The sequence below is a fragment of the Leptodactylus fuscus genome, chromosome 1 (genome assembly GCF_031893055.1).
Source record: "Leptodactylus fuscus isolate aLepFus1 chromosome 1, aLepFus1.hap2, whole genome shotgun sequence".
Classification (NCBI taxonomy): domain Eukaryota; kingdom Metazoa; phylum Chordata; class Amphibia; order Anura; family Leptodactylidae; genus Leptodactylus; species Leptodactylus fuscus.
This window is the reverse complement of record NC_134265.1, coordinates 151,369,074-151,441,162: the sequence shown is the minus strand read 5'-3', so window position 1 is coordinate 151,441,162 and position 72,089 is coordinate 151,369,074. Positions and strand designations below refer to the sequence as shown.

Below are 72,089 nucleotides of genomic sequence, written 5' to 3'. Positions count from 1 at the left end.
GGGCTTCTTTTTTAGCTCACCTTTTGGGAGCGAACTCCCCGACCCTCTAGAGTGGAACCTTGAGTGCCTTTGAGGCTGGAGAGGCCTAGACTGGGGAAGGGACCCGCGTCCCCTACCAAAGGGTCTACATCTGCTCCTAGGTGACTGGGGTAAGGACTTACCCCTTCTGTCCGCCAGCCTCTCCAATAGCTCGTTAAGGACTCTGTCAAAAACCTTCCCAGGCTCAAAGGGTAGCAAGCACAAAGTGAATTTGAAAGTGTTATCTGCCCTCCAGGGACTAAACAACAATGACCTCCTGGCCGCTGTGGAGAGGGCCATAGTCTTGGAGATTAACATCAGCTATTGACGAGAAGCTTTGCCCAGAAAGTCAGCTGCCAGAAATAAAGAACTCATAGGCTAAGATATCATCTCTGGGGACCCTGGAATCTATATCTCTCTCAAGTTGCACAAGTTGGGCCTGCAAACTGTCAGAGACTTCGGTGGACGCTATCACTACAGAGGCCTGAGCTGAGGCCGCGGAGTAATATTTCTGCAGGGTTCCATCCACACGCCGGTCTAAGGGGTCCTGCAAATTTGACCCATCATCTACGACAACCACCGTATGATGGGATGATGGGATGATTTAGACCCCGCCATATCAACTTTAGGAGAAGCACCCCATCGGTCCAGCTGAGATGGTGCAATTGGGTCCATGGACTTGAAGCATCAGGTAGCCATATGCAATTTTTTCAGTTGCATCACTCAAGCTCCATGAGCTTGGTCAGAGAATCGTCCACATAGAAGGCCCTGTGCCCCCTAGTGGTGGCCGAGTAGGCTTCTCCATAAACATCCTAGTCCCTCAACCGGATAGACTTCAGCAGCCTAAAAATTTCTTGTCCACAGGAAAAAACATCTGCTAGAAATGCTGGAGTCTTCATCTTCTGAAGAGATAGTCTCGTCCACTACCTGCAGGTCTTCAATGGAAGGTAACGAGAGGGAGTGCCTATCAAGGCATTGTTTTTCTTTCTTTTTTTTTGAAAGCTGGGAGATGGAGTCACGGATGTCCTTTAACAAACCCTCCTAGAAGATAGAGAGAAAGACACCTCAGCTAAACAGTCAATCCGTCTGCCCTCTCAGCAATGGACTTTGAAGTCCAGACTCACCATGAACTCCTTCCTTAACCCAGACTACAACATCACGAGTAGAAGACTCCTCCCTAGGAATCCCATGGCAGGAGCAACAATGAAACCAGACATAGCCGTCAGGAAATGACGTATCTCAATCTGCACATGCAAAATGCTCCCACTTGGATGATGCTCCCCCTCAGGAGCAGAATACTTTAGATAGGTTGAAATAGGCACAGAAAAGTACCGCAACACTGTACCTTAGGGACTGGAACAGAATTTCACACCACAGTGAAAGAATAATGACACTGCAGCAGGTAAGCAAGGCAGGTAGCCACCACAGGTGGCAGGTAGCCAACAGTCAGGCAGATCCAACAGGTGGCAGCAGGCAGGTAGCCGACAATCAGGTAAGCGGCAGGTGGCCACTCCAAGCGGCAGGTAGTCAACAGTCAGGCAGATACCGCAGGTGGCAGCAGGCAGGTAGCTAGCAGGCAAGTAGCCACCACAGTTGGTAGGTAGCCAACAGTCAGGCAGACACTGCAGGTGGCAGCAGGCAGGTAGCCAGCAGTCAGGTAAGAGGCAGGTAGCCACCACATATGGCAGGTAGCCAACAGTCAGGCAGACACTGCAGGTGGCAGCAGGCAGGTAGCTGACAATCAGGTAAGTGGCAGGTAGTTACCCCAAGTGGCAGGTAGCCAACAGTCAGGCAGACACCGCAGGTGGCAGCTAGCCAACAGGCAAGTAGCCAACGCAGTTGGCAGGTAGCCAACAGTCAGGCAGACACTGCAGGTGGCAGCAGGCAAGTAGCCGACAGTCAGGTAAGAGGCAGGTAGCCACCACAGGTAGCAGGTAGCCAACAGTCAGGCAGACACCACAGGTGGCAGCAGGTAGGTAGCCAACAGGCAAGTAGCCACCACAGTTGGCAGGTAGCCAACAGTCAGGCAGACACCATAGGTGGCAGCAGGCTGGTAGCCGACAGTCAGGTAAGAGGCGGGTAGCCACCACAGGTGGTAGGTAGCTAACAGTCAGGCAGACATCATAGGTGGCAGCAGGCAGGTGGTCCAGGTAGTCAAAAGGAAAGTAGCCAATAACTCCGGCCAGACTGGGAGTCAGAAGTAGACACACTTGATAGATTGAAATCAAGTCACGGTACATTCAAACATACAAGTCTGTTTCCATACAGACTGAGCCACAAAGGAATCTGGATAATGAGAATTTGCTCATTATCTAGAGCAGTTTTGGTGCAACTTCAGCTTACCTCACCTGGAGATATGGGAGTTCCCGGTGAATCCAGTGTTCCTCAAGCTCACTGTCATATGACAGGCTGCTATTCACATTAGCTGCGACTTGAATCAGTGGCCGAGGCTCAGCCTAACAGCTGAACGCAGAACACGGCGCTTGACAAGGACAGAAAAAAACACGCAGGGGGAGGTCTGTGTATCCTCTTATAGGGTTGTAGTCATGCATATTCATTTATGTTGATTAAAAGTTCCGACTGTCCTACCAGCACACAGGGGCAGAAATACCCCGCATTGTGTTGCTGGTAGGACGATAGGGAATCAGTTTTGGCTCAAAAAGTTGCACAAAAAACTGTGTGTGATTATATTCATAAAGAGGACCTTTCATCAGATTCATCAGACTACAACACAGGTATGTACAGTATGGAAGATTTAGCCCAGTACTATAGGGGTGCCCATGCTGGGGAGAATTTTGGATTCATTGTAGACAGATCTAACCTTCCTCTATTATCAAATAACATAGCACTCTGCCAGTGTTCCCCTTTTGTCTGTATACATAGCCTGAGCATCTGTGGCTCTTATTTATTATAATAGTAATGCTTAAAGAGGACCTTTCATCAGATCGGGCACTTGCAGTTCTATATACTGCTGGAAAGCTGACAGTGCGCTGAATTCAGCGCACTATCGGCTTTCCCGATCTGTGCCCGGTGTAAAGCGCTATCGGTCCCGGTACCCTAGGGCTTTACAGTCAGAAGGGCGTTTCTGACACTTAGCCAGGGACGCCCTTCTGCCCAGCAGCGCCTATCACGCTGTGCTCTAAGACTGGGGAGGAACACCCCCTCCCCTCCTGATAATAGTCGTCTATGGATGAGCACTGTGAGCAGAGGGAGGCGGCATTCCTCCCCGCTCCACAGTACAGCGCGATAGGCGCCGTGAGGCAGAAGGGCGTCCCTGGCTAAGTGTCAGAAACGCCCTTCTGACACTAAAGTGCTATGATACTGGGACAGATAGCGCTTTACCCCAGGCACAGATTGGGAAAGCCGACAGTGTGCTGAAATCAGCGCACTGTCAGCTTTCCAGCAGTATATAGAACTGCATGTGCCCGATCTGATGAAAGGTCCTCTTTAAGCATTACTATTATAATAAATAAGAGCCACAGATGCTCAGGCTATGTGTACAGACAAAAGGGGAACACTGGCAGAGTGCTATGTTATTTGATAATAGAGGAAGGTTAGATCTGTCTACAATGAATCCAAAATTCTCCCCAGTATGGGCACCCCTATAGTACTGGGCTAAATCTTCCATACTGTACATACCTGTGTTGTAGTCCTCTCCTCAGCATGGACATCTTCATCTATCACCATCCTCTGAGCAGCTCATGTAGTGTCAGGTCTATTTATACCCTTGCCATCATTGTGATGTCATTATGTTCTGGTGATGTCATAATTGTCTTGGAATTCCAATGCAAAAGGTCAACCTCATTTGCATATGTCACTGACAAAAATATGTTTTAAACCCTGAAAACCCGTTTAATAATACTTGGACGCGGTCTTGTGTATATTTATCTTATTGCATATGTCTTATATATAGTAAGTACTAGTAGAATACCCGCGGCTTCGCTCGTGGAAAACATGTTCAATTGTTGGTTATGCTAAAGTAAAATTTTCAGTGTCACACTGAAATTGATATTTTCAGAGTGCTATAGTAAATCTTTTTTTTCCACTTTAAATTTTTATTTTTGCATTTTACTAATTTGTTGTAACATTGATGTGAACTTTTTTTTTATTTTCAACATTTTTATTGATTTTACATATTGAATACATATTATGTAGTATAAACTATTACAACTATTTTCTGAACTATTTTTTATCATAAATTAAAACCCACATCTCGGGAATGAAAACCGCCTCACAGGCAGACTTGTGTAGTTGCCCATAGCAAGCAATCGGTTTTCAGGGTGGGTTCACACCTGTGCCCAGTCTTCGCTTTAGGCAATAGAGGTGGTTTCCATCTTCAGCCCCGAGAAACTGGACAGGGGACGGAAACCCGGCGGTCAGTTTTAAAACCCATTTGCAAATTGACCGCCCGTGAGCGGCTTCTGCCTCTCCACGGCGAAACTTTTTTTTTTTTTAACCGGACACAAAATCCTGCATGTCCGACTAAAAAAAACAAAAAACGGAGAGGCAGAAGATGCACACGGCGGTCACTTTGCAAACCCATTCAAAGGAATGGGTTTGAAAACTGACCACGGGGTTTCCGTTTCTCAGGCCGGAAGATGGAAAGCCGCCGGATTGGCTAAAGCAGAGACCGGGCGCAGGTGTGAACCTGCCCTTTCTTTTTACCTCAGCAGTTTCTGTGATGAAAGCTCCCTGTATAGTGAGTAGAGATGAGCGAGTAGTACTCGATCGAGTAGGTATTCGATCGAATACTACGGTATTCGAAATACTCATACTCGATCGAGTACCACTCGCTATTCAAATGTAAAAGTTTGATGCAGAACCAGCATTGATTGGCCGAATGCTATACAGTCGGCCAATCAACGCTGGTTCTTCTCCTACCTTTAGAAGTCTTCTCCGTGCAGCTTCCCCGCGGCCTCTTCCGGCTCTGAATTCACTCTGCCAGGCATCGGGTCTGGGCAGAGCCGACTGCGCATGTCTGCTTGTAGTGCGGGTATGTGCAGTCGGCTCTGCCCAGGCCCAATGCCTGGCAGAGTGAATTCAGAGCCAGAAGATGCCGTGGGGACGCTGCACAGAGAAGACTTCTCGGAGGATCTCGGAGCCCGACCCTCACTCGTGGACTTGGTAAGTATAATTTGATCGAATGTTTCGTACCCCTGAAACGAGCATTTTCCCCCCATAGACTATAATAGGGTTCGATATTCGATTCGAGTAGTCGAATATTGAGGGGCTACTCGAAACGAATATCGAACCTCAAACATTTTACTGTCCACTCATCTCTAATAGTAAGCAATAATGACAATCTTACTATCAGGCAGATTTCTGTAACTGCAGCCGCTGAAGCACTTGCTCTGCTGACGATTTGTGTGCAGAGGGCCAAGACTTTTTTTTTTTTTAATGTAGATTGTGAGCCCCACATAGAGCTCACAATGTACTTTTTTTTCCCCTTATCAGTATGTTTTTTTTTTGAATATGGGATGGAAATCCATGCAAACATGGGGAGAACATACAAACTCCTTGCAGATTGTTTATTGCCCTTGGTGGGATTTGAGCACCAGGACCCCAGGGCTGCAAGGACAGGGGGTACAGCTTAAACATAGCCAGAATGCTGTCCTTAAAATCCTTTAGGTTGTGCGCTTCCCCTTTATATCAGGGTAGCCAAGGCACACCCAGGTAGTATTGCAAGGTGAGAAGCATGATGGTTGCCGCAGAAGTAGGTACAGAAGCCACCTGTGTTATAGCAGCCTCTGGGGACCCGCTAGGGCTGACAGCTTCGTGATTGCTAGGATCCAACATGTTGGCAGTAAACCCTGCCACCCCCTCATCACCTACTTCCTGGATATTTGCTCTATCTCAGCAGGGAGCCTAGCTAGAGATAATACAAGAAGTTTACAGTCCTCTACTATACTAAACTACTGATTAATTTACACATGAACTAGAGGTCCAGAAAATAAGCCATGCTGAATATAAAACCATATAAAACCTAATTTTTGGTGAAAAACTAAATATATTTACATGCAATAGTATATTTAAAAACAATTTTGTTTTAGGTAAAAGAAGCAAAAATTATTATTTTTTGTTTACATTTTATACAATTCTACTTCTAGCAAAAAATAAAATAAAATATTTAACTCATTTTACAAATAAGGCTTGTTATTTCAGGCCTTATTTGTTCTAAAAAAAATAGTTGAGATATGCAAAGCCATTAAAAAGACATTGCTGTGTAAAGCAATGTATACAAAAGTGGAAATTTAGCCTCGGCTTTGGGGCGTTAATGACCTTTGGCCCTGAAAGGTGTGCTTGTAATCGATATTCAGGATATTCCAGTTATGAGTTCACAACATGTCATTAGTGGATATCTGAAAGAAAGAATCAAGATTTTCTGGTCACCACACCTTTATTTTAAGATTTTGTAATCATAAGACACATACTTACAAGAACTGCAGTCCCCTTACCTCATTTAACTTCTTAAGAAGAATTGTCAGCAGATCCCTGGATTCAGACAAAGTTTTTTTTTCTTCCCATGATTAGAAAGTCTATATCAATGGTTTTCAGAGTGCAGCACGCATTCCCGTGGGGGTACATCCAACTATCCCCAGGGATATGTGCCATGGTGATTATTCCACCCCCCAATGGTAGTTTGTGGGGTTCATCATCCATGAACTACTATTATACTCTGTGGGCCATTTTGTTGTAGATCCTTTGCCATAACAGACGGAAGCCTATTGAAGACTCCCAGGCATGCCTGGCACATAGTTCTACTGCAGGCTGCTCTATGCAGCCTGTAATAAAACTGCTTGTATTTTACAATGTAGTTTTTAGGGCGTTCAAAAATAAAAGTAAAAAAATAAAATAATTAAAAAAAAATCACCCTCCTTTCCCTAGAACACATATAAAAGGATATTAAAAAGAAGTTAAACACACACACACATTAGTTATGTATTTGTCCTGAAATGCTCTGCCTACAACCTTACACAATAATAATCAAAAGAGCAGATACACTGTTTCTTTTCTATTTCCCCTTTCATAAAAATTTGAATAAAAAGTGACCATAACAATAGACATTCCCCAAAGTGGTATTACTAAAAACTATATTTTTTAGATGTTAAAATGTAAAAAAAAACTATATGAGGATAAGGCCCCACGGGCCGTATCCGCAGCACTAAAGCGCTGCGGGAAGAACCGCTACATGAATGCATTGCAGTTCATTCCGTAGCGCTTTGAAGAGAAAGTTCACGGAGTTTTCCTCTGTGGATTTTCTCTTCCCATTATATCTACGGGAAGATAGATATAATAGACATGCTGCGATTTGCAAAGCCGCAGGGTCTTTCATGTTTGCTATGATATGCTATGAGACCTTTGAAGGCCTGCTGATGACCATGTACCAACATGGCTATCATTATACCTCCTGGAGAAGCAGGTTGGGCTGTACAATCAACACTGGACCAAGCTTAGATTGCTACATACAGAGAACTGAATTATCCTGAAGTTGTTATATCCTTCCTACTATCTTCTATCCTTATATCTGTACATATGTGTGTATATATATATATATATATATATATATATATATATATATATATATATATCTTCATTCATACAAGTCAGAATTTATTTTTGCAGATAGAGCTTTATTTAGTTTTTTTTTAAAATGTAGATTGTGAGCCCCACATAGAGCTCATAATGTACATTTTTTCCTATCAGTATGTCTTTTTTGGAATATGGGATGGAAATCCATGCAAACACGGGGAGAACATACAAACTCCTTGAAGATGGTTTTTTGCCCTTGGTGGGATTTGAACCAAGGACTCCAACACTGTATGACTGCAGTGCTAATCACTGAGCCACTGTGTGGCCCCCGCAGATAGGGCTTTCTTGAAATAGCTCCATTTCTAGATTTTTTAAATCTAACCAGTGTAAGCACGAAAGATCAAGTTCTTCAAATTTGGCTTTAGAAAACATAGTTGTCTCCATCTTGTGGAACTGTAAAAATATGTTATTAAAATTTACCTTTGAGGCTAATACAATGCTAGAAAATTCCTGTACAATCAACACTGGGCTAAGCGTAGATCGCTTCATACAGTTTTGATATCACAAAAATCCTTTCTGCTGTTTTTCCTACACCTCGTAGTTGTTTGTTAAGTACATTGAAGTGTAATATAAAATCTTTAAAAAACATGAGCTTGGTAATCCAGGCCATATTTTGTATAAACAGCCTAATTTGATCCAAGCAGACTATAAATTGCTCCAGGATCAAATCCTCTTCTTAGCCACCGGACATTATTGTACATAAGCAAACAATTATACTGTGTCTGAGCCTCCTCAAGAAGTGCCTGAAACAAACTGGAAACAATTCAGAGCACAAGCCAAGATTTTTACTGCTTTCCCTGGCATATTATATGATGCATAATGCAGGTGAGGTGAGGTGAGGCGACGGCCTCAGGTTGCACTTCAGAGGGTACGGCGCTGCGGCAATTTAATTTTTAATTTTTTTTCTAAACTAGCGCAGGAGAGGGGCCGCTCTGGTTCTGGGCGGCCCTCTCCTGCGCTGGTTTGGACCTCTGTGTCTCAGCACAGGTTGCGTCATTACACCTCCTTCGCTGAGATGCAGACATCTTTTGGAGGAGGAGGCAGCGGGAACAGCATCTAGGTCAATAAGTAAATAGATTTATTATGCGGGGAGCAGCTATGAGCAGGCCCTGGCCGTGAACCCACTACCACTATTTTCAGACCCCTGAGTATAGTAATCGAAGCCCCAGGGGAGGTGAGGGAACATAACAAACAATTTTCCTTACTTCTCCAGGATCTGATGTTAATCCTAGCAGGCTTTGGGCCTGTATGGTAATGTCCTAGACATCACGTGGTCTGAGATATTACCATACAGGCCCAAAGCCTGTGCTAGCACAGGCTTGGGCCTGTATAGTAACCAGCTGTAATCACAGTAATGTCACCACTAGCACACACCCCCCCCCGCTGCCTGATGTGGACGTCAAACCATAAACACCACCTCCATCCCCCCTGGTATTCAGTCCGGGGGGAAAGGGGTGTCTTTTTATCATCCGCCTCAGGCGGCAGAGAGGCTAGGTTCACCGCTGAATGTAATGGAACTGAATAACTTGATGCTTTGTTTCTTTAACAAAGAACTGTATGAAACCAGATTATGCCCCCAGCATAAAAGCTATCCATTGCGTTCAATAACTACAAGTTCTGTGTAAAACTATCAGTTTTTTTGCATTGGTTTATTTTTTGCTGCATTCATTTTTGGGTGTTCAAAATTTGGAGTCTACAAAAACATAAAATTTAAAAAAAAAATAAAAAAAAAAATGAAGCACCCACTAGAAATCTATACCTATCAAAATAGGAAACCAACAACAAGCGCAAAAAGCCAAGAGGTAATGAATACACTCAACGTGTGAAAAAATACAACAAGATTTTATTAATGTACATATTACAAGGATGAACAAACAGGAATACAGAAATTTCCCACTAGAGGTCAGCACTAGAGTGGGTTAATAGTCCCAAAGAAATGTATATATTACTAGCAGGAGGACCCGTCTTCGCACGGGTATATTACAATTTTTGTTTGTGTAGTGGCCCCATAAGAATTGTCCAATTTTGCACTGGTCTATTTTGTATGTTGTTTGTTTGTATGTCCATAAGCGTCATGTGATTATGTGTATCTCATTTTGGATATCAGTGAAAAACCTGTGATCAGTTGTTATGGATACCTGGAGTAAAGCTGTGTAAATGTGACCTTGAGTAACAGTGTCATTCACATTGCCCTGCTTCTTTAAAGCTGACATACAGCAGTGAAGAAAAATAGTTGAGTTGCTATGGAAAGCTGGAGTAAAACTCTAATGTGTGGTACTCTGTGCCGGGCCGTCTATTTAATCCTCCAGCGTATGGTACTGTGTGCTGAGACACATATCTAATCCTACGACTTGTGGTACTGTGTGCAGAGGCATGTATCTAATCCTCCCTGTGTGGTATTGTGTGAAGAGGCGCGTATCTAATCCTCCGGCATGTTGAACTGTGTGCAGATGCTCGTATCTAATCCTCTCCCATGTAGTACTGTGTGTAAATGCACGTATATAATCCTCTGGCGTGTGGAACTATCTAAAGACATGCGTATCTAATCCTCCGGCGCGTGGTACTGTGTGCAGAGGCACGTATTTAATCCTCCCCCCGTGTGGTATTGTGTGCAGTGGCGTGTATCTACTCCTGCAGTGTGTGGTATTGTGTGAAGATGCGTGTATCTAATCCCCTGGCGTGTTGTACTGTGTGCAGATGCGCGTATCTAATCCTTCCCCGTGTAGTACTGTGTGTAGATGAAAGTATCTAATCCTTGTTGGTGTGGTACTGTGTGCAGATGCACATATCTAATCCTCTGGCCTTTGGTACTGTGTGCAGATGCACGTATCTAATCCTCACGCATGTGGTATTGTGTGAAGAGGCGCATATCTAATCCTCTGACAAGTGAAACTGTGTGCAGACGCACGTATCTAATCATACGGCATGTGGTATTGTGTGCAGACACGCGTATCTAATCCTTTGGCGTGTGGTACTATGTGCTGAGATGCATATGTAATTCTCTGGAGTGTGGTATTGTATGCAGAGGCATGTATCTAATCCTGCTCCATGTGGTACTGTGTGCAGACGCAGGTATCTAATCCTCACCTATGTGGTAATGTGTGCAGTATATCTAATCCTCTGGTGTGTGGTATTGTGTGAAGACGCATGTATCCAATCCCCCGGCGTGTGGTAATGTGTGCAGACGCACATATCTAATCCTCTGGTGTGTAGAACTGTGTGCAGTTGCGCATACCCAATCCTCTGGAATGTGGTACTGTGTGCAGATGTATGTATCCAATCCCTGGTGTGTGGTACTGTGTGCAGACGTGCGTATCTAATCCTACGGCATGTAAAACTGTGTGCAGATGCGCGTATCCAATGATACATGGTTTTCAAAATTGTAATCAAATAAAAATCTGAAAAGTGTGATGTGCAAAAGTATTCAGCCTCCCTATATCAATACTTTGTAGAGCCACTTTTCACTACAATTATGGCTGTAAGTCTTTTGGGTTTGTCTTTACCAGCTTTGCACATCTATAGACTGAGATGTTTGCCCATTCTTCTTTGTAAAATAGCTGAAGCTCAGCCAAATTGGATGGAGCGTGTCTTTGAACATCAATTTCATGTCTTGCCACAGATGCTCAACTGGATTTAGGTCTAGACTTTGATTGGGCCATTTTATACAGCAGACACCTGGCACTAATTCCCTCGATCAGTACCCACAGTGATTGTGGGCATTAACTCCTCAGGCACCCCAGTCAAAGTTGCCCGAGACGCCATTTACCATTGGTGCATTGGCATCACCATTTTCCCACGGATCGCCAGCATCCTGTTGTCATGACAGCCGGGAGCCTTGCAAAAGCTCCTAGGCCTGACATGTAATATGTTCTGTTGCAGGCTACTGTAGCCTGCAATAGAACTGACAGTTTTATGCAATGCATTAGTGATCAGATCAGGGTTCAAGACCCCTAGGGGGTCTAATAATGCATTAAAAAAAAAAAAAAAAAAAAAATATATATATATATATATATATATATATATATATATATATATATATATATAGTTCAAATCACCACCCCCCTTCCCTAAAACACATATAAAAGTACTTAAATACTGTGAAACACCACTTTAGGTATATCTGAAAACGCCCACTCTACAAATCTATGAAAATATTTTTTCCATACAGTAAACACTGTAGCTGTAAAAAAAAAATCAAAAGTGCCAGACTGCTGTTTTTTTCACTGTTTTGCCTCTGATAAAAATTTTAATAAAAAGTAATCAAAGCAATAGCAATTCCCCAAAATGGTATAACTGACGCTAGGTTCACACCTGCGTTCAGGGTCTCCGTTCTATGGTTTCCGTCTTCTGCATGCCAGAAGACGGAAACCATAGACCGGGTCCGGCCGTGAGCGGCGGTGAGCGTTTTAGGCTCTCCGCCGCGAAACTGGATTTTTTTATCCGGACACAGTGTACTGCATGTCCGACTCTGTGTCCGGATTATAAAACCCGGTTTCGCGGCGGAGGGCGCAAAACGCTCACCGCCGCTCACGGCCGGACAGCTTTCTCACCCATTCAAATGAATGGGTGAGAGAGACTCCTGCAGGTTTCCGTCTCCTGCCTCTGTTTTAGGCAGGAAACAGAAACCTCAAGTACGGAGTGCCGGTGCAGATGTCAACGAGCCCTAAAAAGTACACCTGCTCCAGCAAAAAAGTTGCCCTATACATCCTTGTACATGGACGAATAAAAAAGTTACGGGTGTCAGAATACGGCTACTTTTAGAAAAAAAATGTTGGCACAGTTTTGGATTTTTGTTAAGGGGTAAAAATGTAAATAAAACCATATAAATTTTGTATCCCCAGAATCACACCAAAACAGAAAACAGATGACATGTCATTTTGGCTGAACGGTGAACACCGTAAAAGGCAATACATTCCCGAACAGATAATGTATGAACACATTTACTGACCTTTTTTCATTGCCTTTCCCTTTAAAATATTGAAAAGGTGATATGGATATTCTCGTCTGAGCCAAGAAAGACTTAGATAAGAATACCCCTTTAAATTAAAATGAATATTGTGAAGTCCAATAAGATGTATAAAAGCTTGTAAATTCAAAGCTACATTTCAATATGAACACTTTGAGTAATATCTGTTTTTTTAAGGAGTGCTGTATATTCATGTAATCGATATTCAGGCTATTCCAGGCATGATTTCACAGCATCTCAAAGCATGTGAAAGAAAATAAACAAGATTTACTGGTTACCGCACCCAATTTTAAGATTTCCTAATCATCAGACATGTAAAAAGTGCACTTATGTCACTTCAAAGAGAGAAAAATTACAAGACCTGTATTCTGGTGTAGAGGGATGATACAGTGGCGCAACATTTGGCACAAGACCCTCAAGTCAAACATGCATCACAACTCCATTCTGCACCCTGCTCACCACATTGTGATTGGGTCAGGGGAGGGGCATCTTTGGCCTGACATATTTATTATAACTCTGGACAGCTTTTTAGTGTGGGTTGTAATGGAATGGGTGAGTTGTAATGGAATGGAATACTCTGCAATGCCAGAGTTCTTAGCTGGCGTAGATTTCCCATTATGGTGTTCATTCCACATGACAGTCAAGCTTTGATTAAGACTGACGTACCATATGCTGGTCTTAATAAATCAGCCCCATTGTATTTGCTGCATTTTTGGGCAGACTGTTAGTTTTGTGGCATACAAGGAATAAGTACTGGAAATATGGTCATGGAATCCTTTCCTTTTCAGAAGATATTCTAGCCTTTTCAGCTGGCAGGCCAAGAACGCTGGTAGTGTGTCACACATTTTTCTCCACCAACTTGATGTTGTATTTGCTCCCATTCAGGGATAATCTATTTCTTTTCTGGCTCTCGAGTGCTGTTCTCATGGTCATAGAATCCTTTCCATATCAGAAGATAATGTAGATTTTTCTGGTGCCCGGCTGATTTTTGTCTTGAAATTCTGTAAACCTCACCATTGATTCTTCCAATACCAATATAATGTTGTTTCAGTATTCTGCTCTCATAAAGCAATCAATTATGTTGTGTGTTTTTTTTTTTAAATAAACTTCTTCTTGCCACATAGGTATAAAAAACCATGGTCAAACACATTTCCCCAAAAAGAGTACTTTTAAGAGCATTTTTAGTGACAGTGCAATGTATGTATGCAGTATGTTTGCCTTAGAAAACTAGAATTGGATATATAGGTTCCTAGGAGCCCTGGCAGTGGCTTGAACCGAAATAAATCTTTGGACCTAACTACCCAAACCTAAACGAATCTTGAGAGGTTCACCCATCTCTAATGCTTATGTAGGAGCCTTCAGAGCAGCCAAATTATCAGGCAGCAATAGAATTACCCATTAACAATAATGATCCTATAGACTTGCTATAAGTTTATGTTGCGACAAACCGTTTGAAACTAAAACCCCATGTGCAAAAATGCAGCAGAAAAAAGAACGATGCATTTTACAGTACCAGTGGAAATAAAAAGCTATGCTATGATTAAGAAGCTGTTAGCTTCAAAACGCGTAAGCTCTAGTACCCATATATAGCGTCTTGTCTTGTTATCTTTGTTTTTATGGACTGTTTTGTTTTACTGCTCCTTCCCTATTAGTTTGTAATCACAGAGAAGGAAATCCAGCACAAATCGGTTGATGAATAAAAAATAACTGTTTATTCAAAAATCATTAAAAAATGATTGAGGATGCCATGAGGAAGGGACATCTACGGTCCCGAAACGCGTAGCAGTTACATCTATGCACTCATCCAAGTTGGACAGATGGTTCCTGTATGGAGAAGTTTTTAATGATTTTTGAATAAACAGTTATTCTTTATTCATCAACCGATTTGTGCTGGATTTCCTTCTCTGTGATTACAAGTTGTTCCAGCTGGACAAGTCCACCGGCTTCCGTGCACATCGGATTGATTGGAAATTTCAACAGACTCCATACCAGGGTGAGCTGAAAAACTTTTTTTGCTTGTGTTCCCTATTAGTTTGTTGGATCACACCATATTTGGTGTTTTTTCTAAGATGGACTATTAAAAACTAAGTTTTATACAAGTTTCTCCATAGCACTGAATTTTTATCGTTTTATGGGTGCATTCACACTGAGTAAACGCTAGCTTATTTTGTAGTGTAAAATCACACTTGTTGAAATGTCTGAGAGAAAGCACTGGAGACTTCTAAAGTGGCCAGCAATGAGTCCAGACCTGAATCCCATAGAACACCTGTGGAGAGATCTGAAAATGGCAGTTTGGAGAAGGCACCCTTCACATCTCAGGGACCTGGAGCAGTTTGCCAAAGAAGAATGGTCTAAAATTCCAGCAGAGCATTGTAAGAAACTCATTGATGGTTACCGGAAGTGGTTGTTCGCAGTTATCTTGTCTAAAGGTTGTGCTACCAAGTATTAGGCTGAGGGGGCCAATACTTTTGTCCGGCCCATTTTTGGAGTTTTGTGTAAAATGATCAATGATTTGACTTTTTTTTCATTCTCTTTTGTGTTTTTTCATTGCAAGTAAAATAAATGAAGATATTAATACCAAAGAGTTTGTGCTTGCAATCATTTTCTGGAAGAACATGAGTATTATCTGACAGAATTGCAGGGGTGCCAATACTTTTGGCCAACACTGTATATGATGAACAGACATATATCCATAATACCACATTTAGACACCTCACAATCCCAAACTGCAGCATTGTATATATACTTTTAGTAAGTGCAAGAAATTATTTAGAATAACTTGATCCTAAATATTTTTTAATACTTAGAAGCCAGTGCCAAGTACAGATTTCATGTTCATATGGCCAATAGGCCACTTAACACCAAGATACAGATCTGAATACAGATAATGCAGAAATATTTGCAGAACAAGTAATAGATGGTTGATATTAAGAGCTGCTTTAGGTGCTTGTTTTATTGTTTCTTAGTTTCACCCATAATCCTACAACGCTCAGTAAATGGTATTGCACCAGGATTAGAATTACATTTTTAAATTATCTTTAAAGAAAAAAAACAACCCCCCCCCCAAGCAATTAGAACATGACAGGGTTTTTATGTATTAGTTATTATAAGATTATAGCTTTTCCGAATTATTTATTTACATTTACAGGAACAATTACTAGGATTGTATATTAGAAAACAAAGGTCTGAATCACTCTTGTTGATGGAGCACAGTAATATCAGAATACTATTGTAAGGGAATTGCAATAAGAACAATTCCCCAGTAGCTGCTGGTGAACCCTGGGGGAAGGGGCACAACAGCACAGTGAGCAGTACGCTGAACCCACCACTGCCCCTATTTTCTGCCTCACTGCCCTAGACAGAAGAGCACAACTGGTCGACAAGCCCTTCCTATATATAAGTGACAACACAAAATGCAGACAAGACAAACAACAAAGGGAGGTCAGCTAGCCAAGGGTCCAGTAACAGCCAAGAAATGCAGAACAAAATTGTAATCCAAGAGAATAGTCACAAGGAAAGCCAAGGGTCAGAGATAAGTAATACAATAGAAGCAGAAAGAGGAGCTTATCAGGGACAAAGTCTAAGGACAGAGTCACAGTCAATCACACAGACAAGGCTAGAATTTGATGAACATAGGGAAACAAGGTGCAGGAGATGGGTGTGGTGGAAATTCAATTACAAAAATAGGTACTAAAGCAGTATTCACACAGTGCAATGAAAAACTAAGCCAAGATTCAAACTGTATACAAGCATGTGAGGGTGGCGCAGAGACCCGAACAGGCAGAGATGTTACAATTATATCCAACTTTCCCTTGTCCTGTAAGGGGCGTTCACACTACTGTTGGATTGTGTCCATACAAGATTTTAGCAATGGACACTAGCTGGTCCATCTGAAATTTCCATTCATTTCAATGGGATTTTATCTTGTGTCCGTATATGTCCATTTGTGTCCTTTTACACCCATGTCCATTTTTTCAAGCAAAAAAAAAATCCGACATGCAGGACTTTTCTGTCCGTTTGAAAAAACAGACATCAAGTGTTCGTTATTTTTTTAACATTGAAGTCTATGGGCAACAGACTTCTAACGGACAGTAACTGATTGTCATAGGATAGGTCAGATTTTTTTTTTTTTTTAAACGGACACATTCTGTACGGAATTCAATGGTAGTGTGAACCCTACCTATTTCATCCACATTATGTGATCCTTATTACACCCAGAAATCCTACCCTAGTCAATGGACTAATGACATAAATTAGCACAGAGATCTATGGTGCTGTAAGTTAAGACGGTTATGTTCTGGCCAAATTTCCCCAAGTGACTACAATTCATCTGATCTGAACTTAAATATCAGAGTGATTTATGATGCTGTAAGTTCCAGAACTACTATTGTTCTACTGTCCTATACTTGAAGCAAAGTTCGTGTATGGAACAGAATCACTGTGCCAGTCTAGGTTCACTGTAGTTCAGATGAGATGTAGTCGAATTGGCCACATATGGACTGTATTTCTTGAGGTGAACACAGCCATCTGACTGTGTCCTAACTAGAGATGTGAAAACCTCACCAGATTTGTTTTGCCAAATATTTGTGGTGTGTTTATTTTCAGGCCTAACATGCTCAGTCAGTACCAGAAATGCTGACATTAAACTCTGCGGTCTCTCCATACCCTAGGTTCAGGAAAGGTCAATAAGTATACATAAATGAAAGAACAAAAGGACGGCGCTCTCAGGTCCAAAGGAATTTATTCAAAAAGAAGATTGCACAACGCAAAAACAGTTGCCGCGTTTCGGGTCAGAACCCTTTATCAAGTGCGTAACTAGTTAAAAACAATAAATATAGTATATGTATAAAAAACATGAATATACAAAGACATAATTTAAAAAACAGATTAGCTTGTCAAAGAAAAAAACAACAGACCACAACGTTATTAGGCAAGAAAATCATTTACCTATAAACCCAGAACCTATAGACAAATCCAAGGTATATTATATGAATTCTGAATTAAACTCAGGTGATGTATTACACATCATTAGTCATAGACAAACTATTATATATTGATCATATTATTCATACACGAGATAACTATAGATCCTTAACATCCCATATGTTCAGTGACTATTATTATATTTCATTAGAACAAGATTCCAGCAATAATATTGTCTTACCTTCACTAATCGAGCTTCACTCAAGCTAGGAAGAAATAAACTCTATCCGGAGCACTACTCGGCCTATTTAACCGTACCGCTCCATGTGCCACTTCCGGAGGAAAAAGATGCGGTCCAAGCTGGAACGCATGCTCATTAGCTAGATGTTACGAGCCTCTGTGCAAATTTTTTCGGCGGAATATTCTATCACCACAAAAGCATGGGCACTCCGCCCGCACCAGAGAAACCAACAGTACGGGCTAAGAAAAAACGGTGGTACGACCTATAATTATCAAGAGTCGTATAGCTAAATATGCAAATGTAAATAAAAGGAAGTGTGAGAGGCCACCAGGTCCTGAGTTCTTTTCATAAACACCAGATAATTCATCTATATATTTATAATAGACCATCTACACTATAAGTGTGCTCGGTGTTTCTCTATTCTCTAATAAGTATACATAGTCTCCCTCACCTCTCCAGGGCTCCATTGTGGTGCTCAGTGGTGTGTTATGTTTACTCACCATTCCTGGGTCTCCACTTATGATACTCCGGAATCTGAAGGGACCCCAGGGTATAATAGTGGTTTGTGAATAGTGAATTCCAAAAACTTCAGGTTGGCCTGAACCTAAATTTTTGAAAATTCATAACAAAATAGACTTGTTATGAGCTGGTTCACTCATCCTTAGTCCAAATAATATTTCTTCCAGTTCTTCACTGACTGTGAGTCATAGCAAAACATTACACAATGATACATTCATTCATTTTTGGACCACACCTGTTTCCCAGTGACTGAAATTTGAGTCATCTCAAACTTCAACAATACAATCTATTGTATTGTATTTATTAATACTGGTTTTGCAATGTCATATAATTTTTATAAGAAAAATTATTGAATTAATCTAGCTTTAAAATGGTCATTTCTACTGGTTAATAGAAGTTAGAAGACAGAGTCTTAAGAATGCCTTCATTATTCGAAAAAATAATTTGTAAATGTTATTAAATGTTATTAAATGTTATTTAATGCCGAGCTCCACCTATTGCTGAACTCCATTTATGTGAACTTGCAATTAACCAAAAGTCCTAACATTTAACCAACTTATAGAATTCCTATGTTCTAATAACACTATCAGACTGAAACTTCAAGTTCTTCAGGGGAAGTGATTTAAGGTAGTGTTGGACTGGCCCACCAGACTACCAAAGAATTCTCCTGAAGGTCCAGGCCCTAACATAATAATTGTCCAAGGAGAAGACCCACAATTGAAGAGTACTATAGTCTATTTTTTAGGGATTGTTGGATAGTGGGAACCCCAAAATAATTTCATATGGAAGGCTCTAGGAACCTCAGTTAAAGGCCCCTTTCACACTGCCGTGTGCCATTGGGCGGGCCATTTGTGATGTCATCTATGTGCCGCCCGTGCACTGACTTTGCTTCTGCGGCCCCTTTCATTCAAAACTAGACATGAATAGGACCTGTCCTGAGTCTTGCAGCCCAGACTGTTGGCCTGCAAGTTCCAATAGAGTGCATGGTCCAATAGAAATTAATGGGTCAGTGTGCTATCCAGTAAAAACCTGGTTAGCACATTGAACCAGTACACAGTCGTGTGCAAGGGGCCTAATGTTGATTCTATATCCCATATTCTATCTTTACAGAACAGGTAGTTATGGTGAACATTTGTTTTAAAAACAACCTGAATGCATTTATTGAATGTACCATTGTTACAACTTATAGTTTATAGATTTCTGGATATGGGCTGTTGACAGGAAATATCACCTGTGAGGCTGGGGCCCCACATAGTGTAAACGCCGTGGCCAAAAACTGTGGCATTTTACAGTACCTGTAACGTGGATGGGATTTTGGCTAATCCCGTCCACATACTGCAGAAAAAAAATCTGCAGCAGAAATGCTGCGATTTCAAAAAAAGCAGGATGTCAATCCTCCCTAAGGAAACACTGACATTTTCTGTATAGGTATAATAGAAGAAGAAAGTCCGTAGAAGAAAACTCTGCAGACTTTCTGTGAAAAGCGTTGTAGGAAAAGCTGCAATGTGTTTCCAACACAGGTTTTTCCTGCAGCGCTTTTTGAATGCTGCTAACTACATGGGACCTTAGTCTGAAGAGGAGGATTAGCTTCTACTTCAAGGGGCGTTTGCCTTCATCTGGACCAACATTGCAGGAAATTGGATGGATAGGTACCGGTATATGGTTTTTTCAGACTTACAAACTATCACTATATTACTATCTACTGTATATTAGATATATTACTCACTATATTACTATACATCACCATTGTGCTATATTATCTACTTCTATTTACACTGTAACCTTTGGTGTTATTATTTCATAAACAGTACACATTATCAATATGATGAATTACATAGGTAATTTGTAAATCCTACTAATATTAAAAATGTGAAAGTATGTGTGTTTGGATGTTTGTGTGTTTGGATGTTTGGATGTTTGGATGTTTGTTCCTCATAGCTCCTAGGCAGGATTGAACGATAGGCTACTTTTCTTCACAATCGCAGACATACGTTTTTGCCAGGACCCCCACAAAACCACAACTCATACCACCAGCTCTGCAATCCCACACACTTTTTAGCATAGCAAGCCACAGACTCCCTATTGCCCTAGGGCTAGGGGGGAAAAGGGGTACGGGGTAGGAGAAAGAAGCGAGCATATGAGGGAGTTGGTAGGAAAAAAGGGGGTTGGCAGGCACCAGGTCAGAGATGAGGAAAAGGGAGCCGCTGTGGACACAAGGCAAAGGAAGAAGCCTGCGCGGCGCTACAGGTGGGTCGCGCAGGGGGTCAGGGTTCCACGGACGAAGTCGCGGGTACTGCTAGTATACTCATAAGGAAAGGATCTTTTGGTAAATTGTTGGCTCCAAAGACATCTGAGTTCACCTTCTACTGCACCATTAGGAATTATTATTGTGTCCGAGCTTGGGACTATATCTGTTACATTAGTGATGCAACCTCAATGACCAGTTCAGAAATTAAAGTGTAAGACTGAAGCACCATGTTGTGGAAGCGCAATATTTCCGTCTAATCCCATCTGCACATTGCAGAAAATTCTACAGCGGAAAGGCTGCTTTTTCAAAATCTTTTGATATTCTGGCAGCATTTGTATCAGTAATACATTTTGTAATATACTTTATTAATGAATGTTGGCTCCTGCAGTTTTTCACTCCTTCCCTTGCTTTTATATTGAGAGCTGTACCTTACTCTGTACCTATTTGTACAAATGGCTATATTTCAGGCATTATAAAATGTAGAACCTTGCATTTGGGGTCAAATGAAAGACAGATATATCATTAGTTGAAAACACAGTTGGGATTGGGATATGTATTTGTAGCCACTTCAACCAGTAAATCTTACAATTATTCATCCTGTAAAACATACAAGTATAACTGAATCCTTAGGATCATATGGAATATGAGAATCTTCATATGACACCAAAAGCAATTTTCTATTTTTTATAATGCCTGAGATATAGCCATTTGAAGTGACCCTCCCCTACAGTCATTTACTCTTCACGTCACACAGCCCCCTACTGTATACACAATGAGAAGAAGGGACAGTTCTCAATAGAGATGCCAGGGAAAACGTGAAAAAATTCAAGATTTTGCAGAATGAACCTAAATTGGTTAAGAAAGAATATTACTGTATTATTTAATGACACAAATACTGCCAGAAATCAAAAGTTTAGAAAACAGACTTTAAAGTTCTCCCCACCAAGGCTCTAACTATGCGTCGCTGTCCCATATTCATCTTGTATTGCCGGTATAGTACTTGTCTTTGGGGAAAGGTGGAAAATACTTCAAATAGCTGTATCTCTGGTAAAAGAAAAACACAGTTGAGAATTTGATTTTTATATGTTGCAGTATATCCAGGATATAAAAATCACATTGTCGATTGTGTTTTTATTTAGTGATTTATCCAGTCAATACTAGTGGCGTAACTACCGGGGTAGCAGGATTAGCGGCTGCCACAGGGCCCAGGACATTAGGGTCCCGGTCACAGCCGCTACCCCTGCCAGTTTTTTTTCCTTAATAGGCCGTTACCGGCTGGAGTAACTCTAGCCGGTAATGGGCCCCAGGGCCAGTGTTATGAGGAGGAAAACTGGGCTATTGCTCAGGCTCCCCACACCCTCAGGGGCCCCATACTTTCCCTACCATAAGGAGAAGATCGGCAGGGGAGAAATCATCTGCAGATGCAGGGGCTACCAATCGCTTCTTGTAAAGTTTCCCTGTACTGAGCAGCTTCCTGTGCCACCCCTCCCCCCTCTGCATCGGAGTGTGAGGGGAGATGTCCTCTGCAATGTAATTTCTCTCTTCACTGCCAGACAGAGCTGCACAGAAGTTTCCTCCATGTCCTGGGTGCCCAGCCATTCAGCCAAATGTACAGTCCTATGAAAAAGTTTGGGCACCCCTATTAATCTTAATCATTTTTAGTTCTAAATATTTTGGTATTTGCAACAGCCATTTCAGTTTGATATATCTAATAACTGATGGACACAGTAATATTTCAGGATTGAAATGAGGTTTATTGTACTAACAGAAAATGTGCAATATGCATTAAACCAAAATTTGACCGATGCAAAAGTATGGGCACCTCAACAGAAAAGTGACATTAATATTTAGTAGATCCTCCTTTTGCAAAGATAACAGCCTCTAGTCGCTTCCTGTAGCTTTTAATCAGTTCCTGGATCCTGGATAAAGGTATTTTGGACAAACAATTCAAGTTCAGTTAAGTTAGATGGTCGCCGAGCATGGACAGCCCGCTTCAAATCATCCCACAGATGTTCAATGATATTCAGGTCTGGAGACTGGGATGGCCATTCCAGAACATTGTAATTGTTCCTCTGCATGAATGCCTGAGTTGATTTGGAGCGGTGTTTTGGATCATTGTCTTGCTGAAATATCCATCCCCGGCGTAACTTCAACTTCGTCACTGATTCTTGAACATTATTCTCAAGAATCTGATGATACTGAGTGGAATCCATGCGACCCTTAACTTTAACAAGATTCCCGGTGCCGGCATTGGCCACACAGCCCCAAAGCATGATGGAACCTCCACCAAATTTTACAGTGGGTAGCAAGTGTTTTTCTAGGAATGCTGTTTCTTTTTGGACGCCATGCATAACGCCTTTTTTTTATAACCAAACAACTCAATCTTTGTTTCCAAAATGAAGTTGGCTTCTCCAAATGTGCTTTTGCATACCTCAGGCAACTCTATTTGTGGCGTACGTGCAGAAACGGCTTCTTTCTCATCACTCTCCCATACAGCTTCTCCTTGTGCAAAGTGCGCTGTATTGCTGACTGATGCACAGTGACACCATCTGCAGCAAGATGATGCTGCAGCTCTTTGGAGGTGGTCTGTGGATTGTCCTTGACTGTTCTCACCATTCTTCTTCTCTGCCTTTCTGATATTTTTCTTGGCCTGCCACTTCTGGGCTTAACAAGAACTGTCCCTGTGGTCTTCCATTTCCTTACTATGTTCCTCACAGTGGAAACTGACAGGTTAAATCTCTGAGACAACTTTTTGTATCCTTCCCCTGAACAACTATGTTGAACAATCTTTGTTTTCAGATCATTTGAGAGCGGGCTGTCCATGTTCGGCGACCATCTAACTTAACTGAACTTGAATTGTTTTGTAGAAAGAAATGGTCCAAAATACCTTCATCCAGGATCCAGGAACTGATTAAAAGCTACAGGAAGCGACTAGAGGCTGTTATCTTTGCAAAAGGAGGATCTACTAAGTATTAATGTCACTTTTCTGTTGAGGTGCCCATATTTTTGCACCGGTCAAATTTTGGTTTAATGCATATTGCGCATTTTCTGTTAGTACAATAAACCTCATTTCAATCCTGAAATATTACTGTGTCCATCAGTTATTAGATATATCAAACTGAAATGGCTGTTGCAAACACCAAAATATTTAGAACTAAAAATGATTAAGATTAATAGGGGTGCCCAAACTTTTTCATAGGACTGTAAGTATATTTTTGGGTAAAATATATATATATATGTGTATATGTGTTAACATTATGTGTTTTATATACTGTGTGAGTCCTGTTTATGTGTAGATAGGAGTGTGTGTATATGTTGTATATGAATGTACGTGTGTGAATAGATGTGTATATGTGTAAGTCTATCTACCTATCTATCTATCTATCTATCTATCTATCTATCTATCTATCTTCTATCTATCTATCTATCTATCTCCTATCTATCTATCTATCTATCTATCTATCTATCTTCTATCTATCTATCTATCTATCTATCTATCTCCTATCTATCTATCTATCTATCTATCTATCTATCTATCTATCTATCTTCTATCTATCTATCTATCTATCTATCTCATGTCTATCTATCTATCTATCTATCTATCTATCTTCTATCTATCTATCTATCTATCTATCTCCTATCTATCTATCTATCTATCTATCTATCATCTATCTATCTATCTATCTATCTATCTATCTATCTATCATCTATCTATCTATCTATCTATCTATCTATCTTCTATCTATCTATCTATCTATCTATCTATCTATCTATCTCATGTCTATCTATCTATCTATCTATCTATCTATCTATCTTCTATCTATCTATCTATCTATCTATCTATCTCCTATCTATCTATCTATCTATCTATCTATCTATCTATCTATCTATCTATCATCTATCTATCTATCTATCTATCTATCTATCTATCATCTATCTATCTATCTATCTATCTACCTACCTATCATCTATCTATCTATCTATCTCCTATCTATCTATCTATCTATCTATCTATCTATTTATTTCATATCTATCTATCTATCTATCTCCTATCTATCTATCTATCTATCTATCTATCTATCTATCTCCTATCTATCTATCTATCTATCTATCTATCTATCTCCTATCTATCTATCTATCTATCTATCTATCTATCTATCTATCTATTATCTATTGTCTCTATCTATCTATCTATCTATCTATCTATCTATCTTCTATCTATCTATCTATCTATCTATCTATCTATCTGTCTCCTATCTATCTATCTATCTATCTATCTATCTATCTTCTATCTATCTATCTATCTATCTATCTATCTATCTCCTATCTATCTATCTCCTATCTATCTATCTATCTATCTATCTATCTATCTATTATCTATTGTATCTATCTATCTATCTATCTATCTATCTATCTATCTCCTATCTATCTATCTATCTATCTATCTATCTATCTATCTATCTCCTATCTATCTATCTATCTATCTATCTATCTGTCTCCTATCTATCTATCTATCTATCTATCTATCTATCTATCTATCTATCTGTATTTGCTTATATACATGTCTACCATTATACATACTAGAATTGTATTTTATACTTTGATACTTAGGCCCGGTTCACATCTGCGTTCAGGTTTTCGTTCGTGGAGTCTGCTTGGACACTCCCCAAAAAGAAACCTATACGCATTAAAAAGCGGTTACCTTCAGGGTCTCTAATTATTACACTCTGGGGTCTGAAAAGACCCCAGAGTATAATAATTGTTCATGGGTGTTCATTATGGTGGATAATACTGTGTGCAGGGGCAACTATGGGGCATAATAGAGCACGCAGGAATGCGGCGGGGGTCGGTCTAGGTCTTTGGTGTCGGTCAGGAGGGGGGGGGATGTCAAAAGTTGGCCACGGGGCCCCGCCATTCCTAGTTACGCCACTGAGCTAGACACATGCACACTCTCATTTCCTAGATGCTGTGACCTGGGTGATCTACTGAGTGGAGGAGGCTACTTCATGAGGATATTTTATGAGTAATGTATTTATTCATTTAGCTTTTATGGCTAATTTATGATATTGTATGTAGTTTTGTGTGATTGGTTTTGCACTTACACATATTACTTTGTATTTGAATAGAATTGTAAGTTTGATAATTATTGGCTATTGGAAAATGTATATTGATAGTTTTTTGTATTTAGCATATTGTTTGGTTGGTGCCTCCCCCCATGCGTGGGCCAATACATGATGCTGATTAGCCTAATAATATAAGATCCATCTTTATTGCTATACGTTGATGGACCTTCCTTTGTTGATATGTAGATAGACAAACCATTAGATATTGATCTGAACTTAGTTGTCCAAGATGTTTGGAACAACCTCCCTGCAGAATTTCTAGAATTGAGGCATTGAGAATTGAATTGATATATATATATATATATATATATATATATATATATATATATATATATATACTAGCTGGTACCCGCGACTTCGTCTGCGGTGATTGTAAAAGTGTGTATATATAGGTGTGGGTAAGGTTTTTGTAGTGTGTATAAGGTATGGGATATGAAATGTAAGTTTGTATCTTGTTTTTGCTGTAATTCAGAGAATACGTGAGACTTTTGTGTTGAAGTTAATTTGTATTAGAGCCGTTATATGGTGTTGTGAGAAACTTTACATAGTGACTTTGGGACAGAAGTATTTGAAGTTAACCATTTCCCGCCGATGGCATTTTTTGATTTTCGTTTTTGACTCCCCTCCTTCTAAACCCCATAACTTTTTTATTTCTCCGCTCCCAGAGCCATATGAGGTCTTAATTTTTCCTGGGGCAAATTTTTCTTCATGATGGCACCATTATTTATTCTATATAATGTACTGGGAAGCAGGGAAAAAATTCAGAATGGGGTGGATGTGAAGAAAAAATGCATTTCTGCGACTTTCTTACGGGCTTTGGTTTTATGGCGTTCACTGTGCAACCAAAATGACATGTCCCCTGTATTCTGTGTTTCGTTACGATTCCGGGGATACCAAATTTATATAGTTTTATTTACATTTTGACCCCTTAAAAAAATCCGAAACTGTGTTAAAATTTTTTTTTTTTTGAAAAGTCGCCATATTCTGACAGCCGTAACTTTTTTATACGTGCGTGTACGGGGATGTATAGGGTGTCTTTTTTTGCGGGGTCGGGTGTACTTTTTAGTTCTACCATTTTTGGGAAATGTTATTGCTTTGATCACTTTTTATTCAAATTTTTATCTGAATCAAAACAGTGAAAAAACGGCGGTTTGGCACTTTTGACCATTTTTCTAGCTACGGCGTTTAGCGAACAGGAAAAATATTTGTATAGCTTTGTAGAGCGGGCGATTTTGGACGTGGGGATACCTAACATGTATGTGTTTCACAGTTTTTAACTACTTTTATATGTGTTCTAGGGAAAGGGGGGTGATTTGAATTTTTAATCCTTTTTATTTGTTTTTATATTTTTTTTACTTTTTTTTTAACTTTTTTTTTGCATTTATTAGACCTCCTAGGGGTATTGACATGGGTGGGCGGTGTCGCGGATTGTCAGAGCGGTGGGGGTTGGCAAACATGGCTGCGTTAAAGAGAGCCTTCTGGAGTATCGTTAAGGTGAGGGGCAAAGTGGTAAAGTATATGTATATGAGATTGTGTGGGGTTAGGGGCGAGGCTGAAGAGGGTAATAGGAATTTTGTGGCTTGCTATGGTCCAAAGTGTGTGAGATTGCAGAGATGGTGGTGTGAGTTTGGGTTTTGTGGGGGTCCTGGTACAAACGTATGTGCGCTATTGTGACGAAAAGTAACCTATTGCGCAATGCAGTGTAGTGACTATGTTTGTGGAAAATTTCAGCCAAATCGGTAGAGCGGGTTTTTCGTGATTGACTAACAAACATCCGAACACACAAACCCACAAACATCCTAACTCACAAACTTTCACATTTATAATATTAATAGGATATATATATATATATATATATATATATATATATATATATATATATACACATACAGATAAGATCCACTGTAATTGACTCTCTGCCAGTGTTCAAACAACAAGAATTTTAAGCACTCTTCTGCTGGAACATGTTTCTTGCCATGCGTAATTGCTAAAGCTTTTTTTTTTTAATCTTAGGTGTGGCCCATAAAACTTATAAAAACAGTGATCTTCACATAATGCCATAACATTTGTCCAGCTGACACCTAGAGAATAAGACAGAAGCCAAGTGTAATAAAAAGGTATGCTTAATTCATCTATTTCCTATAGATTACCTTAATTTTTCCATTTCAGACATTTAACTCACTGTCTTGCACAACTGGTCGCACACAAGTGGATGCACAATTACTCAGAACAGACTTATTTCAACATCCACTTCTTTATTATGTGTTTATCGGTTGTTAATATAGGATTCATAAGCAGTAAGGTTAAAGCCCCACATAGCAAGCTGCATGCAAAAACCCTTCAGAATAGACCGTATTAGAAAGGCATCAATTTTCTTTCGCAGCGTTTTTCATAAAAATTCTGCAGAGTTTTCCTCTGTGAACCTTCTGACTCTGTTATACCTATACGGAAAATGCCAGCGGTTCTGTACGTATAATTGACACACTGCAATTCTCTTTTTCCGTTTCTGCAACCTGTGAGGTGCTGTCTTTTTTTGGATTTTATTGGGGATAGGACCATAACATGAATCTTTGGATATTTTTTTCTTTAGATAGAGTAAACTGTAAATTAATATTTATCTTAACTACTTCACGTTACTGTAATGTCTTTTCATAGCCTAAGGCTATGGCTCTATGTAGTGTCCCGCAGCAAAAAAAAAAACGCTGTAGGAACAGACGTGGAAGCAACGCATTGTTGTTTTTCTCACAGTGTTTTTCAAAGAAAGTCTTCTTACATTATACCAATAGGAAAACCGCCATAAGTATAATTCACATGCTGCGATTTCCAGAATCGCAACACTTTTGAAAATCACACCATGCTTGCAGCATGTATTTTCCCGTATTGTGGGGATGGAATTCGCTAGAATCCCATACACTCTATAGTGACTGAAAATGCCACAGTTTTACACCATGTGCGGCTGTAGCGTAAAGGACAGGCCGCTTTTTATTTGGATGTTGAACTGCAGAGCAGCTTTTCCATTGTTAGGGCTCCTCCCTTTTCACCTCAGAGGGCTTTCACACTTGCGCTCGTTCTCCAGTTTGTGCATTCCGCCAAGTTTCTGTCTTCTGCCCCGGCGAAACTGGACAGAGGACGGAAACCCAGTGGTCAGTTTTAAAACCCATTCACTTGCATGGGTTTGTAAAGGTGACAGTCTGTGTGCCTTCTGCCTCTCTGCGGTGAAATCATTTTCTTTTTTACAAAGTCCTTCATGTTCGACTTTGTGTGCAGGTAAAAAAAAAAAGTTTCCCCACGGACAAGCAGAAGACGCACACAGGCTGGCACCTTTACAAACCCATTCAAGTGAATGGGTTTTAAAACTGACCGCCCAAATGCACAAACTGGACACCGGGCGCAAGTGTGAACCGCACCTCACTCACTTACAGCTGCAAGTAGGAACACAGAGGTGGATAGTGAGCAAGGTGAGATGTTGACACAGTTGATACTAATCCCTTATTTGACAGGGAATAGCACTGCTTCTGTTTCTGTTACTGTCTCCCACATCAGCCCCTGCAACACAATTGCCATCTGCTGATGGATTGTTGTGGAAAACCTTACATTATGTTACTTAATAAATAGCACACATTTTATAATGCAACAAATAGTGGCAAAATTGCTGTTTTCGCCCATTCCTCCATCTACCTAAGGGAAAATAAAATGGAAAAAGTGAGAAATGAAGTGAATTTAAAGTTACAGTCAGTGGGAATAAGTGGATGAGATTACTCGTACAATATTTTGCATCATACTTTACATATAAGGAAGCCTACAGGACTTCAAAGAAAGCTTTTGTTACACAGAAACCGGTTAGAGGAATATTTTCTTTAACTGACTAGATTAGCCCATATGGGTGGCAATAAAAACTCCTGATGACTCCTCAGTAATCTATTGAATGAAGTTACTTCACAGCAAGTTAAGAAGGATGCTAAGATCTAACCAGAGGGTGTGTCTTGGTTTCGGGTACAGAACAAACAAATTAAGTGCATTTAAGTTTCTGACATCTGCCTTTTATTGTATAACAGGGATATAGCTCTACTGCACATAACTCAGGCTTGTAGATCTGTAAACCAGATCATTTATACAATTAGTATTTTATTTCCTCATACATTTTAGTGTATTGAAGAAGCCGGGAATATGGACAAAAATTGAACATAACCTTAAAAAAAATTGAACCTAACTGTAAAAATCCCGTCACATGAATAGCCTCCATTAACCTGATTAGATCCTAATGCAGCCCTGGGCCAGCCGTTAAAAATAAAAAAAAAGGGCTTTTTTTATATCTTATATCTTATCTTATATCTTGCGTGATTGTAGGCTTGTAGGTGATTGACAGCAACAGATATGAATATGGATATATGGATTCAAGCCAGTGAGACATTTTTTTAAATTGAAAAATAGTCCAAATATTATCTCATTCTCTATTTGTTTATTTATATATCTATTTATTTACAAAAGTTGTCTAAAAATGATCCCATTATGGAGAATACATGTAGCACGAAAAGTAAAGAAGCAATGTTTTTTTAAATTTTTTTTGTCTTATTTGTACTTGTCTGGCGATGTGGTGCAAAGTAGCATTAAAGAGGTTGTCCTTAATGTTCCAGTATCCCCAGTCGCTGTCTGGTCCAGCAGTGCCCAGAGGCTTGTTCTGACAGAAGACCTTCATCCAGTCACATGACCGCTGAGGCCAGTCAGCAGCCTCAGTGGCTTAAAGGAGCTCTATCAACAAAATCATGCTGATAGAGCCCCACATATGCGTGAATAGCCTTTAAAAAGGCTATTCAGGCACCGCTAAAGTTATATTAAACTACCCCACTGTTTTCAAAATAAAACCATAAAAAAGAATATGTTACTCTTATCTATTGTGGGTGGGCATTCAGGATCCGACGTCATCTTCAGCCACGCCTCCTCTTCCAGCCATGTCCTCTTGTCCCGTTTTCCTCCGGCGCTCGCAAACTGCCATTGATAAAAAATGGCTAGGGTGCATGCGTAGTAGCAGTAGTAGTAGCGGCATGCTACTGCGCATGCACCCGCGCCATTTTTTATCAATGGCAATTCGCGAGCGCCAGAGGAAGATGGGACAAGAGGACATTGCTGGAAGAGGAGGCGTGGCTGAAGATGACGTCGGACCTTGAATGCCCGCCCACCGTGCACGATAGATAAGAGTAACATATTCTTTTTTAGAGTTTTATTTTAAAATGGGGGAGTACTTTAATATAACTTTAGCAGTGCCTGAATAGCCTTTTTAAAGGCTATTCACGCATATGTGGGGCTCTATCAGCATAATTTTTCTGATAGAGCCCCTTTAAGGAAAGTAACTGGTACATCAGTTACACTTATTTAAACTTCCACAGCATCCAGGGAAAAAAAATGTACTTCCTGGACAGTCCCTTTAATGGCAGCAGTGGCAGGACAGCATAGAACATGAAGGACAGTCAGGCAGTAGCAGTGTCTTCAATGTGCCAGTGATAGCCAGTTCTCAACCACTATCAGCAGAAGCAGATCTAATCTAGAGCATCAGATGGAGGTGTGTGAAAATCCTCTTGGATAAACGCCTTGACTGATCCTTGTTATCTAATTTCATCAGCTTTGTTATGATGCCACCTGCCTCACTGAATACAGGCAGATATTGCACTGGAGGCTGGGCAACCTCAGCACACTAGGCCAGTTCCTACCACTGGTTCAGTCTGCTGCCTGAGAAGTTTGTGAGTTCAGGGCAAGGATGTCTGCTGAATGAAGGGCACAATATAACTATAAGTGAACCTGGATATGACTACCTTCCTGAAGCAGGACGTATTCCCATATTTTGCTTTGATAGAGAAGATCTGAAAGCATGGCTATGTAACAGGCATCCCATTGTTGATGATAACAATGCACTTGTCACCTCAGACTTAAAGTCCCTCATGATTGGCTGTCCTGGTCATGATGGATACCTGCAAGACATAATGGATAAATTTGAATGACCCTTGAGGTTATGTGATACTTCATCTTTGCTTTTTCCATGCTTATATGTGACAGCCTCCATTTTAGCTGATTTGTGTAAACATCTCTGGCACTAGATTATAATACATGGATATTCTGAGTGGATTGTATGCTACCTTCACATTCTTATGCAATAAACTATTCATGCCATGATGTCATGGACAAATTATTTTCTTAGGCCAGGATGTTACAAATTTTTACTGTTTTAGTCTGGGGCCCACAGGCCTGAAACGCTGCAATTTGCCGTGGCGGAAACGCCGTGGGAAAAATCGCGGTGTTTTACAGGAACTGCAAAGTGGATGTGATTCTTGCAAATCCCATGCCAACCTTACGGTAAAAACTGTGGTGAAGACACGTTGTGATTTCCGAAACTGTCACGGTTTTGGAAATTGCAGCATGTCAAAGGAAACGCCGGTGGCTTCCCAGTAAATATAACTGTAACTGAAAGTCTGAGGAGGAAAACTCAGCGAACTTTCTGTTTAAAGCGCTGCGGGAAGAACTGTGATGCGTTCCTCTGTGTTTTTTACTGCAGCGCTTTATAGCTGTGGGTCGTCTCGTGGGGCCTTAGCCTTAGGCTACACGTTGCGGAAAAGCAGCTTTTTTTTTGCTGCAGGTTTTGCTATTGTTTTTTGAACCAAAGACAATAATGGCTACAAAAGGAATAGTAAATATTTAGGAAGTTCTTATACTTCTACCTTCTGCTCAATCCATTCCTGGCCTTAGATCAAAATACCACAACAAAATCTGTAACAAAAAAGCTGCGTTTTCGTAATGAGGGGTCTCAGCCTTAGAACTAAAAGTAGGTAGTGCCTGATTAATGATATTGCAAGAAATGGCACAAATTCAAAACTTCTGAAACTTGTGCTAAATTTATGTAAACACTTACAACATTTGTGAAAAAGAGAAAACAGTCTAGAAAAGCTGTAAGGCTAAGACTATGGTCACACTAGTGTTGTGTGTCCATTTGGAGACTCTGTCCTCCATTCCACTTAAAATATACGGAGAGAAAAGGCAGAAATCAGGTGGGTAACCACATTTTAAATGGATGGAAACCAGAACGCTAGTGTAAACCTAGTGTAAGATTCTAAAGAGGCTGAAAAATATAGCACATTAAGCTTAGCTGTAGATGTTTTCCCTATAGAATTAATAGGGGAAGAAAAAACAGAGAAAATACAGCAAAAATTCTATAAAAAATTTAAGAGCAACACGCTTTTGCTGCATTTTTTTCTCTGCAGCATTTTTAAGTTGCATTTCGTTACATGGTGCCTTAGCCTAAATGTACTTCTAGATTCAGTTATCAAAGGCAAATGTTAACACGGGTGCAGGTTAGTGCTACAGTGTACGTCTGCTCAGGAAAGTAATAAGGAGACATTCAAACTGATATTTGCAAATGCACCAAACATATCAAACAAATCTTTTAATAAATTAGGTGCAATTCTTGCAAAGTACACTTTTCCATTTTATTGATCTAAAATATGTCACTATTAATAAATATGGACCCATAATTGTTTTTGGAAATGTAAGCTGAATGAGCTAACTGTGCTATTTTTTTCTTTTTCCCTGGAATATACTGGATCTACATTCATCCATGCTATTGTTCCTGCAAATTCATAACCATTTCTTGTCTCAAAAGATTGCATTTTGGGGCAACACGGTGGCTCAGTGGTTAGCACTGCAGCGCTGGAGTTCTGGGTTCAAATCCCGCCAGGAGCAGCATCTGCAAGGAGTTTGTATGTTCTCTCTGTGTTTGCGTGGATTTCCGCCCATTCTACAAAGACATACTTAAATGAAAGAAAAGAAATGAACATTGTGATCCCTATCTGGGGTCACAATCTACATTAAAAAAAAAAAAAAAGATTGCATTTTTATTTTTTTATTCATTATTTATTCCTATTTTAGAAATATGGAGGAACAACAGTATTCTATTGTTCAACAAATGCTACAAGCAGCTCAACAAACAACACAAGAGAGCTATACTGTAAGTATGACAGTGCATTTTTACGATGTGTATAATAGTAATAATATCAAAGATGTTTAGAATTCCTATTATTTATTTAGACTAATTTTCCAAATAAAAATATTAGAGATGAGCGAACACCGTTCGATCGAATAGGTATTCGATCGAATATCAGGCTGTTCGAGGTATTACAATCGAATACCACGAGGCAAATGCACTAAAAATTTGTATCCCCTCCTACCTTCCCTGGTGCTTTTTTTGCACCAATAACAGTGCAGGGCAGGTGGGACAGAAACTACGACAACGGAGACATCGAAAAAAAATCGGAAAAAGTAATTGGCTGGCTAAATCAGGTGACCTCCAATTTATACGAACAGTGGATTTAATATCCGGTTCATATGAGACTGTGAACTATGTGACTGTGAGACAGGGATAGATTTACAGGCAGGGTTAGCTAGGGATTACCTTTATTTAGGTGGGAATGTTACTCACACAGCTCTTTGGGGCTCTATCTCGTCAGGATCCCTCATCTTGTAATATGCGCGAGCTGACTTTTTCCCATAGGAATGCATTGACCATCGTTGATACAGAGTACAGCATTCGGTCAATCAACGCTGGTTCTGCCGGAGGAGGTGGAGTCTAAGATCGGGCCACAGCAGTCTCCATTCTGGTCCGATCTCAGATGTAGCAGCATTGAGCGCACGTTGTGCTCTGCTACACCCTCAGATGCAGCAGAGCTGAGTGTGTGCTGAACCCTACTAAATATGAGATGTAGCAGCGTTGAGCGCACGCTGAGCTCTGCTACACCCTTAGATGCAGCAGAGCTGACTGTGTGCTGAACCCTGCTACATCTCAGATGTAGCAGAACTGGCTGTGACTGGAGTATAAGACATGATGTAACAGCAGAATAGTGTACTGCAGCGCTAGATGTGACTGGAGTATAAGACATAATGTAACAGCAGAATAGTGACTGCAGCTCTAGAGGTGACTGGAGTATAAGACATAATGTAACAGCAGAATAGTGACTGCAGCTCTAGAGGTGACTGGAGTATAAGACATGATGTAACAGCAGAATAGTGAGTACAGCTCTGGAGGTGACAGGAGTATAAGACATGATGTACAGCAGAATAGTCAAATATTGAGCGGCTATTCGAAACGAATAACGAATATCAAATATTTTACTGTTCGCTCATCTCTAAAAAATATACATCACTTTATGGAAACTATAATATTATAATAATATAGGTTGAGGTATAGTTTACCTCAATGTGCTTCAGGAGTAATTCAGCAAATCAGAAATAAAAATAATCACAAATAGCAGCAAATATATATAAAAAAAAAAAACCTTGAATCTATTGATGCCAGGCCCATACAACTGTCCTAAAATTACATTTATCCTAAAAATAAAATTACTGTCCTAAAATTACATTTTACAATGTAAGATGGAAACAACATAACTATAAATACAAAAATGAAATTAAACTCACTGCAAATTCACATCTTTCTTATGCCCAAATATAGTACACTGATGCATATGGTGGTTATCCTTACAAACACCTACTCTATTTTCCTTTTTGACATGCTCTTGTTAATGCATATTTTATTGCTAAAATTTACATTTATTCTAACAAAAATGATGTCCTTGTATATATTATGCATACTCCAAGGAAGCCCAAGGAGTGCACGGAGGATCAGATTTGAAACCTCGTCCTAGGTTTAATCCTGCAGAAGATGTAAATGCTTTGGAAAAGGCTATCACTGCGAAGGGTAAGAGTAACATTTATGATGTTGTAACTACTAACTGTATAAAGTCTGTAAAAGCAAATGATGTAAATATTGCATTTATGGTCAAATGTACAGTACATGTAATGTAAATAGAATATTTTCACAAAATGGATACAGACTTCAAAGCCTCACTCTACCATTGTGGATTGCATTGTTCACTTTACATTAGTATGCCCTGTATTACAGGGCTAAGGCATAATATATATAGCTGGGGTGGGGCTTTCAATCAGATCACAAAATCCTTTTTATGTCCACTCCTTTTAAATAAAAGTATGGCGGTAAGGGTGTTATGCTCAGGGCACATGAACAAAGCCACAAGAGCTACTGCCAGGATTGGCTATCCTCTTTTCCTTTCTCGCACCCCAGGAGTCACTATTGCCACAGTCTGATTCAGATCTCATCTCTACTCAGCTGCATGTCTTCACTCTTCCGTTCACTAAGTGGGCCTCATTTCATGATGGGACCTTTTTGTGCCAAATCTAGTCCAATAAGACTATTAAGTTCCAGCTCCTCCCAGAGAAAGCCACAGCACAATGCTTTTGTGTTAACATATATTCCTTCATTTCCATCTATCACTTAAATCCATCCCTGTTACGTATGGGCCGTCCTAACATGTGATGCGGGTGCGATTGTCAGGGCCAATTCACTCGCTCAATCTTGCACTCACCCTTCTCTCAGGCAGAAAATTGAGCATAAATCACACCCCCACACTGCAAATTCTGCCACCGCCATTGATTTACCGACTCAGTGGAGACCTCACTCACAGGGTGTCTCAAACACACCACAAAAAGGTAATAGAGGTTCATAGAGCATACACAAAGTAACCTTAACACTTTAATACCGAGATGGTTCATTACTACATATATAGAGAGATAACACAGCGCACACAATACAAACAGCTATAAAAAATAAGAGGGAATACAAAAAGAATGATACTTTAGATTTTGTGGTTCTTGAAAAAGTTTGCAAGATCTTCTTGTGCAGAATGGACACCCCAGCTATCCCTAAGTTGGTTCCTTGCTGAGTGACCCAGAAGTCTCCCAGACCCAGGCCTTTATAGGCTTTAGTGTAGCCTTCCTCCTCTTCCTCTGGCATCTATTGTTCGTAAGGTAACAAAATCACTGCCATGTTTGACCAGGGGGAAGGCAGACAACAGGAACAGGAACTGAAGTGGATTGATTAGCATAACTACAAAATAACACAGATCAAAGAGAACACAGGAACATTACATAGCAGGAAACATGAGCTGAATTGTGCACTAACAGATCTATGGCTTAACAGGACACAGGACAAGCATCTCTTTCAAATAATATCACATAACAGACTCTGATTAGCCACATACATGGACAAACATCCCCCAAAGAGAGGTATAGCTCAAAGGGCCATCACGATCCTTCAGTCAAGGAAGTATGCCACAACTGGAACATTAATAACCAACAATTGTTAACTATTTGCAATACAAATGTGCCCTTCCTTGCCTGTCCACTTGACTCAACATGTTAGACATGTGTATCACAAGTTAAGCAACTTTTCAAAAAGCAACATTGTTTCATGATAAAATAACACAAAGGATATGCTAACTATCCCATCTGTGTCTAAGTGTAGCCACCCTGTAGTGGGTGGGGGAAAGGTGCAAAGTGCTGTCTTTCAAGGTTGCAATTTATGGGAGAGATACAGATCTGTATATATAATTGTTGTTAAAAATCCCCAGCACTACAAAGTATGTAAAGAAGTTGGTTACTTTATTTAAATATCTATAGATAATATTAAAAAATCTATCTAAATAAAGTGGCAGTACAAACACCAAGCAGCTAACTCTCTGAAGAATTTCCTATCCTGACCGGATCCTTAATAACAAAGTTAGAAACACACAATCCAATCTATAATATCCTGGGCTGGGCACACTGTCCCGAACCTTGGCTAATTATAGACATACAGTGTTTCTTTGAAAATAACACCTACCCCGAAAATAAGCCTTAACATGATTCTTCAGGATTTTTGGAGTATGCTTGAAATATAAGCCCTACTCCGAAAATAAACTCTACTCCAAAAATAAGCCCTAGTTACAGATCATTAAAAAAAGTGTCCAGACAGCTATATATGTAAAAAATTAAAAAGAATACAGCAGAACACCCCCAAGAGAAACACACAGTGACTTTAAGGGAAATATCTGCATAAGATGGTGGTAGTGAGATAATTCTTCACAATAAGAAGGAAGAAGGGTTGACTACCGGTAGTGCTGGTTTCTCTCACACAGATAGTAGTAGCGGGTAGTCCCACTGGCATGACTACATTGTGGCTGCCTCCGGTCACCTGGGGGAGCCAACTGGGAAGCAGGGAAACCATCCTAGTTAAGGTTTTTACACAGAACACTTCCAATCATATATCTATATGCAATATAAGCTTCTGAATCTTACTATTGGTATACGTGTCTTTCAGAGCAAGCTTTCATTGCTTGTAAAATTCCCATAGAGCCCCTGTAAAAGATACCACCAACTAAAAGCACTTGAAGAATACAGAGCCCATATTCATATCTAGAACAGTACCATTCATTTATAAAAGGTTATTTTATAATTATAGGTATGCTTTAAAACTAAACACTGCTACATCTATAGATACATATATCACTTCATGACACAATATCTTGTGATATATATAACATTACAAATGAACAAAAGCATAAACAAATAGGGTATCCCAGTCTAGGAGTACTCTAACCTGGGCTAATCCCCAACACTTACAATGATGGGTAAAGTTTGCTTACAGTATTTAGTTGGGCAAATTGTATTTTTTAATATTTGTATGCCATGTTGGGGAATAGTGTTCACTATGCTGCTTTCTCAGAATGGTATACTGTTCAGCTTAGAAGTACACTGCTCTTTATTCATGTTTATCTTCACAGACTACTGTAGATGATTTTACATACAAAATTAGAAAGTTAACAAAGATACTGTCACACTTGAGCCCTAGCATCTATATGTGTCCAGTGGCCTTTATGCCACCAAATCATGAATTACACATGGTAATGTATGTGGAACTGTACGTTGCAGATTTTTCTTGGTGGCCTAGCAGCCTTCAATTACTTCTGGTTCTTAACCACTTCTGGACCGCCTCAATGAGTGCTGTATACACGGCTATGGGCGCCGCCATGATGCAGCCGCCCTCTGACCCGGCGGTCATTTGATACACCGGGCTCAGTGTCTTACAAGAGCTGCTGGGTCTTACAGGACCCAGATCAGCTCTGTAAGTGTAAAGAACAGTGTGCAGGAGGCTGGATTCTTCCTGCAACTGAGGCTAAATGTAGCAGCCTCAGTTATAGGGGGAATCAGCCTCCCTAACAAAAAAAAAAAAGTGATCAGATGTCCCAAAGGTCTCTTATCGCCTTATGGGGACACAATCTGAAAAAAATAAAAATAAATAAAATATAATAAAAAAGTAAAAAAAAAAAAAATAATATAATTAAAAAAAATAATTATTAAAATAATTAAAAAAATAAAATAAAATGCTGTTATTAAAGGTTATAGCCCCCCCCCCCCCAATAACACCATAAAAAATTAAAATTACCGTAATGGAGAGGAAAAACTGTTTTATAAAGTTTTTCAGTAGCACTTTGTGTTATTAAATAAAAATAAATAAATAAATAAATAAATAAATAAATAAAGTGAAAACCAGACACAATTTCCCTCCTATTATGTTTATATTTTCCTGGATATAAAAAAATTAAAACACATTCAAAAATAAAAACAACATAAAAATAAAGCCCTATGTGTCCCCGAAAAAAGACGCAAAAATTAATAAAAATTAATGAGACATACGAGAAAAATGTTACAGCCCTCAAAACCGCACATACAAAAAAACCCGAAAATGTGTCTGGTCCTGGAACACAAATTGGCCCGGTACTGAAATGGTTAAAGTATATGGGACGTGAATATTGGTTGTCGCTGCAATAACTCCTATACAGTATACCATATGACATAATTGGCTATGATCCGAGATCTATTTCTTTCTAAACACTGACATACAGATGAATATATGTGTTATACTAATAAATAGAGATAAGTGAACACTAAAATGTCCGAGGTTCGAAATCCGATTCAAACAGCCGCACACTGTTCGACTGTTCGAACGTATTTCAAACCCCATTATAGTCTATGGGGGGGAAATGCTCGTTTCAGGGGTACGCAAAATTCGATAAAATCATACTTACCAAGTCCACGAGTGACGGTCGGGCTTTATTCTGCTTGAAGTCTTCACCCGGCGCAGGGTCCCCGCGTCTTCTTCCGGGTGGAATTCACTCTGCCTAGGCATCCGGCCTAGGCAGAGCCAACTGCGCAGTCGGCTCTGCCTAGGCCGGATGCCTAGGCAGAGTGAATTCCACTTGGAAGAAGACGTGGGGACTTAGCGCGGAGAAGACTTCGGAAAGGTAAGAGAAGAACCAGCGTTGATGGGCAGAATGTATAGCATTCTGCCCATCAACGCTGGTTCTGCATCGAACCTTAAACTTCGAACAGCAAGTAGTGTTCGATCGAGTACGAGTATTCCGTAGTATTCGATCTAACACCTACTCGATCGAACACTACTCGCTCATCTCTACTAATAAAATCTAAACATCAACTAATATTTCTTTTAATAACTGTGTTCCCTAGATGTTGATAAAGGAACTATCATCGATATCTTAACTAAGAGAACCAATGAACAGCGTCAAGAGATTAAAGCAGCTTACCAGAAACAAACAGGAAAGGTATGAACACAATAAAGGTGGATTTTATGCAGGACCTCCAATGTGTTTCATGTGGACTCTAATGTTCCCCCTATAACAGGCAAGATCCATGTACATCCTCTGCACAGGTTAAAGAGCTGCTTTTTATTCCTAAACTACAAGAACATCTGTGGGAGAAGCAGGTTGAAAAGGAATGTCTCTGTTTTTTTTGTTTTTTTTTTACTGCACTTATCGTTGCTTCACATCTGCATTTGGTAATCCGTTTGGAAATTCCACATGGGGACCCCCCGAATGGACTACTGAATGCATTTGCAAGCGGTGTGCAGTGAAAACACATGGGCCCCATTATAGTCTATGGAGTCTGTGTGCTTTCACTGCACACCACTTGCAAATGCGTTTGGTAGTCCATTCGGGGGGGGGAAGGGGGGGGAGTGAGGCCTTACAACAGAATTATAAAGCATTTTACTAACTGCATACTGAAAAAAATATACTTCATAATAAAGTGTCTACCACTTGATTCGAACATAGGCTAGCTATATTTTCTTATCCGATATAGTTATTACTGTAGTGTTTCATATAAAATATTTCCAGTACACAATTGTAGAAACAAGGGTTGTCTTCATGAGATATTCCATTTCAGTCCTCTTTCACATACCCTTAAAGAGCTCTTACCATTATGGACACTCATCCCCTGTCCACAGGATAGGGAATAAGTGTCTGATTGCTGGGGGTTCGACTGCTGTGTCACCCAGTGATCAGGAGGATGGGTGACCCCGAAAGTCCCACTAAAACCTCCTTCTGAATGGGAACCCATTGAAGTGAATGGAGAGCTAGTCACGCTGGTGCTCCATTTACAGGGTGGAATTAGGAGGCTTTCCTTCCCCTGTTCTTTTGAGTGATTGGACACCCCTGTCCTATGTATAGGGGATAAGTGTCCATAACAGCCCAATCCCCTTAAGGGTTTGCCATGTGGGCCTTGCTCACGTGCTGTCCATGATTTATCAATCTAATATTAGAGAAAAGTGAAACATTTTTTTTTATATTCAAAGTATTTCTATGCTTGCCATCAGTTGTTTTTTGTATTTTTTTCATTGATGCAATGCATCTGTGATACATTCTCATTTGGGATTTAAAAAAATAAATAAAATAAATAAATAATTGGTGCAATGCATGGGAAAAACAGACGTATGAAAGAATACATTGAAATAAATGTATCCGTATGCTGTTCATGGAAAATGCGGATGTATGAATGAGCCTTTATTGTGGCATTTTTTTGGATTCTCCACTTTTTATCATTTTGCACCATCCACATAATTTTTTGAACAGTAGGTGGGATATGGTTGGGGGTCTCATGTTATGAGTGTGGCCTACCACATTTCAGCAAATTTACAGGCAGAACTAAAAGCCCTAATCTACACCAGCTCCTAGCTGCATTCTTAGCACACAAAGGGTGAAAAATACAAATAATGTAATAATTTAGGTGCATCATAACCTCCACCAGGGCCGACGTCAGCGCACGGCATAGTCGGGCAAGTGCCGGGGCCCACAGAGCCTCTGGGGGCCCCCCGGCACTTGCCCGCCCTAGCACTTGCTTGTCCCGATTTCAGCTCATCGGCGTCCGACGGACGCCGATGAGCTGAATACATACACGATTAAAGCAGGAGCTGTGAGCTCAGCTCCTGCTTTAAAGCTCCGGCCCGGCTTGCGTGTGTAGGCGTGATGACGTCATCACATCGCGCCTTCACACGCAAGCCGGGCTGCAGCTTTAAAGCAGGAGCTGAGCTCACAGCTCCTGCTTTAATCGCGTATGTGAATGGAGTGAGAGAGAGGAGCGGCGGGGGAGCGATGGAAGGTGAGTGTGTTTGTTTTGTATTAAATATTAAGGTGGAACATAATGAAGGGGGCCCATGAAACTGGGGGACCAATTAAGGGGAGGGGGGGAACAGCATGACACTGGGGAAGATGAAGGGGGTGGGGAGAGAACGGCATGAAACTGGGGACAGAGATGGAGGGGGCCCAATGAAACTGGGGGACAAATGAAGGGGAGGGGGGGAACGGCATGACACTGGGGAAGATGAAGGGGGTGGGGAGAGAACGGCATGAAACTAGGGACAGAGATGGAGGTGGCCCAATGAAACTGAGGGGGAAAATGAAGGGGAGGAGTGGAACAGCATGACACTGGGGCAGAGACGGGGGACATGAAACTGTGGGCAGATGAAGGGGGAGAACGTGATGAAACTGGGGACAGAGATGGAGGGGCGGACATGAAACTGGGGGCAGAGGAAGGGTGTATATGAAACTGGGGGAGAGATGGAGGGGGGCATATAATTTACAGATGACTGTAGGAGGATTATACTGTGTGGAAGCACATGATATAGTAAATGAATGAGAATGGGTGGAATCAACATAAAAGTGGGTGGAGCTAAATTTGCCATGACACGCAGAGCGCGCCACACATTCTGCCCCTCTTTCTACTCTTTAAAAATTGGGAGGTATGGCGTTGGTGACGCCACACTCCTGCATGACATCACTCGCTTCATCTGCGACGCACAGTGTCTCGACTCCCCCGCATCCTTTACAAGGGGGCCCACTGAGGCTCTGTCGCCCAAGGGCCCATAAAAACCTGAGCCGGCATTGCCTCCAGCTGTGTCTGAAATAACCCTGATACAACTTTTTCATATTTTCTAGATTCTGGAAGAAGAACTAAAAAAAAAACTCAGTGGGAAACTTGAAAATGTGCTACTGGATTTGTTGAAGACCCCAGCTCAATTTGATGCGTCTCAACTGAAAGCAGCCACAAAGGTATTAAACTGTTGTGATATTTCTCATATGAGACAAAATGTTTTACTTTTTATTAGATCTTTTTCTTCAGTAGCTTGTTTATTTTAACCTTGTAAATTGTTGCCGGTATCATAGGCTTCAACCTCTATAAGCCCTATTCAGCTGACAGTCTTTACTATTACGTTTGACAAAAGTTTATAAAAAGAATAATGAAATAATAAAAAAAAAATATCAAAGATTATATCAAAAATCATATTACAATACATCATGATATGGATTAGAAGTAGATTTAGATAAGCTTCTTATTCAGCTACAGGGTTTTGCAAAACTATTCATACCCCTTGAACTTTTTCACATATTGTCACCCTACAACCACAAACTTAAATGTATTTTATTGACATTTTAAGTGATAGACCATCACAAAGTAGCAGATAATTGTGAAGTGGGAGGAAAATCATAGATGGTTTTCATAATATTAATCAAATAAATTCTGAAAAGTGACATGTAAAAGTATTCAGCCCCCCTATATCTATACTTCACTGCAATTACAGCTACAAATCTTTTGGAGTCTGTCTCTACCAGCTTTGTGCATCTAGAGACTGAGATTTTTGCCCATTCTTCTTTGTACAATAACTCTCGCTTAGCCGGATTGGATGGAGAGCGTCTGTGAACAGCAATTTTATGTCTTACCACAGATGCTCAATAGGATTTAGGTCTGGACTTTGACCGGGCCATTCTAACACATGACTATTATTTGATCTAATCCATTTATACTGAAACTAAATGACACATATCTGGACTCTATTAACTAATTGACTTCTGAAGGTAATTGATTGCACTGGATATTATGTAGGGGTATCAGAGTACAGGGGAGTAAAATTATGACAACCATCTATCATTTTCCTCCCACTTCACAAATATCTGCTACTTTGTGTTGCTCTATCACTTAACATCTCAATAAAATACATTTAAGTTTGTGGCTGTAAGGTGACAAAATTTGAAAAAGTTCAAGGGGTATGAATACATTTGCAAGCCAATGTCTAACACATCTTCAGTATGTGCACGTTTTTAGATCACACTACAAACCCAGTAAAAGAATATTGATGGATATCAGATGCTTTGAAGACGATGCATTAATAGCTATTTGTATGTAAATTTTTTTTTTAAAGGGTATTGGGACAGATGAAGATGCAATCATTGAAATTTTTACAGCAAGAACTAACCAGCAAATGAAGCAGATTAAGGAAACTTACAAAGCAAGTATGTAAGCAGTTAACCACACTGTAACTAATTGTTATTAATGAACTATCTATTTACAGTACTAGTAAAAGCTGATGTCATGACCTGAATTCTTGTGATTAGGTTGTATGTTTTTTCGGTGGGGATTTGATCTGGTGTTCTGTGGTCTTTTGGTGGGTTCCTTGCCATTGGACCATCTGTTTATACATTTGATATCGACCTTTGGAGTATACCTGAGGTTCCTAAGATTGAGCCTCAGGTGTTGGTAGTTACCATTGTCCTATCGGACATTTCTGGGACCTGTATGAGGAGGAGGGCTGGCTTCACTTGTTGCCGGTTTTCGTTGTACCCAACATAGAATTTGTGGCTCAGGGTGGAGGAGTGTTTTTGGAACTATAGCTTACTTAGAAGTGGTGTGAGTGTTGCCTTGTGTGTGAGTCTGGTTTTCCCCTCCACACTTCTACTCTGCCCTGTCCTTCAGTTCTGTTTGCCTGTCACTGTCCTGGTGTTTGTGAGGAAGTTGGGTTCCAGTTTGCTTTGCCCCAGTCCTGTGTTAACCCTTTCCTCACCTCTCCACTGTCCCTCTCCTCATTCTCTTGTTTTGTATTGTGTTGTGCTGCGTGTCCGTTGTCCAGCACATCCCATCCTGTTTGTCGTCTGCAGCTGCACCTTGGTTTCTGCAGGGGTGACCACCTTAGAATCCCCAGTCCCTAACTCTCTTGTAGCTCTCGCCCTATCTGTCAGCTAGGCCTTCGTGTTAGAGAGCTCACACACTTGGGGTGAAGCAGACGGTCGCTTACAGTGCTGCTAAGTGCCATCAAGGTCTCACACATGGGGTGGGATTTGTTCTCCTGCATGGAGCTCACCACTGACATTGTCCTTTTGTCACCCACCACCTGTACTGGGTCCAGGGGGCTGCCCAGGACAGAGCTGGCCCTTCTGATCAGCCTGTCAAGTCTATTTCTGTCCCTGTGTGATATACTGCTCCCCCAGCAGGCCACACCGAAAAAGATGGCTGAAGCAACCACAGAGTTGAAAAAGGCCCTAAGAAGTGTCCCCTGGACTCCGAAGGCCCTCAGCCTCCTGAGCAGGTAGAGCCTGCTGTGACCTTTTCTGTGCAGCGCCTCCAGGTGATCAGCCCAGTCTAGTTTATTATTGAGGAGCACACCCAGATACTTATAGGTACTGACTATCTCAATGCATGTCCCTTGGATCTCCACCAGGGTCGGAATAGCAGGCCAGAAAGATATAGTTGAGTGTTGTCAGCATAACAATGACATCAAAAGCCATGGTGTCTATAAGTTGGACTAGGTCAAATATACTAGTCAAAGTCAGTTGACAAGCTGATATTTGATACATCTACAGCGTGATTCTTTTACAGGTTAAAGTAAACGTTTAACTTGTATGGTATTTATTAAATCAAACAATAAACCTGATATGATGTCTATATACTGATATACTACTTTATTTATCTTGTTTTTGAAGTGTTTAAGAATGATCTTGAAAAGGATATCACTGAAGATACATCTGGAGATTTTCTGAAGGCATTACTGGCTCTCTTGAAGGTTAGTCCATTACTAAATAACAGCAGCATTCTCCCCATAATTGCAGACTGCTATAGAACATGTGGTTAGAAGGCGTTCAGACTAGTGCTAAGCGAACAGAATTTGTCGCATACCTCGCCGGCATAGTAATGCGTGTTCGGCCGATTACACGCATTCTTTATCCCGGTGAGGTATTTGACAAATACTATTCGCTCAACACTAGTTCAGACAGTTAAAGGGATTATCCACTTGGCATAAATATTAGATCCGCAAGGGTCTGACTATCAGGACCCCTGCAAATCAGCTGTTTACACTGTTGACACAGTCACCTCACTTGCTGATAGACATCAGTTTTGTACAGTGGGTGAACAGAATGGCTGCTGTTATGTAAACCAGTGGCCACGCTGTCCCTGAACAGTTGATTTGCTGAGATTCCTCGTGGCAGACCCTTACAGATCTAGTATTGATGATCTATGGATATGCCATCAATATTACAAAAGTGGATAACACCTTTAACTCCATTTCTTTGCTTTCTGATATAGAGTCTGAACATTTTCCTATAGCTGCCACAAGGACAGCTCAGTGCAAAGAGATTGTTAGAGTTTCCATTAAGCCCAATGATAGCTTTACAAATTCTTGTGTGCTGTACTCTCTTGGCTGCATGTGGCTCATTTTATCGTCTACGGTGTTGGAGATAGCAGGGGATATAGAGCTGTTTGAAGATTATTTATTAATAAATTTATGTCTCCTGGTGTAACTACATTGACACACATGGTGTATTATTTATGGAGCAATTTATGAAGCAATTGTTCCTCTTATATACTGTATTTTCTGGTGTATAACATAACTTTTTAACCCCTGAAAATTTTCTACAAAGTCGGGGGTCTTCTTATACAGTATACGCCTGTCTGTTTTGACGGGAGGCAGAGGAGAGGAATTGCAACATCGCCACACTCCTGCCACTGCTGACTTCCTGCAGCGAAAGAAGTGGGGCGATGCTGCGGGACTCGACGGCGCTAACACTCTCTAGCATCTGCTTTGCTATTACAGAGGCAAGTATATCCCAAACTATATTTTAACTGGAAAGGTTTGGGATCATCTTATACCCCAAGTTGTCTTATATGCTGGAAAATACGGTAGAAAAAAAAAATTCAGGTAAAGTGGGTGAAGGTTCACAGTCATGCTCAACTTATTTATTAAAAATAAATCTTCATTTTTCTTCATGCACCTTCCTTACAATAATACAGTAGAGACCATGCAGCTGTAACAGCTGCCATGTTTAAAACTTTCTCACTACAGCCATTTTTCAATTTCAGGTTTTTACTTCCTTCCTTCCAAAAGCCATAACAGAGGAATATGAAGGCTTATTTTTTGCAGGACAGATTGTCTTGTATTTTTTCTTTGGGGGCTCTGATCGCGGACATTACCACTGAATCTCTGCTGTATAGAAAAGCAGAGATCTGATGATTATGGCACCAACTCTGCCTCAGATCCGGCACCATATTTAAAGAGCAGACATCCGGTGTACTATTACGGTGGCTACCAGGAAGGGGTTAGAGACCTGATGTCTGCCATAATAATATGATGGATGTTGGGAAACTGTTAAAGGCCACTAAGTGACACAATTATTTTTTTGGGGGGCATGTTTGACCCATAGAGTACAGATGTAGCAGTGTTTAACTGGACTTTGTGCTGTGTGATAACTTTCTGCAGTTGACAATCTATGCCATAGTGTTGTTAACACATGTCGTTGTTGAATATGTTCCAATTAAATATCATCATATTTTCTATTAATTTGCAAATGTGTTGTGGATGTCAAATCGTAGCTTAGTAATAAAATGAATTGCTTTAACTTTTTTTTTAGGGGGCACGTAGTGAAGACTGCTATGTTAATGAGGCTCTGGCTGACAAAGATGCCAAGGTAAATTATATTGTCAATACATTTTATGTCTATTATAGTTTTTGGGTATTTTATTTATATTTTATGATTAATAGCCCTATTATACATAATTGTGTTCTATATTTTACTAGGCACTATTTGATGCAGGAGAAAATAAGAAAAAGGCTGATGTGCCTACATTCCTAGAGATTTTGATTACGAGAAGCTTTGCTCATCTAAGGGAAGGTATTGATAACCACTACTACTATTACTACTACTACCACTACTACTACTACTACCACTACTACTACTACTACCACTACTATCACTAGTACTACTAATATAGTTATGCAATACATTTGCTGTTCACCTACACTACCACTACTAGTAGTAATGTAGTTATACAATAAATTTTCTGTCCCCCTACACTTTTCCTTACCCTTGCTGCCAATATAAAGCTACTTCCATACATACTGCTTACTAGTCTCTTTCTATAACTCCCAGAGATGAGCAATCAGATCTCCAGCCTGTTATCCTCATAGGAGAATATGCCATAAATGAGAAACATTGTTTTAACATTGTTTTGAATTATCAAAAATTCACAGAAAATAATAATAAATATTTCACATTAATTTTGTACAAATTCAATTTTGCAGTATTTAAAATTTATGCAACCAAGTACAGCAAACACGACCTAAACAAGGCACTGGATTTACAGCTGAAGGGAGATATTGAGAATTGTTTGGTGTCTATTGGTATGTAATGCTATATTTATTTTTATATGTGTATTTACTGTCATTGGAAATATGCTAAATAAGGAATAGATATAAAGTTTTTACAAGTACTATGACACAAACCTGATTCTAGATTTAAGACACCCCCCATTCCTATAAAAACCAATTGCAAATATCATAACTGTTATTGTGTATACTAGCCTAAGGCTAAGGGCCCACATTGCGGAAACACAGCTTTTTTTGTTGCAGATTTTGTTTCATTTTTATGAACCAAATCCAGGAGTGGATTGAGCAAAAATAAGAAGTATAAGAGCTTCCTATAGATTTCCAATTCCTCTTGTAGCCATACTTTAACTAAAAAAATGCAACAAAAAAAGCTACGTTTCTGCAACGTGGGGCCTTAGCCTAAAGGAAAATGACAGATCATATAGCATTAGATGAAAAGATATAAGTGCAAAGTGCAATACTGAGTTTATTCATTACTTTATTAGTACAGTCATTAGAAATAAGAAATTACGCAGCACGTACAAAAGTATTGCATATCCCTACAACTTCGAAGTTAGTACAGAATCGTAATCCTGTGTGTATATAGATTTCTCTGAGACATAAAGATGTTTTGTGGGTTTTTTTTTTTTTTTACTTTTGGACATTGTATGAATCCAACAGACAAATTCATTGCACTCCATTGCATGCAGCATTTTTATTTATAGTTATTTTAGCCCATATTCATAGTTGGGTTTTAGTCTATGGTCTAGAATGAGGCAATAATTCTTAGTTTTTACATATAGTGAAAGTTGCTGTAAGCAAACCTGCATTCTTTGCTGAAAAGTTGAATAATGCAATGAAGGTAAGTGTATATTTTTTAGTATAATACAATACAGTACTGTACAACTCCATCAACAACAATAATGTACCCGAAGTGCATGTATCCATATCATATGTATTAGAGCATTCCATAAACAACTACCTCACATCATAAATCTTGACTTGATAGAACAGTTCAGCAAATAACACGGAAAAAGCACAAGTCAACTGAATCAAACAACCAGTCAGATCAGTTATATATAAAAATATCAAAGAATTTTTATTGAAATATTTGGTAAATAAATACCACTAAAATCAAACAATACAGCAGGGCAGATGGATATTGCCAAAAACACACAAAAATAAGACACAAAAGAATACAAGATATAGACGTTCAGATAGACTATAATGAATATATGTTAAATACAGCTATCAATATTGTCAACGCTTTGTTATGCCAGTAATGGAGGATACCCACTGAGTGGTATGCATTTAAGTATAGACACCCACCCAAAATAGATATCTCACACAATCACATCTTATACACAATAGTGTTATTTAGCCCTATAACTTACAGGGAACAATGCATGATATACCTAAAAGAGAGTGTGAGAAATGTAGTAACCTCTAATAACTATAACGCCATGGAGAAAGTCATATCATTCATACTACATGTGACTATACATGTCTCAAATCACACATCACCAGGGCGAACAAAAAGCCAGACCAAGTATAAACAAATAATGACTGTTTAAATACCTGTAGTCATGATGTTTAAAAGTAAAACATAGTCAGCCCAACGACCTCAGAAAAGTTACTGACAAGTAGATGGACCACCCCTACGCATTTCGCCACAGAAGTTGGCTTCCTCAGGAGGTGATATATGTGATAAACCGTTGTACATACTGACACTGAACATCTTATTTAGCTGCACTACTTCACAGTAGTTCATTAAGAAATAATCCAGAGTTGGGTTCCATAGTGATGCAGTGATAGGAACCTTTTATTACCATCAGTCACCAGATTGCAGAGACAGAAGACATAGATATCATGTTGAGAGAAAGTAACTTGTGTAAGCCGATGCCTGGTCAGATCATGGAGGGGGTGTACATCTCACCTAGACTACTCAGGTGGGTGAGATTGAAAACTCCAAAAAGAATGGTTCACAGCAGATAATTCTGTCTGCTGAGTGTTATTTCAAAGTTCTGTTTATTGGGCTGGATTTTTTAGGAATGACAGGTAGGTTGGCAGTGGGACCTGTCATTCCACCCCTCTCCAGTCCACACTTTGTGATTGTTCTTGCAGCAACTCAGCTGTTTAGAGTCTCTTCATCAAGGGAGCTTAAGATGTCAGCTCCAGCAGTAGACTTTGGGCAGAGCTTGGCTGGAGAGTCAACAGAGAGGTCATGTTTTTGGAGCTGTGTTCTGAATGATTCTACTGGCTTTTGATTTCTGTTATTCTAGCTGAGGTAACCTATTCTATGTTTAGTTAGAGCCTAGCCGGGCAGGTATCTATTTTTGTATTGCTTCCTTTTGTTGCTGCACTACATTTTAGGTGAAAATAAACTCTACCTTTGTTTTGGACTAAAGAAACTGGACTTTTGTGCCTATGCCAGCCCCCCTAGCAACCCCAGACCCTGACACTTGGTACACTTTGTAGCTCAGTTTCATATGAGAGTATATTGCAGGGCATGTCAGGTGGAAAGTGAATGGGAACCAATAGAGAAGTCATGGGGGGAGGGAAGCGGCAAATTAACACATATATAAGAGAAATAAATACGTTTTCTAAAATAAAACAAAAAACACAAATATTAAAGACAGTATAACACTATGATATAAACATATTAGGTATTGCTATATTTGAAAATGTGTGAACCAATAAAATATACAATTATTCATCCAACAGGGGACACAATTTTTTTTGTCACTTCGCCTACCAAAATAATTAACATTCAATAAAAATCGGGGAAAAAAGCGAGATTTGAGCAAGCCTAAATCCACAGAAAATCTCTAGTCACAGGTGCAGAGCCAGTATATCTTTTATTGCATTTCTCCATGTTTTGGAGAGGCACAGTAGTTCCAGCTCAATTTAATAAATGAAGAAAAATTCCGTCCGTCCATAGGGAAGTGCTTCTCTACGAACTATGCTGGTGGTCCAGTTTTAGAACATAAATCTTTTGTTTAATAAAGTAAAAAATAAATAAAATATAAAAGTTGTACAATTTTCCAATATACTTTCTGTATCAATTTCTCAGAGATTTCTAGATTTCTGCTTCCTGATATTCATTCTGTTACTTCCACTGGATAAAAATCAGTCCATGGTCATGTGATATACAGTCCATGGTCATGTGATGGACACCAGGCAGATGTCTGATTTCTGTGCTGTGACTGCACCTGTGTCTTCATCATCACCGGCCAAAGCATATTCATCTGTCCCCACCATATTACAGACTTCAGCTCCCTACAACACTGCTTTTGCCACTCAGACCGATACCATCTTCTTCTTACACAATCCTGTGATTCTCCCACTTTATGGCTCTACCCATCCTACATGTGCAGTAAGAGCAGTGCTCTGGGAGCTGAAGGGCCGCCCCTAGTGCACCAACGGCCAAATTTACATAATATTTCAATGTTGTTGTTCTCCAAATCTACAAAAGTGACACACATAACAAACATATGTTGTTGTCACTGTAATGTGCACTTCAATGCATTTCAATATCTTTTTCTTATAGGGCTGGGGATCTAAAGACAAAGTAGTTACTAGGATAATGGTTTCACAGCATGAAATTGGCATGAAAGGCATTAAAGCTGAGTTCCAGAAACTCACTGGCAAATCTCTACGTGAAGCTCTTATGGTATGCATTCTATGCTTTTTTTTTTTTTTTTTTTTAAATAAGCCTATAGACTTGCTCATAAAGCATGCACATAGACATAACATTTTTGTCGAAAGATCCCACCAGTTTTAGTAGGAGCTAGAGAAATATTTGTCAAATGATTAAATGGGATTTCTAGGACTTTAATATAGATGACCTATTCTTAGGTGGGGGACCAATTCCTTGCACTCACACCTATCAGATGATTAGACCATCCATGGCATGTGTCAACACTGTGACTTCTTCACTGTATACCAGGCACAGCAACATACAGTATGTTGTGTAATCCTGTACCTGGTATTGCTGCTCAGTCTCATTCACTTGAATGGGCTGAGCTGCACTAAAGTCATGTGATTGATGAACATGTTATCACAGTTATCATGAAATCAGTCCCTTCAAACAGCAATCTTAGGCTGGTCATCAATGGAAAGTCAGGGGTAACCCCTTTAAGGTAAGAGCTATTTTTAGTGACCATGATCTTTAGTAATGAAATTTTTCTTTCCTTTTAGGATGAAACCAGTGGGGACTATGAGACTGTTCTGGTTGCCCTCGCTTGCCATGATGAGTGATCATGTGATAGAAATGGAGGACAAACAACATATAAACAAACCCCATTATCTTTAATACAATCTATTAATGTGAGAAAGTTATTCATATAAATATATCACTAATCTTGAATAACTCTAGTCTCCAAAGTCTGCATTATTATTTACAGCCAAAGTACTAAATGGAAAATGAACTCTTGTATTTCTTTTATATATAATAAAGTTTATAGATCAGAAACACATTGTTTTTAATATTTATTGTGATCCAACATCAAAGGTTTTTAAGGGGTATTAGGCTAAGGCCCCATATTGCAGTAATGCCGTAGAAAAAATTCAGTGATTTACAGTACCAGCAAAGTGAATGAGATTTCATTAATCCCATCCACACATTGCAGAAAAAAAGAGCTACAGAAACACTGCTTCTTCAAAATCATATGTGTTTTTGAAAAGCTAAGGAAAAAAACCTTAGGGTATGCCCACCTCAAAATCCACCTTCAAAAATGGCTCCCATTGACTTCAATGGGAGCTACTTGCTTTTTTTTCCGCTAGCTAGTAGCGGAAAAAATAAGTGACATGACCTATGTGTGAGGGTTAAGGACGTCTCATAATACTAACAATAACCGACTGACACAGCGGGATAGAGGGCCCTGCCCGCAAAAGGGCTCAAAAATCCATGAGGCAAAAGAGATAGAGACAGAAGTAGGGTTGAGCAATCAGGATTGGGAAAGATCGGATCCTGATTGGCGATCGAGCAACTTTTGGGATCGGCTGGAAAATGATCGAAAATCGTATTTTAAAAACGATCCTGAAATCTCCAGATTGGCTCAACCCTAGACAGAAGGTCAGGGGAGAGGCTGTTCAGATGGTGGTGTGGTGATAGTAGTGTATTTGGGGATTGTAGACTTTCCTGAATAGGTGAGTCTTCAGGGCCTTCTTGAAGCCTGTGATTGTGGGGATCAGTCTTATGTGTCTTGGTAAGGAGCTCCAGAGCATGGGGGATGCAGGAGAGAAATCTTGGAGATGGTCGTGTGAAGAGCGGATCAGAGCAGAGTAGAAGGTCTTTGGAGGACCTGAGATCATGTGTGGGCAGGTAGCGGGAGATTAGGTCAGAAATATATGAAAGGGACAGGTTGTGGATGGCTTTGCATGTCAGCGTTAGTAATTTGAATTCACTGGGCAACTAGTAAAGCAATTGGCAGAGGGGAGAAGAATGGGGGAGAGGGGTATTAAGCTAGCAGCACAGTTTAAAGTGGACTGGAGGGGGCGAGAGTATTCGCTAGGAGGCCATGGAGAAGGGTGTTACAGTAGTTTAAGCAGTAGATTATGAGGGCATGGACTAGCATCTTTGTAGTTTCAGGGGTGAGGAAGGAGCGTATTCAATGGATTTGATGGATGTTCTTTAGTTGGAGGTGGCAGGAGGTGTTGAGATTTTGGATATGCGACTTGAAGGATATGTCAGAGTCCAAGGTTATTCAAAGGCAACTGATCCGTAGGACTGGGGTAAGTGTGGTTCCATTAACTTTTATAGATAGGTCAGGGAGAGGGGCTGTGCAAGGCGTGGTGAAGATGAACTCTGTTTTCTTCATGTTGAGTTTGAGAAAGTGGGAGGAGAGAAGGGGGCGAGGGGGTGACTGAGATCTAGTCAGTTCTAGTCAGATCTGGTTGGACAAACCATCGCCAGATTTGGCTTCAGGTACCATCTTTATGCTGATGACACCCAATTATACACATCTTCCCGTGACATCACCCCTGCACTCATACAGAACACCAGTGACTGTCTCTCTGCTGTCTCTAATATCATGTCCTCGCTCTATCTGAAACTAAATCTCTCTAAGACTGAACTACTACTGTTTCCACCATCTAACAGATCTGTCCCTGATATATCCATTGTAGTCTCAGGCCTTATTATAACTCCTAGGAAGCATGCCCGCTGCCTTGGGGTCATATTTGACGCAGACCTTTCCTTCACCCCTCATATTGAATCACTTGCACGTTCATGTCACCTCCACCTCAAAAACATCTCCAGAATACGCCCTTTCCTTACCAGAGATACACTAAAGACACTTATTGTCTCTCTGATTCATTCTCGCCTTGACTACTGTAACTCCTTACTAATCGGTCTTCCCCTCACTAAACTCTCTCCTCTACAATCTATTCTGAATGCAGCAGCCAGGCTCATATATCAGGCTAGACGCTACAGCGATGCCTCCGGTCTGTGCCAGTCACTACATTGGCTGCCTATTCATTATAGAATAAAATATAAAGTTATTACTCTCATCCACAAGGCTCTCCATAATGCCGCACCTCCCTACATTTCTTCCCTCATCTCTGTCTACCGCCCAACCCGTGCTCTCCGCTCACTCAATGACCTAACACTTACATCCTCTATTATCAGAACCTCCCATGCTCGTATACAAGACTTCTCCCGAGCTGCACCACTTCTCTGGAATGCTCTACCCCGGACAATAAGATTAACTCCCAACTTCTACAGTTTCAAACGCAAACTAAAGACGCATCTTTTCAGACAAGCCTATGGGCTTTTCCTAATGCACAAAATTGTCTGAACACTGTATAAGCAATGCTGCCCCTGCTACCTCTTGTGTCACCCCCTCTACCTCATAGATTGTAAGCTCTTTTGAGCAGGGCCCTCAGCCCTCAGTCACTATGACACCTCAGGAAATGGCAACACCTCTGGAATGCAACTGGAATGCAACTACCTCTTGTGTCACCCCCTCTACCTCATAGATTGTAAGCTCTTTTGAGCAGGGCCCTCAGCCCTCAGTCACTATGACACCTCAGGAAATGGCAACACCTCTGGAATGCAACTGGAACAGCAGGGGAGGCATGTCTGGGGGCATCTAACATGCCCAAGTCACTGTATTATGCCACTAATAAAGCGGGAGCTGACTTTTTCCCATAGGAATGCATTGACCAGCGTTGATTGGCCGAATTCCATACAGTGTACAGCATTCGGCCAATCAATACTGGTTCTGCTGAAGGAGGCAGAGTCTAAGATCGGTCCACAGCAGTCTCCATTGTGGTCCAATCTCAGATGTAACAGAGTTCAGCGCACAGCTCTGCTACATCTGATATGTAGCAGCGCTCAGCGCACAACCAGCTCTGTGTTCAGCGCACACCAGCTCTGCTACATCTCAGATGTAGCAGCTCTGTAGCAGCGCACAGCCAGCTCTGTGTTCTGCGCACAGCCAGCTCTGCTACTGTACATCTCAGATCTGAGATGTAGCAAAGCTGGCTGTGCGCTGAACTCTGCTACATCTGAGATGTAGCAGAGCAGGCTGTGCGCTGAGCGCTGCTACATCTGAGATCGGACCACAATGGAGACTGCTATGGACGATCTTAGACTCCGCCTCCTCACAGACGAGCCTCCGGCAGAACCAGTGTTGATTGGCCAATGCTGTAAACTGTATGGTATTTGGCCAATCAACGCTGGTTAATGCATTCCTAGGAGAAAAAAGCAGCTCCCGCGTAACGCAAGCTGCCAGGGATCCTAACTAGCATATAATGGGCTGCCTCAAGATGTCCTTGCAGGTGAAGTTTGAAAGTGATGAGACCTTGCCAGCTCGAGCTAAATGCGAGAGTAAGTTCAATGCAAACACATTGTGGCAATGCACCATATGCTATTCGGGATCGCTGGCAGCTTGCAGTAAGCGGGAGCTGACTTTTTGCCATAGGAATGCATTGACTGTACTCTTGCATGCATCTTGGGCTGGCAAGGAAGGTATATAGAGCCCCAAAGAGCTGTTTGAGTAAGATTCCTACCTAAATAAAGGTAATCCCTAGCTAACCCTGCCTGTAGATCTATCCCTGTCTCACAGTCACATAGTTCACAGTCTCATATGACCCGGATATTAAATCCACTATTCGTATAAATTTGAGGTCACCTGATTTAGCCAGCCAATTACTTTTTCTGATTTTTTTTTTCGATGCCTCCGTTTTCCTACTTCCTATCCCACCTCCCCTGCACAGTTATTGGTGCAAAAAAAAGTGCCAGGGAAGATGGGAGGGGATACTAATTTTGAGTGCGTTAGCCGCGGGGTATTCGTTTGGAATCGAATACCTTGAAGAGCCTGATATTCGATCGAATACCAATTCAATCGAACGCCGTTCACTCATTTCTACTGAGATCATTTGATCCTTAGGAAGGAGGCTGAATGATATTCAGGTTTGACAGCCTTAATCCCAAGTGGTGAAATAAAAGGATTTCATTTGCACCGTTCATCGAGCAGAAATAACAATATAAACAAAGGGATGGGGTCTCTATTAAAATCTCTGCATTAATTTGATCCTTGGGTTATTTTTGTATTTTTAGATACAGTAGCAATACATGTGAATGGTTAGGTGTTTTTTCCTGTTCTTGCTATGATTGGTGGGGGACTGTTGGATTAGCAAGGAGTTATGCATGCTTATCTTGTGGTGGTATTCACTTTTATTATCATGGGTTATAAAATATTATACACTCTTGGGGGGCTGTGAATCCCATTATTTAGGTGACATATTGTACATCATAATAGCGTCGCTGTGGATGGGGTAATAACCTAACCTATATATTCCTATGGTTTTGGTAGATGTTAAATTTATTGCTGGTAACATTAGATATATATTCATTCAAATGGTGGATAGTATTTCCCTTGCAATTTGCTGTAATGTGACATAGATGTGGCCGCCGACATGAATAGGCATCGCTGTCCCTCTATTGTGCCCTGTAATATCGTTATTAATCCGGAGTGATATTGTCAGAATGATGCTGGTTGCATTTACATTGTATATATATTTAACCCTTGTTTCTATTGTGGCAACATCTGTTAATTTATGATTATGGATCATACTGAAGTTGAACTCTGCAAGAGAAACTATACTTGCCTATGATGATGTTGTTTGCGACGTTTGGTACTTGCTGTGATCACATGGTGGAGTGATCAAGTGACCGATGAGCTCAGAGCTGTTGTACACGTCCCTGTGATGGGGGGGTTGAGGGGGTAGGACCATATGGGCGATTTGATTGACTTTCAAGCCGTAGCGTCAACCAGAGTGGGGCAAAATCTTAGAGTGGTCTTCCCTTTATAGAGCCGTGTATGCTCAATTACAATGTCCGCTACACTGGATACCGGAGCACACCGGGAATTGCAGTTTTGACCGCACAACGCTGTGCTAGAACCAATATACTTTGGCAGCTAGGATTAGCTGCGAATACCGCTCCTGGTAAACCTGTAGGGTACAGGTGAAATGTGTTGAGCTTTATTATTGAAATAGCCATTCGGACTGGGCATTTATGTTTAGCCTCTGTATAAAAGCTAGGCAGTGGGCTGTAGAGGAGTGTGTCCCATGCATCAGTAGTTGCTGTCATCACTTTTATTCACAGTGGATGGGCAGTAATATCTGTGATTGTGGGTCATTCCAACTTTAGTGTGCTGGCTTGGTCAGAGAGGTGGGATTGTTCACCTGTATAATGTTCAGTTAATCAAGGAGGACACATGCATGGCCTTCAGCTATATCCTTCTGGTCAGCTGGACATGTTTAGTACCTTACAAGTAAATATAATAGTTGGAGCTGCCCTTAGCATTAGCGCTTTAGCATCTGTTGTACGTTAGGGAACTTAGAATTCCTGTATTTTATCAATTATTTACGACGACTCAGACTCCCCTGCATGTACCCCCTGTGTTCTCCTCCTGACATGCTTATACTGTAACTTAGAAGGAGGGAACCGGAGGTTGGGAGTATTAGTGGAAATAACTATGTCACCGGATAGGCTGAGTTCCCTCAATCAATCTCATCTAGCACACCTCCTAGGCCGGACATGATAAGTGGGGCTTGCATGTTATGGGATGGTGGTGCCAGTAGTTCCATCAAGGGTACTTCCAGTTGGAAAGGGGTTCCCTCTTCCCCTGAGCTGGTGTGATGGTGTTCAAAAGGGCCCTGATGATAATTGCAGGAACGACTCAGGAGGCAGTGATGCACTGAAACAGAATAACTTTATTGTATAACTGTAAACCAGTATAGCTTCCTGATGGGGGTAGTAGTCTCCCAACTGTTAGGGATGCCAAGACTTGGAGATGAGGAATGCCCAGATCTAATGGTAAGCAGATGCCTTGTTCTCCACGCCAACAACTTAGCAGTAAGCCTAGCTTCAGCCAATATCAGGGTCTGCAGGCTAAAAGCAAGGACGTTCCTTTGGCCCAGATATCTTGTGAGGTGGGTCCCAGAACACAGTTCCTGGCAAATGAGACTCCTTCTCTCCTCCTGGTAGGAAGTCGGTGCAGCATGCAGGCTGATAATTCTTGTCTTAGAGCTGTCTCTACCTGGGCTGCACAATCATCTTTCTCAGGGGCTGTTAGGAACGCAGCAGAGCTGGATGGTGACAGTGCCAAAACACACTGCTAACTGACAAACCTCTAACACTCCTACAGAGACTTGAGTTCCCAAAAACCCCTTCCAATGACTTGCGCTGGAGTCTTCGTAGGAGAATGTGCCACAGATTTCACCTCAAAATGGCTGATGGACATGCGCAGTCAGCTGTTCTGTCTGCCATTTTGTGGTGGCCTCCTGTAAGAATTGTAGGAGAATGGCTGATGAAGAAGAACAAAGGCAGCGCAGGAATAGATGACAGCGCTGTGCTCAGAGCACGGGAAGAATTCCCCCTCTGCTTTCTGAGCACAGTGAAGAATAAAGAAAAATTCAAAAATGAAAGCGTGGATCTTCTAAGATAATGGTAAGAGGTAAATAGCCTTTATTACGAAGTGCTTTTAGTTTAAAAATATGTTTTCTAATTACATAATCCCTTTAAGATGTGTAATAGCATTGCATATGTTGTCTCTACTGGGTAATTCCTTCACCAAAGCAAGCCGGTGGAAGATCAGCAAATGCTGCAACGATGTTGGAATATCAAGAGACACAAATTGAAGATGTGTAGTCATGTCCACAGAGCAGGGGTTGCTTTTGATGTGCATGGATATGGGTGCCATATAATGATCTCCCAAGTTCTTTTTCTATTAACTATTTCTTTTTTTATAAATTGTTGTACTTTTTTTTTTTTTTTTTACCCCTTTCATATTTTGCTTGTGCAAGAATTTTAGCCACAAATGTAAAAATCAGGCTTTAGTCAAATACAAATCCATATTCGCCTTATATAAGATAATACAGACTATTTATTATGATAGCTTTGCAGTGCTTCCTCTGGTGTGCCACTGGGTGGAGCTCTTGACATGTGAATATGTGATGCAGAACAGGATTAGCAAATTACGTGCATGAACAGCAAACAACGCAGCATTGTGTCCTGGAGTAAACCCCTGTTTCCTTAAGTGAAAGTGAAACACTGATAAATGGATGAGAGAAATAAAAACACATATCCCAAAATGTACTGTCTAACTTGTTAGAATACGTTAAAACATATAAAAGCTAGCTCTTAGATTCAGAATAGTCTCAGTTCTAGCTCCATTTTTTTTTCTAAATACATGGTTGTATTTTGCATGGCTGATATAACAGTAATCCGATCATCTGCAATTGCCACAGTACCAGACGGACTCCTAAAAATAGAGGCTACATGGTAATCTGTCTGGATTAGTGAATTCAATGAGTTCTCGGCAACAAATCAAAGAAACGTTTTCAGAACATTTTTAAATAACATTAGTCATACATTATAAAGAGGCAATAATTGTGTGTTTGTATGTAGAATTATTTAGAATATAATCTCCTAGATATATTTATCCATGCTGAAAAGATTTAAATTAACTTGCAAATTCATTTTTTTTTCCTTAAGTGCTAGTATTAGATACTTTGTAGTATTTACAGCTGTCATGTCTCTTTAATAAGATGTGTGATGCAAACAAAGACCTATCTGAAAACTGGAAAATGGTAAGGTACAATCTTTCTGGTTACATTAGTTCATCATTCTTGCACGGGAAACTTGTTATTCCAGTACGTCATATTATTATACTGTACTTAAGGGCCATTCACACCTAGGAATTTAACGCTGATTCGGGGAGCGGATTCTGCCCAGATTTTGTCTCCCGTTGCTTTCAATGAAAGGCAGAGATCGCAGAAGGACGTTGAAAATATAAGCTAATTCATGGGGCGTTAACACTTGCACCTATGTCCACCCCGTGCCATTCCGCCGGGTTTCCGTCCTCAATCTCTCCGTGGGGAAACTGTTTTTTGGGCTGGACACAAAATCCTGCATGTCCAACTTTGTGTTGTAAAAAAAAAAACAAAAAAAAAACGGTTTTCCTGTGGAGAGGCTGCAGGCGGACATCTGTGGTTTGCTTTTAAAATCCATTCAAATGAACAGGTTTTAAAACTGACCGCCAGGAAACCATCCACTGTCCAGTTTCTCTAGGGTTGAGGATGATAACCCGCCAGAATGACACAGGGCGCACAGGGGCGCAAGTGTGAACACCCCTTTAGCCACGGTGTTCACAGCTCAAAACTCCCCGTTGATTAGGCCCATTCATTTCATTAATCTGTGGCGGAAAGCTACAACATAATGCCAATGCTGAGCATCAGCATTTTTCCATGGGTAGCCAACAGCTGGGAAATGGCGGCGGAAACATGAAAATGCCGCTTCATTTTCCACCTGTGTGCAGGGTCGGACTCGCCCGCCGGAGCACCGGGGGATTCCCTGGTGGGCCCCCGAGCCTGACTATTAATTTTATCTAAATGCACTTGTCAGGGGCCCGATCGGGATCTTCAGGGGCCCGATCGGGATCCTGACCGTGCCAAAATGGGCCCCTGTACCAATCGCTGGGAGTGTGTGTCTCTGCTCCCTGCACTGTACACTGCCGTCACTAGCAGGAGCTGTGCTGCCCCTCCCCCACACAGATCGGAGTGTGCAGGGGGAAGTCTGCCGGCTGCTGTAAACAGAGCTTTCACCACAGCCAGACAGGACAGACAGGACACAGCCAAATGTAAGTACATTTTTTGGGTAAAATATGTATATTTAATGTGTGTATATTTGTGTAAAGTGTCTGATATACTGTGTGAGTCCTGTATATTTGTAGATAGGTGTGTGTGTGTATGTATATGAATGTATGTGTGTAAATGTTTGTTATATGTATTAGGCCTGGTTCACATCTTCCCTTTTCGGGAAGTCCACTGTGGGGAATAATACAGTATGCAGGGGCCACTATGGGGCATAATACTGTGTACAGGGGTCACTATGGCACATAATATTGTGTGCAGGGGCCACTCTGGGGTATAATACTGTGTGCAGGGGCCACTATGGGGAATACTACTGTGTGCAGGGGCCACTATGGGGAATACTACTGTGTGCAGGGGCCACTGTGGGGTATAATACTGTGTGCAGGGGTCACTATGGGGCATAATACTGTGTGCAGGGGCCACTATGGGGAATACTACTGTGTGCAGGGGCCACTATGGGGAATACTACTGTGTGCAGGGACCACTATGGGGAATACTACTGTGTGCAGGGGCCACTGTGGGGTATAATACTGTGTGCAGGGGCCACTCTGGGGTATAATACTGTGTGCAGGGGCCACTATGGGGAATACTACTGTGTGCAGGGGCCACTATGGGGAATACTACTGTGTGCAGGGGCCACTATGGGGAATACTACTGTGTGCAAGGGTCACTATGGGGCATAATACTGTGTGCAGGGGCCACTATGGGGTATAATACTGTGTGCAGGGGTCACTATGGGGCATAATACTGTGTGCAGGGGCCACTATGGGGTATAATACTGTGTGCAGGGGCCACTGTGGGGTATAATACTGTGTGCAGGGGTCACTATGGGGCATAATACTGTGTGCAGGGGCCACTATGGGACATAATACTGTGTGCAGGGGCCACTATGGGGTATAATACTGTGTGCAGGGGCCACTATGGGACATAATACTGTGTGCTGGGGTCACTATGGGGTATAATACTGTGTGCAGGGGTCACTATGGGGTATAATACTGTGTGCAGGGGTCACTATGGGACATAATACTGTGTACTGGGGCCACTATGGGACATAATACTGTGTACAGGGGCCACTATGGGGTATAATACTGTGTGCAGGGGTCACTATGGGGCATAATACTGTGTGCAGGGGCCACTATGGGACATAATACCGTGTGCAGGGGCCACTATGGGGTATAATACTGTGTGCAGGGGCCACTATGGGACATAATACTGTATGCAGGGGACACTATGGGGTATAATACTGTGTGCAGGGGCCACTATGGGGCATAATACTGTGTGCAGGGGCCACTATGGGGCATAATACTGTGTGCAGGGGCCACTATGGGGCATAATACTGTGTACAGAGGCTACTGAGGGACATAATACTGTGTACAGGGGCCACTATGGGGCATAATACTGTGTACAGAGGCCACTATGGGGCATAATACTGTGTACAGAGGCCACTATGGGGCATAATACTGTGTGCAGGGGCCACTATGGGGGATAATACTGTGTGCAGGGGCCACTAAGGATTAGGCCCTACTGAGCAAAACACAGTTAACGCTGGGTTCACACCAGCGTCTGGTCTCCATTCTGAGGTCTCCATCTTCTGCATGAGGAAGACGGAAACCTATCGGTTCGAGTCCGGCCGTGAGCGCCGGTGAGTGTTTTATGCTCTCTGCGGCAAAACCGTTTTTTTTTTAAACCAGACACAAAGTCCTGCATGTCCGACTCTGTGTCTGGTTAAAAAAAAAAAAACGTTTCGCCGCGGTGAGCACAAAACGCTCACAGGAGCTTACGGACGCACACTTTTCAAACCCATTCATTTGAATGGGTTTGAAAAATGCCTGCAGGGCAGAGACCCCAGGCGCAGATGTGAACGAGCCCTTAAAAACACTTTCTATTTTTTTAAGCACACTGCCGATCGGAGTGCAGTGTGCACTGTCCCCCAGTGCGGTCCAGTCCGGCATGTAACTACCAGCAGAACTGCAGGACCGGAGCACTGGGAACAGATGAGTGCGGGGTTTTTTTTATGTGTACTTTGTTTTTCACCTCCCAGGACTAATTATAAACAAAAAAAAAATAAATTATGCTGGACAACCTCTTTAAAGTGTGGGTCATTTTGGGGGAAAATTAAAGGGGTTGTCCAGGCATAATTTTCTATGAAAAAACAAAAATGCAAGAGGTTAGCTCACCCTGAAATAGACGTCCCAGGTGCACGACCCTGCCTCCTGACTCCTAGGAGCTTCAATATTCTCTGAAAGTCCACATTGCAAGAAGGATCCGCAACATCTTGGGTACGTATAAAATTTAGCCTTTAATCCATAGGTTAACCCCTTAGAGACACAGCCCAAAAGTGACTTAAGGACCAGGCCTCTTTTTTCAAAACTGACATGTGTCACTTTAAATGGCAATAGCTTTGAGACGCTTTAACTTACACAAGTGATTCTGAGATTGTTTTTTTGTGACATATTGTACTTCATGTCAGTAGAAAATTTTTGTCGATATTTTTTGCCTTTGATTATGAAAAAATAGGAAATTTGATGAAAATTTGGAAAAAAGTGCAGTTTTCAAACTTTGAAATTGCAAGCCTTTCAAATGGAAAGCCATACTACCCAAATTTTTTGATAAATATAATTAACCATGTCTCTGATTTATGTAGAAGTCAAATTTTAATCACCCTTTCATTTTTTTCAGATATTATAAGGCTTACAAGTCAAGCAGTGATTTTCCAAATTTTCAAGAAAATTTCCAAAACACATTTTTCAAGGGACCAGTTCAGTTTTGAAGGGAACTTGAGAGGCCTCTCTTGTAAAAACCCCCATAAGTCACCCCATTCTCAAAACTTCACTCCTGAAAGAATCCAAAACAGCAGTTAGAAAGTTTCTTAACCCTTTCAGCATTTCACAGCAATTAAAACAAAATGGAGGTCAAATTTACATTTTTCAATTTCTATCACTAATATATTCATTTAGCCCTAGAATTTACACATTTACTAAGGGTTAAAGGAGAAATTGCACCCCACATTTTGTTACGCAATTTCTCCCGAACACGGCAATACCCCATATGTGCTGGTACCCTAATGTACGGGCACACGGTCGCTCTCAGAACGGATGGAGCGCTAATTGGATTTTGTAGGCCAGATTTTGCTAAAATAGATTGCAGGCACCATGTTCCTTTTGCAGAGCCCCCAAGGTGCCAAAACAGTGGAAACCCCCAAAATGTGACCCCATTTTGGAAACTAGACCCCTCAAGGAATTTATCAAGGGGTATAGTGAGCACTTTGACCCTACAGGAGTGTAACAGAATTGGCCCAACAAAAGGAAAAGTGACATTTTTTGCTATAAAATGTAGCTTTAACCCCAAATTATGCATTTCCACAAGGGGTTAAAAGAGAAAATGCACCCCACAAGTTGTCAAGCATTTTCTCTCAAAAACATGAATGCCCCACATGTGGATGTAAAGTGATCTATGGGCACGCTGTAAGGTCCAGAGCGGAAGGAGCGCTATTGGGATTTTGGAGGGCAAATTTAGCTTGAGTTTGTACAAGGCACCATGTTGCATTTGGAGAGCCCCTGAAGTGCCAGAACAGTAGAAACCCCCCCAAAATGACCCCATTTTGGAAACTAGACCCCTCAAGGAATTTATCAAGGGGTATAGTGAGCACTTGAACCCTACAGGTGCTTCACAGATTTTTTTACCATTGAGAAGTGAAAATGAAAAATTACTTTTTTTATAATAAAATGTCACTGTAGCCCCAAATTTTTCATCTTCACGAGGGGTTAAAGGAGAAATTGCACCCCACATTTTGTTACGCAATTTCTCCCGAACACGGCAATACCCCATATGTGCTGGTACCCTAATGTACGGGCACACGGTCGCTCTCAGAACGGATGGAGCGCTAATTGGATTTTGTAGGCCAGATTTTGCTAAAATAGATTGCAGGCACCATGTTCCTTTTGCAGAGCCCCCAAGGTGCCAAAACAGTGGAAACCCCCAAAATGTGACCCCATTTTGGAAACTAGACCCCTCAAGGAATTTATCAAGGGGTATAGTGAGCACTTTGACCCTACAGGAGTGTAACAGAATTGGCCCAACAAAAGGAAAAGTGACATTTTTTGCTATAAAATGTAGCTTTAACCCCAAATTATGCATTTCCACAAGGGGTTAAAAGAGAAAATGCACCCCACAAGTTGTCAAGCATTTTCTCCCAAAAACAGGAATGCCCCACATGTGGATGTAAAGTGATCTATGGGCACGCTGTAAGGTCCAGAGCGGAAGGAGCGCTATTGGGATTTTGGAGGGCAAATTTAGCTTGAGTTTGTACAAGGCACCATGTTGCATTTGGAGAGCCCCTGAAGTGCCAGAACAGTAGAAACCCCCCCAAAATGACCCCATTTTGGAAACTAGACCCCTCAAGGAATTTATCAAGGGGTATAGTGAGCACTTGAACCCTACAGGTGCTTCACAGATTTTTTTACCATTGAGAAGTGAAAATGAAAAATTACTTTTTTTATAATAAAATGTCACTGTAGCCCCAAATTTTTCATCTTCACGAGGGGTTAAAGGAGAAATTGCACCCCACATTTTGTTACGCAATTTCTCCCGAACACGGCAATACCCCATATGTGCTGGTACCCTAATGTACGGGCACACGGTCGCTCTCAGAACGGATGGAGCGCTAATTGGATTTTGTAGGCCAGATTTTGCTAAAATAGATTGCAGGCACCATGTTCCTTTTGCAGAGCCCCCAAGGTGCCAAAACAGTGGAAACCCCCAAAATGTGACCCCATTTTGGAAACTAGACCCCTCAAGGAATTTATCAAGGGGTATAGTGAGCACTTTGACCCTACAGGAGTGTAACAGAATTGGCCCAACAAAAGGAAAAGTGACATTTTTTGCTATAAAATGTAGCTTTAACCCCAAATTATGCATTTCCACAAGGGGTTAAAAGAGAAAATGCACCCCACAAATTGTCAAGCATTTTCTCTCAAAAACAGGAATGCCCCACATGTGGATGTAAAGTGATCTATGGGCACGCTGTAAGGTCCAGAGCGGAAGGAGCGCTATTGGGATTTTGGAGGGCAAATTTAGCTTGAGTTTGTACAAGGCACCATGTTGCATTTGGAGAGCCCCTGAAGTGCCAGAACAGTAGAAACCCCCCCAAAATGACCCCATTTTGGAAACTAGACCCCTCAAGGAATTTATCAAGGGGTATAGTGAGCACTTGAACCCTACAGGTGCTTCACAGATTTTTTTACCATTGAGAAGTGAAAATGAAAAATTACTTTTTTTATAATAAAATGTCACTGTAGCCCCAAATTTTTCATCTTCACGAGGGGTTAAAGGAGAAATTGCACCCCACATTTTGTTACGCAATTTCTCCCGAACACGGCAATACCCCATATGTGCTGGTACCCTAATGTACGGGCACACGGTCGCTCTCAGAACGGATGGAGCGCTAATTGGATTTTGTAGGCCAGATTTTGCTAAAATAGATTGCAGGCACCATGTTCCTTTTGCAGAGCCCCCAAGGTGCCAAAACAGTGGAAACCCCCAAAATGTGACCCCATTTTGGAAACTAGACCCCTCAAGGAATTTATCAAGGGGTATAGTGAGCACTTTGACCCTACAGGAGTGTAACAGAATTGGCCCAACAAAAGGAAAAGTGACATTTTTTGCTATAAAATGTAGCTTTAACCCCAAATTATGCATTTCCACAAGGGGTTAAAAGAGAAAATGCACCCCACAAGTTGTCAAGCATTTTCTCCCAAAAACAGGAATGCCCCACATGTGGATGTAAAGTGATCTATGGGCACGCTGTAAGGTCCAGAGCGGAAGGAGCGCTATTGGGATTTTGGAGGGCAAATTTAGCTTGAGTTTGTACAAGGCACCATGTTGCATTTGGAGAGCCCCTGAAGTGCCAGAACAGTAGAAACCCCCCCAAAATGACCCCATTTTGGAAACTAGACCCCTCAAGGAATTTATCAAGGGGTATAGTGAGCACTTGAACCCTACAGGTGCTTCACAGATTTTTTTACCATTGAGAAGTGAAAATGAAAAATTACTTTTTTTATAATAAAATGTCACTGTAGCCCCAAATTTTTCATCTTCACGAGGGGTTAAAGGAGAAATTGCACCCCACATTTTGTTACGCAATTTCTCCCGAACACGGCAATACCCCATATGTGCTGGTACCCTAATGTACGGGCACACGGTCGCTCTCAGAACGGATGGAGCGCTAATTGGATTTTGTAGGCCAGATTTTGCTAAAATAGATTGCAGGCACCATGTTCCTTTTGCAGAGCCCCCAAGGTGCCAAAACAGTGGAAACCCCCAAAATGTGACCCCATTTTGGAAACTAGACCCCTCAAGGAATTTATCAAGGGGTATAGTGAGCACTTTGACCCTACAGGAGTGTAACAGAATTGGCCCAACAAAAGGAAAAGTGACATTTTTTTGCTATAAAATGTAGCTTTAACCCCAAATTATGCATTTCCACAAGGGGTTAAAAGAGAAAATGCACCCCACAAATTGTCAAGCATTTTCTCCCAACTACAGAAATGCCCCACATGTGGACGTAAAGTGATGTATGGTCACACAGTGGGATAGAACAATAGTTGGAGGGTAGATTTGGCTGAAATTGGTTTTAGTTACCATGTCACATTTGTAGAGGCCTTGAAGTGCCAAAACAGTGGAAACCCCCAAAATGTGACCCCATTTTAGAAACTAGACCCCTCAAGGAATTTATCAAGGGGTATAGTGAGCCCTTTGACCCTACAGGAGTGTAACAGAATTGGCCCAACAAAAGGAAAAGTGACATTTTTTTGCTATAAAATGTAGCTTTAACCCCAAATTATGCATTTCCACAAGGGGTTAAAAGAGAAAATGCACCCCACAAATTGTCAAGCATTTTCTCTCAACTACAGAAATGCCCCACATGTGGACGTAAAGTGATGTATGGTCACACAGTGGGATAGAACAATAGTTGGAGGGTATATTTGGCTGAAATTGGTTTTAGTTACCATGTCACATTTGTAGAGGCCTTGAAGTGCCAAAACAGTGGAAACCCCCAAAATGTGACCCCATTTTGGAAACTAGACCCCTCAAGGAATTTATCAAGGGGTATAGTGAGCCCTTTGACCCTACAGGAGTGTAACAGAATTGGCCCAACAAAAGGAAAAGTGACATTTTTTTGCTATAAAATGTAGCTTTAACCCCAAATTATGCATTTCCACAAGGGGTTAAAAGAGAAAATGCACCCCACAAATTGTCAAGCATTTTCTCCCAACTACAGAAATGCCCCACATGTGGACGTAAAGTGATGTATGGTCACACAGTGGGATAGAACAATAGCTGGAGGGTAGATTTGGCTGAAATTGGTTTTAGTTACCATGTCACATTTGTAGAGGCCTTGAAGTGCCAAAACAGTGGAAACCCCCAAAATGTGACCCCATTTTGGAAACTAGACCCCTTGACTTCAGTGACGTTAGTGTTAAATTACACCTCTTAAAAAATTTACCAAGAAGTATAGCAAACATTTGGATGCAGCTTGTATGGCAATAATTTATTATCCAGAAATTACTGCATAACCGGATGAAAGTAATTGTGTGCAGAGTACGTGATGGTATAAGGAGGCGATATTCCATGGAAAATAAATTCTAAAATTAATATTCCATGGAAGTGTGGTACAATCTAAAGCACTCCTTCATGCACAGGCCAGGTTTATCAGGGCAGGTGTCACACTGATAAATGGTGTCTCTCCTTATTCCTCTTTTGTAACACACTCTGCATCTTTTCTGAGTTTTCCCTTTTTCAGCAGTTTGGGGGACTTCACCGGGAAAATGTTGCCCTGGTACAATACGGGAACCATGAGTTTCAGAAGTACTGGGGCCTGGCACTTCTAGGTCCCCAAATATCAGGGACTTGATAATTGCCTCCTGAAACTCAAGGAAAGTTCCTGTGTGGCCTGCACATCGTGATAGCACGTAAGAGTTATACAATGCCATCTGAACCATGTGCACGGCCAGCTTTTTGTACCACACTCTTGTTTTTCGCATGGCACTGTAGGGCTTTAGGACTTGATCAGATAGATCAACCCCTCCCATGTACTTATTGTATGCCAGGATGCAGTCTGGCTTGGAGACAGTGGTACTGGTGCCACGCAGAGGGACAGAGGTGCTGCCGCTGCCATTAGCTGTGGTCAGTACAAGGACATCCCTCTTGTCCCTATACTTGACCAGCAGCATATTCTCATTGCAGACGGCACTACTCTCACCCTTTCTTAGGCGCTGCTCAATATGTGCCCTAGGGAGGCCTCTTTGATTTCTGCGCACAGTCCCACAAGCTGCAGTTCCTCTAGAACTCAGGGACCTAAAGAGTGGGATGCTGGTGTAAAAGTTATCCACATAGAGGTGATAACCCTTGTCCAGCAGTGGGTGCATCAAATCCCACACAATTTTCCCACTAACTCCTAGGATTGGGGGGCAGTCTGGGGGCTCAATCCTTGTGTCCCTTCCTTCATACACCCTAAATTTATAAGTGTATCCTGAACTGCTCTCACATAGCTTATACATTTTAATGCCATACCGTGCCCGCTTACTGGGCAAGTATTGGCGGAATTTTAGCCTCCCTTTGAAACTGATCAGAGACTCATCAATTGCAATGTTCTGATCAGGGATGTAGGACTCTGCAAATTTGGAACTAAAGTGGTCAATGACTGGCCTAACTTTGTATAAGCGGTCAAAATTTGGGGCATCTTGGGGCGGGCACTGGGAATTATCATTATAATGAATGAACTTTAGGATACTTTCAAACCGCTTCCTGGACATAGCCATTCGATAGATTGGAGTGTTGTGCAAGACGTCTGTACTCCAATACTGACGAATTTTAGGTTTTTTCACTATGCCCATATGCAGAATAAGACCCCAGAAAATCTTCATTTCTGCTGCATTTACTGGGGTCCAGTTCTGTGGCCTGGCATAGGAAGAGGTGGCATTTTGTTCCAAAAATTGTTCAGCGTACAAATTCGTTTGGGCCACCATAAGGGTGCATTCACACTGAGTAAACGCTAGCTTATTCTGAACGTAAAACACGTTCAGAATAAGCGGCGTCTAAAGCAGCTCCATTCATTTCTATGGGAGCGGGGATACGAGCGCTCCCCATAGAAATGAATGGGCTGCTTCTTTCACTCCGTGCAGTCCCATTGAAGTGAATGGGGAGTGCCGGCGTGTACGCTCCGGCATGAGCAGAGCTTGCCGTATACGCCGGCACTCCACATTCACTTCAATGGGACTGCACGGAGTGAAAGAAGCAGCCCATTCATTTCTATGGGGAGCGCTCGTATCCCCGCTCCCATAGAAATGAATGGAGCTGCTTTAGACGCCGCTTATTCTGAACGTGTTTTACGTTCAGAATAAGCTAGCGTTTACTCAGTGTGAATTCACCCTAAGATCTACAAACTCATCAGAGAAAAAGATTTTGAAAAAGTCATTTTCTCTGAAGCCCTCAGTCTCAATTTGTATTCCTGACCGGGCAACAAAGTCAGGAAGCTGAGGCTCATAATTTTCTGGGGGTGGGGTCCACATGGGCTCTACAGGTGGGGCAACTAACTCAGCAATTGTTCTGGGGCGCCTCCTTTGGGGTTGCTCATCACTGGAGGAGGAGGAGGAGGAGGAAGAAGAGGAAAAATAAAGGAATGGGGCATTTTCCTCTTCTCCCTCGCTGGCGGTATCAGTGTCAGAGGCCAGTATGGCGTACGCCTCTTCTACTGAAAACCTTCTTTGGGATGATTGGGACATTTTTGTGTGTGTGTGGTGTTTTACTTGAGTATATAAAACTTTATTTCTTGAAACTTTATTTCTTTGAAACTTTATTTCTTTGAAACTTTTTCAGTGTGGGGTGTGTGTTGTTCTTTAACACGTGTATTTTATGTAAAAAAAAACAAAAAAAAAACCTTCCCTTCTATCAAAAATGGAGCTATATATAGATTGAAAAAAAACTGAGCCAAAAATCACAAATGTGACCAATAACGTATATTTTATTACTGGTCAATTTGCGGTGGCGAGTTTTACAAAAAAAAAAAGCTTGTGCACAAACAAAATTCTCTTTTCTACCTACTAGAAAAAAAAACTGAGCCAAAAATCACAAATGTGACCAATAACGTATATTTTATTACTGGTCAATTTGCGGTGGCGAGTTTTACAAAAAAAAAAGCTTGTGCACAAACAAAATTCTCTTTTCTACCTACTAGAAAAAAAAACTGAGCCAAAAATCACAAATGTGACCAATAACGTATATTTTATTACTGGTCAATTTGCGGTGGCGAGTTTTACAAAAAAAAAAGCTTGTGCAAAAACAAAATTCTCTTTTCTACCTACTAGAAAAAAAAACTGAGCCAAAAATCACAAATGTGACCAATAACGTATATTTTATTACTGGTCAATTTGCGGTGGCGAGTTTTACAAAAAAAAAAAAGCTTGTGCACAAACAAAAAAAAAGAAAAGGAAAAAAAAATGCAAAAATGCAAAAAAACCTAACAAAAAAAATAATAAAATTTGGAGAAATGCCAAAAAGGGCTTTCTCAAAAAGGGGAGGGAAGTGAGTCTCTTTTCTGCACAGAATGCAGAGTTTAGGACCCAGAAGCTGGAGGAGCCAGACAGTCTCAGATGCCTCGG

The 72,089-nt window shown here is 41.0% G+C and overlaps 1 protein-coding gene across 1 annotated transcript; it reads left to right on the top strand.

Annotated features, from left to right (window-relative positions):
• The first annotated feature begins 27,672 nt into the window (after positions 1–27,672).
• LOC142210105 (annexin A1-like) lies at positions 27,673–52,681 on the top strand. The gene is made up of 13 exons (XM_075279135.1): positions 27,673–27,745; positions 33,540–33,618; positions 35,265–35,364; positions 40,029–40,123; positions 42,791–42,904; positions 44,053–44,143; positions 45,608–45,687; positions 47,531–47,587; positions 47,698–47,791; positions 48,202–48,300; positions 49,068–49,126; positions 51,815–51,937; positions 52,465–52,681. Exons 2-13 carry the CDS (start codon positions 33,544–33,546, stop codon positions 52,522–52,524), a joined length of 1,047 nt encoding a protein of 348 aa, XP_075135236.1. The 5' UTR covers positions 27,673–27,745; positions 33,540–33,543; the 3' UTR covers positions 52,525–52,681.
• The last annotated feature ends 19,408 nt before the right edge of the window (positions 52,682–72,089 follow it).

Coding starts and splice junctions, on each gene's coding strand:
- LOC142210105 (XM_075279135.1), top strand. CDS start 33,544: ATGGAGGAACAACAGTATTCTATTGTTCAACAAATGCTACAAGCAGCT. Junction 49,127..51,814: donor AGTTGAATAATGCAATGAAG/GTAAGTGTATAT, acceptor TTTTTCTTATAG/GGCTGGGGATCTAAAGACAA. Junction 51,938..52,464: donor CTCTACGTGAAGCTCTTATG/GTATGCATTCTA, acceptor CTTTCCTTTTAG/GATGAAACCAGTGGGGACTA.